Source organism: Mirounga leonina, unplaced genomic scaffold, assembly GCF_011800145.1.
Source record: "Mirounga leonina isolate KUSES-001 unplaced genomic scaffold, KU_Mleo_1.0 Mir_151, whole genome shotgun sequence".
NCBI lineage: Eukaryota > Metazoa > Chordata > Mammalia > Carnivora > Phocidae > Mirounga > Mirounga leonina.
The window spans coordinates 10,695,346-10,767,434 of NW_023270377.1; the positions used below are offsets into that span (position 1 = coordinate 10,695,346).

At 41.8% G+C, this 72,089-nt stretch overlaps 2 protein-coding genes across 2 annotated transcripts in view; both read left to right on the forward strand.

The window, feature by feature from the left end:
* Window positions 1-20,571: 20,571 nt before the first annotated feature.
* Window positions 20,572-34,330, forward strand: SLC19A3 (solute carrier family 19 member 3). Its single transcript, XM_035006579.1, has 6 exons — window positions 20,572-20,597; window positions 26,852-27,003; window positions 28,750-29,575; window positions 31,352-31,544; window positions 33,006-33,147; window positions 33,938-34,330. The coding sequence occupies exons 2-6, from the start codon at window positions 26,854-26,856 to the stop codon at window positions 34,112-34,114; spliced, it is 1,488 nt and encodes a 495-aa protein (XP_034862470.1). The 5' UTR covers window positions 20,572-20,597; window positions 26,852-26,853; the 3' UTR covers window positions 34,115-34,330.
* Window positions 34,331-55,669: 21,339 nt separating this feature from the next.
* LOC118011971 (thiamine transporter 2-like) overlaps window positions 55,670-72,089 on the forward strand; it is a 25,211-nt gene continuing 8,791 nt past the window's right edge. Inside the window, exons 1-5 of the mRNA XM_035006945.1 lie at window positions 55,670-55,752; window positions 57,723-57,885; window positions 60,539-61,364; window positions 65,316-65,508; window positions 71,461-71,602. Coding sequence (XP_034862836.1) covers window positions 57,736-57,885; window positions 60,539-61,364; window positions 65,316-65,508; window positions 71,461-71,602 — 1,311 coding nt within the window. The 5' untranslated portion in view covers window positions 55,670-55,752; window positions 57,723-57,735. The remainder of the gene's footprint in view (window positions 55,753-57,722; window positions 57,886-60,538; window positions 61,365-65,315; window positions 65,509-71,460; window positions 71,603-72,089) is intronic.

A 72,089-nucleotide genomic window follows, 5' to 3' on the forward strand; every position in this document is an offset into this window, starting at 1 on the left:
TAGTCCTTACCCTAAAGCCTGTGCTCATCATTTCTTTGCTTTTCTTTGGACATGAATTTATTACATCTATATGCATTCCTTCCTGTAACTACACTAAAATTCATTGGTTCATCTACTCTCTGGATGATGGGAATTTCCATTGCTTCCAGGGTTTTGCTGGTTTTGACAGTGCTGCTATGAACATTTTTGTGTCTATCTGCTGGAGCACGTGTGGAAGAATTCCTACACACCTGAGAATGGAATTGTTGAGTCTCGTGGAAATAAATGAAGACCAACAAGAACAGAAAAGGTTATTTATTCAGAGCTCACTACAGCAGAGGGGTTGGCCACCATCTCTTGCACTTTGGCAGAGACTCAAAGGCAGACAGAGAGGGAGAGTTTTAGGGTGGAAAAGGAGAGGCTTCAGGTGTGCCCCAATGGGAGCCTGTGGCCCGAGGAAGGTGGAGGCGGGATAACTAGATGCAGGGCATCCTATGTGACTGGTTGAAGGGGCACATATCTGGCTCTCTCTAGTTGGTCCGAAGTTGCAAGCAGGGACAGAAATCCGGGGAAAAGCCAGTTACTGATCAGGTCCTGACTATCTGGGGCCTTTATTGCAGGAGTTATTACTTGACTCCCTGGATTGTTTGCTGGAGATAATAATCAGGCTTCTGGAAGTCTGACCTGCAGGTAGTAGATTGGCTGCCTGGACAGCTTACTTAGATAAAGCCTGGTTTCCTGGCTGGTTGCTGCAGATTATGGGTGAGAGTTCTGTTTCTATACATGGTTCGGCCATTGGCCATTTGTATGTTCAGTGTTTAGTCTCTAACATACCTGTAATACACTCATTTACTAAGTGTATTATCTCACTCCCACGACAAGGATGTTGGGTCTATGAGAATGGGAATTTTTATCTGTCTTGTTCACTGATGTATTCTTGGTGCCTAGAACAGTGTCTAGCACATTGTAGTTACTCCCTATGCATTTGTAAAATCAGGAAATACAATGTATAAAAATATCATGCTGCGGGCACATGTTTTATTTCCCTGTTATCCTCAGAAGTAAACACTGTATCACTCAGACCTAATCTCCCTCTGTTAGTGCAGGAATGTTCCCAGCCCTGGATTATTTTCCTGTGTCCCACCATGCCCAGGTATGTCTGTCAGAGTTGGTGATCCCCAGGTGTACGCCGAAGCAAATGCATCTATTTCATTTTATTTCCCATTCCTTTGATGCACACATTAGTGTGATGGCTGGCAAGCAGTAATAAGTAATGCCTCTCCCAGCAGGTAGCATCAGCCACCATCTCCTGGGTGTCTTTGAAAACAGACCTGGGCCAGGCAAGTGGTGCCCATTTCTGCTGGAGACTTGCAAACCAGGACCCGGCCTCCGCAGAAGCATCCCCAACACTGTGATTTGGTGTGTGCTTTTCCCTTGCTCCCTGCGCCCCGCTCCTGCAGTTCTGTTCAGGGCAACTCGCTGAAGCACCTGTTCTCTGTGAGTACTTCCCGGATGGAAGAGAGAGAGAGGACCCGAGACCTCGTGGGCTGGGTCATGAACCAGTGGGAGGAGATCATCTCTGCAGCCCTTGAGCAGCTGCCTGAAACGTTGAGGTGTGCTCTTCTGGCCCTGTCTCCGTCCCTTGATTTCCACAAGAAACAGATTTAAGTAGAAAAGTTTAAAGCATCGTTCATACGAAAGGGTACTGCATTCCGAATGTGGGTTCATCAATAATATACACTGTGTGTGGTTTCACCTTCAAGGGACACTGAGACATGTGGTCTGAAAACAACCCATTGTGACATTTTCAATATTTATGCAGAGAAAGAGAGAGCGTGAATGGGGGGAGGGGCAGAAGGAGAGAGAGAAAGAATTCTCAAGCAGACTCCCTGCTGAGCCCAACGTGGGGCTCCATCTCATGACCCTGACTGAGATCATGACCTGAGCAGAATTCAAGAGTCAGATGCTTAACCAACTGAGCCACCCGGGCACCCCCTCCCATTGTGATATTTTAATTTTTCAGTTCTTATAATATGTTTAGGATCTAGCCCCGTGTCGGGCTCCCTGCTCAGCAGGGAGCTTGTTTCTCCCTCTCCCTCTGCTGTTCCCCCTGCTTATGCTCTCTCTCTGTCAAATAAATAAAATCTTTAAAAAAATATATGTTTAGATATGACAGAATATAGTCAAAGTGAAGAAAGTGTTTGGGTAACTGACAATGCCTACTAATAGATTTATTCACTTATGACCACACTAGTATTTTGTGACCACAACCTGACAAAGACACAGTTAACTAGTACTGGTGATGGAGTAAAAATTCTCATTAATATGCAGTCGGATTTTAGGTTGTTAATAGGACCAGACAGAAATAACTAAAACTTAAATAGGTACACGTTGCTTTAGGTGTTGAATTTCCCCTGACTGTAGTCACTGAGATCAAAATCTGTTAGAAAAGTTGAATCCAGAGGTGGACAGACAGAGTCCATTGATACAGTGTTACCAGAATCTTTTTCCTGACTTGCATAGGGGGATAGCTGAGGCCACCAAATTATGACCATCCTATGAAAACCTATTAATGACAGATTATCCACTACTTACTCCAAACCCATCTCAAACAAACATCAGGGGTCTTACTTTGATGGGTGTAATCACATCCTTGGGTGAGACACAGTTGAGTAAGGACAAGAGAGGAGATGTTCGTGAGACTTTGCCAGTTTTATGCGGTTTATTAGGAAAATCATTGCCTTAGGTTTACAGAAACAGAAACTAGCAGAGATTCGGGATATAGAAGCCACAAAAAGAGGAGGAAAGGAATAGAAACATACATTTCAGCAGGAACATTTCAAGAAAGCATAGCATTAAAAATCATCACTCTATTGTGTTGGGCTCATACTTTGGTGATGGATGGAGGACTGTGCTGGTGTTTTCCATTTAGAGGCAGGATCTCAGGGACCAGGCGATCTGTATTAAGCTCCTCAGGCTGAGAACCAGTGTCATGTCACCCCTGTGACATTCAAATCAGGGAGGACTGGCAGGAAGAAAGAAAATCTTACCAATGGGACAGTTACCTGCAGCATCTTCCCAGAGGCCGGCCGGCCGCCTAGCAGCAACATTGCTTCTTGCAACAGCTCTTCTGCTGCCAACAGCCCTTCCCACCGCAGCAGCCATGCGAGCCGCAGCCACACGAGCCACAGGGGTGACAGCAGCGGTGGCAGCAGCAGACCACGGGGGTACTGCAACAGCCCCCACAGCAGCCGCAGCAGCAGGGGCAGCAGGCCGAGCAACAGCCCACCCGGTAGCACCTGCAGGTGGTGCAGCTGCCGCAGCCGCCACCATAGCCACCGCAGCCGCCGCCGCAGCCACCACAACTTCCGCAGCCACAGCAGCCCATGGCGTCAGGAGAGAGGACTCAGGAGGGAGTAGTGAGGAGGGAGACTCGGGAGGCGAGGGAGGTCTGGTGCCGCTGTCCGCAGGGGGAGCCCCTTATGTACCAACCGTGCAGGTAGGGACAGTGAGACACATGACCACTTCCCTGTTGCTATTTAGTTCAGTCATCATGGGAAAAACCTCATAATATATTAATGACTTCCCTTTTCGTGATGTCAGCTAGATTTATTAGGTTATTTGTTTATTTTTCTAAGTCAAATAAATGCCCTAAAAATTCCAGTAAGGGCTCCTGGGAGCCATGGAAAAAAGGGATGCTGTCAACAGCCACGGACAAGCTAAGGAAGCCCACGCAACACAACTTCCTGTGGCTGACCGCCGAGCAACAACTAACATCATGACGGGGCTATTTCCGTGCTCAGCCCAGAAGTCCTCTTACCAAAGACTAGAAAAATAAAAGGAGTGTCATGCTGAAATGGTATTGCCAACTGCAGAATCAGCCTTGCTACCCTCATCAGAGATTGTTTAGCAAAGAATGAAAGCCCTACTCCCCGCCACAGACTTGTAAAGCAGGTCACCGTGTTCGCTGAGCGGTACATTTCACCTAGTGAGGCTGCTTAGAAAGCACAAGTAAATATTTGCAAGGGCTCATCTTTTTCTGGTACGATTCTGATTGCATTTAAAATACGAAGGCATTTCCTAATTAGAACAAAAAATGAATCTGAGTGCTTGGGAAGTTTTTATCAACTGATATCTAAGAGGAAACTCTACGTGAAAAATGGTATGACCCACAATGGCAGATAGATGAAGAGAAATATTTTAACTATGTACATCTATTTTAAAATTAATATTCAAGGCATATTTGAAAGCTACTGACATAATCCATATTGCCAGTTTCCACTGGTCTCATATAGGTGACCATACACCCAGCCTTAGATCCTTTTCTAAAGCACACACCAAATAATGGCACAAAATGGTCCATTACGGAACCTCCCAGCACAGAACATCGTCTATGTCAAAGGCTGAATGCTTCTTTATTATTGAGAAATATATTTTTTTAGGTGAGTCTCAGGCAATTATATTGCTTTGGAATAATAGATGAGGAATACTTCAGAAATACTTTGGAAAGGTAAAACAGTGGTAGGGGTTCCTCACCTTGGCACTACTGATATTTTGAGCCAGACATCTCCTTGCTGTGGGGGGTGTCCTATGCATTCTAGGATGTTGAGCAGCATCCCCAGCCTCTGACTAGTTATGACAACCTCTCTCCCGGTAATGACAACACAAATGTCTTCAGAAATTGCCAAATGTCCCCAGGAGGCAAAATCACTCCCCACTGAGATCAAGAGCCCTACTGAAATATAAGGGAAATAACCTACATCCTAGCACTCAGGCAAAGGATGAGAGTTTAAAACTAGCCCTTGAAGTCCACAAAAGGATATTGTAGGAAATTCTTTTTTCTTTTTAAATTTTTGGACAGAATCCCCGGGACATATGATTCAGGAGGGGTAAAGTACGTGGGGTGGCTGGTGAATGAGGCCAGGGAGGGCCTTGCCCACGCTGACTGACCCCCGCCCCCTGCCACCATACTGAGAAAAATGTGTGTTGGATGGAGTCAATTGAGTTGTGTTCTCATCAGTTTCTTTTGTGTCAAATACCACTGGGAGGCAGGCAGGGAGTAGTAAGAAAACGACAGGAAATGCTAGTGATGCCAACAGAATGAAATCCTAACCCCTTTTGAAAAATGAAGTAGAGCAAAGCACAAAAACAAAACAAAACAAAAAGCCACGTGAGTCTATGTTGTTTTGCTAGTCAGCACAACCCAACGTTCTGTGTTTCATCCCCACAGGAGGGGAAGAAAGGAAGACAGAGAAACTCAGGCGATGCTTGGTGAGGGAAAGGGGCGGGTGCCTTGGTTGGGCCAGCAGGCTTGCCTTCTGACTCCTGGCTGCACAAGCGCGGCTGTGAAGACAGGAAGGCAGGCAAAGGGGCCTGGGGACAAAAACTTTTTATACTACGTTGTACCCCAGGGAGCTCAAAATGGCTTCCAAGAGACCTAGGTTGCAGGGAATAGAAAGGCAGTAATTCAAGAAATAGGAAAGAAGCCATAAAAACAGAGCTGGGAGAATGCCGTGGACAAATCTGCCATCTTGTAACTTTGGCCCAAGGCTTATCCCATGCCTCCTTCCCCCTCTATTCCTGTTGCTTACAGGCTGGGTAGGAAGACCCCCTATTTTCCAAGATCTGCCACTTCGTCCTCCTCAGTGTCTTTTTGGAAGCCTTCAGTGGGATATATCTTTGGCCCAAGTTACTTTGCCTGATCACATCTGTCTTAGTTTGGGCTGCTCGAACACAATACCACAGACTGGGTGGCCTATAAAACACTCACAGTTCCGGAGGCTGGAAATCCAAGATCAGAATGCCACCATGGTGGGTTTCGGTGACAGCCCTCTTTGTGGTTGCAGACTTCCCAATGTATCTCCATATAGTGGAAAGAGGAGGTGAGAGCTCTCTGGGGTCCCTGAATAAGGGCACTAATCCCATTCATGAGGGCTCACCCTCATGACCTGATCCCCTCCCCAAGGCCCCACCTCCTAATACCATCACAATGGGGGTTAGGATTTCAGCCTATGCATTTGGGACTCACCTCCCACCAATCTGCCCCTTTCTCAGTTCACTTCTGTGTTCCTGATACAGGGATGAAAACATAAATAAAATATGATCCCAGACTTCAAGGAACTTAGTCTGGTCAGGGACACAAGGTGTATAATCTGGCAACATGAAGACAGAAAAAAGGAATAGAAAAAGTGGCAAGGAAGGAGTGCACAATGCTTTGTGGGCAGTGATGATATAGACACAAGATGTTTCAGTTGAGCTTTGAATAAAACCAGAAATCTCTCAAGAGGCCACAGGTGAAGAAATAAGGGTGGTGAGTTATCTTTCTTGAAATATAATTTTCTTTTAATGACCAGTCATGGTATTTTTCTGACTATAAAAAAATCCAAGAAATTAAACTTGGTCGTGAAGGCCAAGGTCATGTGCCATTCCCCCAGGCTTTGCAACCTATGGTGACATTTGCAGAGGGGACCCAAGTGATAATGAGACACTGGAGCTCCTTCAGAAGTGATGGGTGATCCATTGCAGGCATTTCTGCAGAGGGGCGTAGCCTCAAAGAACCACTGTTCTTCACAACATACGTTAAATATGACAGGAATTAATTGTAATCCCTGCGAGTGATGTTGAATCTCAGTTACAATGGAAAGGAAAAATAGAGCCTGGACGTTTCAGCAGTAGGTTCTGAGAAAACATGGCTGTCCCTTTGTTATGCTCAGCCAGGGTGAGGCAGAGCTGAGTCCGAATCCTGGCTCAGACCCCAGATGTGACACTCAGCACGTACCTTGACCCCTTTGAACCAATGTTAATGGCATTTACCTCCTAGGACTGCGCTGACATTAACCACGATAAAGTACCTGGAATGGAGTTAAATACTACACACTTGTGATTAGTTCCTTTCTTCTACAAAAGCTAGAAATAGAAGCTACAATGATAAAACCGGTTTCCTACATTTACTGTGAACCTCAGTAAGTACTAGTCAAGATCTTGCTGTGATTATTTTAGGCTTGGCCATACAATCTAGGCAGAGCGTAACTTACATACAGTTGACCCTTGAACAATGCAGGATTGGGGCACCAAACCCCCACACAGTTTGAAATATAACCTTTGACTCCTTGAAAACTTAACTACTAATAGTCTACTGTTGACCAGAAGCCTTACTGATAACACCAAACATTGATTCACACGTTTTATATGTTATATATATTATATACTATGTTCTTTAAAATAAGCTAGAGAAAAGAAAATGCTGTTAAGAAAATCACAAGGCAGGGGCACATGGGTGGCTCAGTCGTTAAGCGTCTGCCTTCAGTTCGGGTCATGATCCCAGGGTCCTGGGATCGAGCCCCGCATTGGGCTCCCTGCTCAGCGGGAAGCCTGCTTCTCCCTCTCCCACTGCCCCCGCTTGTGTTCCTCTCTCTCTGTCAAATAAATAAAATCTTAAAAAAAAAAAAAGAAAGAAAATCACAAGGCAGAGAAAACACATTTACACTGTTGTACTATATTTATCGAATAAAAATCCACTTATAAGTGAAACCATGGAGTTCCAACTGAGTTGTTCAAGAGTCAACTGCGTATTTTTCAAATTAAACATGGATTATTTCAGTGATAAGACATTCTGGAAAAGGTAAAACTGGAGACAGACATTTGGGGGGAAAGAGGGACAAATAGGCAGAACACTGCTCTGTATGATACTATAATGGTGGTTACCTGTCATTATACATTTACCAAAACTCAAGGAATTTATAACCCCAAAAGCGACCCGGAGAGTAAAGAGTGGATTTCGGGAGACAATGACACGTCGTGTTAGGTTCCTCCATTGTGACAACTGTCCCACTCAGGGGCAGGACGCTGATGGCGGGGGAGGCTGCATGTGGGGACAGGGAGTGCATGGGGAATCTCAGAACTTTCAGATCAGTTTAGCTGTGAGCCTAAAACTGGTCTAAAAAATATAGTCTACTTTACTCTGAAACCAATAATACATTATATGTTAATTAATTGAATTTAAATTAAAAAAATAAAAGATTCCAAAAATACATATATATAATCTACTTAAAAAAAAATAGACATGACTTGACCTCAACGAAGGAAACTGAGGCACAGAGGGACCATGGCTTTCTCTGGGCCTTGGAGCCAACTTGGCTCCGTCCACTACCCCATGAGTGCAGAACACAGGGAGACATGAGCTGGCGTGGGAAGCTCATTTTGAAATACATCATCACAAGCCCTCCAGCCGCAGAGCAATCCCTTTCCAAGTGACTTTCCCATATTTTGACCCATGATCCAAGGACAAAGTGAATCTGAAAATCAATGAGAAAACTGTTGGACTTTCTAGCCTCAGAGCTTTATGACATGTGAAAAGAGGCAAATGGGGATGCTTTGCTTCCCCAAGGGGGATCCCACCTTCTCTAGCATTCAGCAAAGACCATCTGAAAGAAGAGAAGGGTCCGTCTGTAACCAAGGGAAAGACACACACTTGGCAGAGGGATCCTGATGCTCACAGGATGCATGAGCTTTCATCAAGGGAGAGTCCTTGCACTTGAAGGTCATCCTTGCACTTGAAGACTGCTAGATGCAAACAAGATTAAACGTTTCAGAAGCATGTTGTCTTATTAGGTGCACAACTTGAGGAAGAAGCAAATGCTAAAACAAGCCAATTGTATGAAGTCAGGGGTGTTCAATGAGGAAATACATTTAGGGTCTTGTGGAATTCGGCCAAGGAAGCTGGTGGAAACCACAACAAGGAAGTGGCCACATGCCCTGAGTTGGGCCCCGAGGTGGATATATAAGGGTCAGTGAAGCAAAGGGCCTCAGACCTCCCTCGCCTCCCGAGTCTCCCTCCTCGCTACTCCCTCCTGAGTCCTCTCTCCTGACGCCATGGGCTGCTGTGGCTGCGGAAGTTGTGGCGGCGGCTGGGGCTGCACCACCTGCAGGTGCTACCGGGTGGGCTGTTGCTCGGCCTGCTGCCCCTGCTGCTGCGGCTGCTGTGGGGGCTGTTGCAGTACCCCCGTGGTCTGCTGCTGCCACCGCTACTGTCACCCCTGTGGCTCGTGTGGCTGCGGCTGGCATGGCTGTTGGCAGCAGAAGAGCTGTTGCAAGAAGCAATGTTGTTGCTAGGCGGCCGGCGGCTCAGCCGCTAGCGTGAGAGATGTTTTGCTAACGGCGCTTGGTAAGACTTTCCTCCATCCCTCCCGCCTGCTTGCTCCTGCTCTATGCACTTTGATGTCTTAGAGCTGCTCATTCTGTCCTGGTGCTCTGAAGTTTCAGCGCTGGTTCTTCCCCTTCAGTGTGGTGTCATGACGACACCAATTTCTTCTCCCTGTACTTTCCAGAAGGTAACGTGAAGCAGGAAACAGTTCTCTGTCATCTTTGAAATCTTGTCCCTGTTTGGAAGAAAGATAAATCATATATTGTCAGCCTTACGGAGTGGGAACACAGGCACCCAGGTCAAACACCGATTTATATTATAAGCTTGATAAAGTAAAATCGTGAATAGTTAATATTTAATTTTCTTCAAAAAATCACTTATGATGAACGTTTCTATTGTACATTCCCTTCTTTCCATTTCTATGTCTCTGAAAAAAAGGGGGGGGCAATCTTTCTGAATAAAAAAAATTATTCACAATATTCTAATGTGTCTCTCTGTTGTATGTGTCCCCTCCCATGACTGAGGCCAATGGAGCAGAAGAAAAGGGTGATATCGAAAGACTTGGGATAGTTTACAGTTCATGGGTGATTGGCCCTATACTGCCCTTTCTTTAACAAGAAAGATAGAAATTGGGGGTGGGGGAGGTAGAACCCCAACTTTTGGTCATCAGGGTCATTGAAGGAAATTCCTGGGCTCTCCTACACGTGCCTTCCTGATGTCTGTGTCTGCAGCTGAATTCTGGTTGTAAGTATTGGACAGCCCCACCCGGCAGGTCATATTTCACTCCAACGCTCTGTACATTTCACTCATTCATTCATTCAGCAGACATGTTAAGTGCCATGTTAGGTATTTAGCCAAGCACCAGGGATCTAAAGAAAAACAAGCCTTTGCCTTCAAAGAGTTGATGTCTGAGAGAGAGAGAGAGAGTCAGTTACAAAACAGCATCCTATGTCAGGTTTCTTTGGTCACCCTTTCTCCACTCCTGTGTCAACGACTCAAATAGATTTTTGTGTATATCATTGCAGCCATATTGCTGAGTACAAACATAAGAGACACTCAGTTCATTTGCTGGGTAAGATGACCAAGTGAGTGGTTGACAATTTCCATGGGACTTTTCCCTGGCTCCCATGGCATTTGACACAAATAAGCACCCGTCCTCCCTAATAAACTTTGTCTCCCAGCTTTTCATCCTCCCCCTAGTGACTCCCTCTCATCCTCTGTGTGCTTGCCCAACATGGACACCCCAGTGCTCAACCTAACCCTCTCCTCCATCATTCTACATCCTCATCTGTCTCTTCTCTGTCATCTTTTTTTTTCCTTTCCATAGTACCTAACACTTTCTAACATACCATAAAATTCAGGAATTTATCATGTTGATCCCATGGTGTCCCCTCTGTCTCACCCCACACAGAAATGTACATTCTACAAAGCAAAGATTTCTCACTCTTTTGTTCACTGACAGTATCTCAAGCACCTAGAACAGCATCTGGCACATAATATATACTCAATAAATAGCTTGGGTTTTTTTTAAAGATTTTATTTATTTATTTAAGAGAAGAGAGAGAGCATGAGCAGAGGTTGGGGGGAGGGGCAGAGGGAAAAGGACAAACAGACTCTCCACTGAGCAGGGAGCCCGACTTGGGGCTTGATCCCAGGATCCCGAGATCTTGACCTCAGCCAAAGGCAGATGCTTAACTGACTGAGCCACCCAGGCACTCCTAAATAGCTTCTTAATGAATAAATGATTTTGTAAACTTTTTTTATTATGGAACATGCCAAACATAAACAGAAGTGGAGAATATAATACAACACATTCCTAAGAACCATCACCCAAGTCAACAATTATCAACATGGCCAGTCTCTTATCATCTATGACCTCATCCATACCTTTCCCACCACTGGATAATACACAACGAAATCCAGACCTCATATCACCTAATCAGCAAATATGTTTACATTCCTTCAAGTGAATGAATTCCTCATCATCTCTCTCTGACTTAGACTATGGCCAAGGGCTATCAGAGAAACACAGAAGTAAACTCAAGGTCCAAAATCAGGTCCTCTCTTGGCAAAAAGTTATGGAGGAAATCATGACACCCTGGACCTTTAAGAAAATTCTGGTGTTTTCTGGGAGGGCTTGGCAGTCAATGTACAAGGGCACTCTGCTGCACAATGAGCAGGGTACTCCCACTCCCAATGGGTAGCTTGGTAATTTATAAATCGATTTTCTGCAAATCATAGGAAGGTGAAAATAGAAAATCTAAGCCAACAGGACAGTGACTCCAAACATGTGGGGGACTTTCAATCAATTTAACTTCCAGTCAGGGTCCTTAGAAACCAAACAGTATTTATCTTTGGAGAGAGTTTTCCATTTACCAACAGATAATGAGAAAGGTTTGGGGTTTTGTTTTGGTTTTTTCCATTTTAATCAATGAGAACTTCATAATGCTTTTTATTTTTTTAACAACTTGCGCTTAACAAAAACTATTTAATAGTTGAACTATTTGTGTTAGAAAATTCTCTGTCTTGTTTCCCAAATTCCTCATATCAGTGAGCTCATAGGGGAAGGGATGGGAAAAATGAAACAAGATGAAACCAGAGAGGGAGACAAACCCTAAGAGACTCTTAATCTCAGGAAACAAACTGATGGTTGCTGGAGGGGAGGGGGTGGGAGGGATGGGGTGGCTGGGTGATAGACATTGGGGAGGGTATGTACCATGGTGAGCGCTGTGAATTGTGTAAGACTGATGAATCACAGACCTGTACCCCTGAAACAAATAATACATTATATGTTAATTTTTTTAAAATTAAAAAAAAAAGAAAATTCTTAAAGCGCAGGAAAACCACGCCACCTCACAACCTTAAAAATAAAATAATAAAATAAAACAAAACAAAACAATAACATAAAATAACATAAAATAACACAGTGCCTATAAACATTAACTCTGGAGCCAGGATGCCCCGACAAAAATCCAGACTTCTCCGTTTACCAGACCCACTGCCTTCCGTCTCACTTTCTTCAGTGCAGAATGGGCATCCTAACTGTACCTCTCTCACAAGTTTTGGGGGAAAGTAAATGGGTTTACAGGTAAGGACATATTTATAAATAGATCCACATTGCATTCAGTTCCTCCTGCTTTATACATTGATATATCAGGATATTACCTTAAGTTGCTTCTTTCGGGTTCGTATACACTGGGTAACAGGTTAAGTGTTTGTCGGCCAACCTCCGATTTCCTCCTCTGAGTCTAAAGGTTCAGGAGGCCTGTAATTGGCATATGCAAAACGTTGGGGCGGGGCTTCAGGGCTCCGTGTGGGGCAGCCTCCCGCCCCCGCCCCTACAGTCAGTGCCAGGCTTCCCCCGATGGTCGGTCGGCCGAAGGGTCCTGTCCCGGGTGCTTGGTCTCTGGGGATGTGAGCGATCTGGCGAGCAAACACCCCCTCCTCTAGGTAAGACTAGCTCTGGGAAGCGAATTCCTGGCAGAAACACCCTCACCCCTGGGCCGCAGCACTCACCTGTTTCCCAGGTGCGGCGACGCGGGCGGGACGCGTACCTGCGCTGCCGCGGGCAGGTTGAGACCGGCCCGGATTCCTTCGCGCGCCCCCGGGGGCATCGCGCTGCGGCCCCTGCGCTCTCCCTACCCCGTGCTGAGGCTCGCCCAAGTAGGTCCGGTGAGAATCTCACTTTCAACCATCTGCCAAGCCCATTAAATGAGACCACGACTCCGGTAAAGGGCCAGCATCCCCCCATGGTTACACCCACGTGCACAGATTCTAACTGAAAGGAAACCTGAGCGCAGAATTCTAAATCCCAATTCGAAAATGGAGAAACGCCCCAGCGAGGAAAAGGGGACTTTGAAGTGAAGAGACCTGGGACTCTATTGAGACTACCTTAACTGAGATTAAAGGAAAACACAACTGTACCTTACAATAATATTTCTCGAAAGGATACCTAATTCATCAGATAACATGTATAACAATTATTTGGCAAGTCAGGGTTGCTGCTATAAATGTGCAAAAGGTGTGAGGATGTGGAGTGCTTAAAGTTTGTAAAGGGTGAAGAAAATGTTTTCTACAGATACTCATACAGAACTGTTTCGCTGCTACCACGACTGGAACACGTTTGTATCTCCTAAGGCAAAAGGTGTGTTTTCATTAAGCTACGTATTTTAAAAAGACCCAAACATAACTAACTTCCAAATATGTTTTTCTTCACACTGCCCTAGAAGTAGCTGAAATGGACAAAAATACTAGGTTTGCTCAATCGTCATTGGTCCGAGATCATCAGTGGCTTCTCAAAGTTGGGTACTTCAAGGATAAATAATATTCAAATGAATTTAGGTGAAGTTATTTACTGTGTCCTTTTCTGAAATTACTCTCTCTGAACTATGAGTGCCCAGCCGTGTTCATTCTGGTTGAATTTGCTACGTGTGTTTGCAGGAGGCAGATGGGAAGGGAGCTTTTTGAGCAACTACTATGTGAGCAGTTGCTGAGAGGAACTGTGAGGTGGGTGTGGTTATCCACATTTTTTTTAAATAATAGAGAGAGGGAGAGCACAAGCAGGCAGAGCTGCAGGCAGAGGAAGAGGGAGAAGCAGGCTCCCCGCTGAGCAGGGAGTCTGATGTGGGGCTTGATTCTAAGACCCTGGGATCATGAGCTGCCAAAGGCGGACACTTAACTGACTGAGCCACCCAGGCGCCCTGGTTATCCGCATTTTTTCAAACATTTTATTATGTTATGTTAATCACCATACATTACATCATTAGTTTTTGATGTAGTGTTCCATGATTCATTGTTTGTGTATAACACCCAGTGCCGCATTCAGTACGTGCCCTCTTTAATACCCATCACCAGGCTAACCCATCCCAACACCCCCCTCCCCTCCAGAACCCTCAGTTTCTCAGAGTCCATAGTCTCTCATGGTTCATCTCTCCCTCCGATTTCCCCCCCTTCATTTTTCCCTTCCTAATATCTTCTTCTTTTTTTTTTTAACATATGATGTATTATTTGTTTCAGAGGTACAGGTCTGTGATTCATCAGTCTTACACAATTCACAGCGCTCACCATAGCACATACCCTCCCCAGTGTCTATCACCCAGCCACCCCATCCCTCCCACCCCCCACCACTCCAGCAACCCTCAGTTTGTTTCCTGAGATTAAGAATTCCTCATATCAGTGAGATCATATGATACATATGATCTTTCAGTCTTTCTCTGATTGACTTATTTCACTTAGCATAATACCCTCTAGTTCTATCCACGTCATTGCAAATGGCAAGATTTTGGGGTTTTTTGATGGCTGCATAATATTCCATTGTGTGTGTGTGTGTGTGTGTGTGTGTATCACATCTTCTTTATCCATTCACCTGTTGATGGGCATCTTGGCTCTTTCCATAGTTTGGCTATTGTGGACATTGCTGCTATAGACATTGGGGTGCATGTACTCCTTCGGATCCCTACATTTGTATCTTTAGGGTAAATACCCAGTAGTGCAATTGCTGGGTCATAGGGTAGCTCTATTTTCAACTTTTTGAGGAACCTGCATACTGTTTTCCAGAGTGGCTGCACCAGTTTGCATTCCCACCAACAGTGTAGGAGGGTTCCCCTTTCTCCCCATCCTCGCCAACATCTGTCGTTTCCTGACTTGTTAATTTTAGCCATTTTGACTGGTGTGAGGTGGTATCTCATTGAGGTTTTGATTTCGATTTCCCTGATGCCAAGTGATGTTGAGCACTTTTTCATGTGTCTGTTGGCCATTTGGATGTCTTCTTTGGAAAAATGTTTGTTCATGTCTTCTGCCCATTTCTTGACCGGACTATTTGTTCTTTGGGTGTTGAGTTTGATCAGTTCTTTATGGATTTTGGATACTAGCCCTTTATCTGATATGTCATTTGCAAATATTGTCTCCCATTCTGTCAGTTGTCTTTTGGTTTTGTTGACTGGTTATCGACATTTTAAGAGCAGACTTGAGGAGGTTAAGTACTTGCCACAAACAGGGGTGAGGCGAGGAGGAACTGGAGCTTCAGGCTCCAAAGTCGTGTTCTTTCCACTGAACCACACTGCCCACCACAAACCCAAATATGGAGGGGGGAGCCTACAGCCGGGAAGGTCTGCAGTAAGATGTCAAAATTTTAAATAGTATATTCAGTAATTAACAACTATTAGCAAATCATTTAGATTCAGAGGAATAAATTGGAAGTTATTTGGATAGGCTAGAGACATGACGAATGGTAACAAATATTAAAAGATAATTTTTGGAAAAGGATAAAGTGATGACTGTCACACAGATATAAATATGAACATGTGTTAGAGATTTTATTAACTCATTAATGAGGAAACTGGTAAGGTCATTACAACCAGATCAAGGGAGAACCCAAAGAATGGGTATATTTATAGATCAGGAATACTGAAATCGAGGTAAAACTGGTTTTCCATGGGGGTGGGGGCACAGGGCTGTCCTTTCACCGGATAGAATTCCTTTGCTTGTCTATAGACAAGGTTTCTTTCACATTGCTATTGGTTACCTCAATTTACGTAGTTGTAAAATAGCTTAAACTCTGCATGGTTTTTTTCCTTGAAGTTCAAATTTTTCCCTCCCAGGGTCCACACCCCTTGTACTGGACTAGTCACCCACAGGGCAGTTCAGTGGCTAGACTTGGTCAGCTGACTTTCCATATAAGCTGTCCACTGGTTTTATTCCTCTTGTTGCACCTGACTCTAGATCAATCTAACCATAGACATAGAAGAAACAGCCTGGAAAGGGATGATTGCTTCATCAGCAAATGTTTCACAGGAGCCAAAAAGATGCCATATATGACAAAATGGAATCCGAAGCATGTGTTTTAAAGATCACTTGTATCTGCTCTTACAGTGGTTGGACCTAATTCACACTTTTTGAAGTTGTGTGAAGAGCTGCATGTCCGCAAACCTTCCTTAGTGTTTGTTTTTGTCATGTTTTTTTTGTGGGGGTGGAATATAAAAAGCCTTATGAGCGGATGGTAGGTGATAGGACTACTTCCCAGTTTTCTGATATTCCAAGTCACTTAATACAAAATTCGAGAAAAACTAGATTAATTTAGTTCTAACATTCAGGAAAAAAGTGTTTTTGATATGTTTACCTCCCTGTCTGTGTTTCACAAAGATCTGTTTTTTTTTCTCCTAATGAGATTCCATAAGAGGGTTGCTGCGGAAGAGGTGGGTTCCAGTGTCGCAAGCCCTCAGAAGGGGGTGGGCTCTGGTGTATAAAGCCATTGCTCTTGACAGCTCAGTTCTGAAGGACTCCAGATTCCCAGGAGAGGGAGGGGCATTGTGACAGGGACTCCCAGCAGGGAACATCAGGAAGGAGCAGGAGTTGGATCTGAAGGCAGGAAACTGGACTCAGTTTTAGAAAAAAAGAAACTCAGGACACAAAAGGAACAGGTAACTCTGATTCTCTCTGTATTATTTTGAAGAATGTTCTATGTAGCCAGACTTCCAAAGCTTGTTGGTCTGTCCTAGCTTTGATTTGTGGGCAGTTTCTGTTCTAAATTTTGTAGGGAAGACCCAGTTAGAAAGACGCTATTCTGTTTTCAGATTGTCTCATGTAGATTTTGGAAAAACCTTAGTGCTTGCAATAAGAAAAATCCAAGGCTGCAGAGAGTCCCACACAGTGAACTGCTTTTAAGGCGTAGGGGATGGGGAGGGGAAATAGAATGTATTTTTTTTACTTGAGGTATAATTTACATATAATATAAAGTATGGATTTTAAATTTGAACGTTTATAATTGTATACACACTTTTATCTATATCTCATCAAGATATAGGATATTCCATCACTCCGGAAAGTTCCGGAGTGGTCTACTGCAGTCAGTCCCTCCCCTGTCTCCCACCCTGGGCAACCACTGATCCAGTTTCTACACTGTAGATTAGTTTTGCTGGTTTTAGGATAATGGAATCACAATTTTGTGTCTGGATTCTTTGGCAGAGCATAACTTTTTAAATATGCACCCAAGTTGTGCCATAGTTCATTCCTTTTTATTGCTGATTAAATCAGTATTAGTTGCTTATATATATATATATATATAATATTTTTTATTCATTCACCTTTTAATGGACATTTCAGTTGCTTCCTGTTTTTTCACTATTGTGAGTATGTGAATTTTCTTTATTTTTTTAAAGATTTTACTTATTTATTTGACAGAGAGAGATACAGCAAGAGAGAGAACACAAGCAGGGGGAGTGGGAGAGGGAGAAGCAGGCTTCCCGCTGAGCAGGGAGCCTGATGAGGGTCTCGATCCCAGGATCCTGGGATCATGACCTGAGCCAAAGGCAGATGCTTAGCCAACTGAGCCACCCAGGCGCCCCGTGTGTGTGGTTTTTTTTAAGACTTATTTATTTTAGGGGGGGCAGAGGGAGAGAGAATCCTCAAGCAGACTCCCCGTTGAGCATGGAGTCCAATGTGAGGCTTGATCCCAGGTCCCTGAGATCATGACCTGAGCCGAGTCGAAGGCAGATGCTTAACGACTGAGCCACCCAGGTGCCCCTATGAATTTTCTTATATAGAGTGCCAAATGATTTTCCAAAGAGTTGTTGGTATCATTTTACTTTCCCACAAGCAATGTGTATGAATTCTAAATCTTTGCCAACATTTGGTTTGCTAGTCTTTTTGTGCTTAGGTGTTTTAGTGGTTATAAAGTGTTCCCTGTGGTTTTCCTTTCCATTTTCCCAATGGTATCTCTTGATTAGCAGATATGTTTTTCCAATGAAATGCAATTTATCATTTTATTTTCTTTTAAGTTGAGTCCTTCTTATCATTTCAGTGACACATTTTGCTATCCCTGTGTCATAATGATCTGTTTTCTTCTAGACGATACTCCATGGTTCCTAGAATAGATTACATCAAATTAGTTTTGGTGTGTGGAGTGAAGTAGAGATCAGTGAAATGCATTTTAAATAAGATGAGGGCTAAAATACAACAGCTCACTGGAAATTGGTGAAACCACCCTGAGATCCCTGATTTTGCAACAGAGGAATGATAATTAAGCAACTCCCTGGGATCACTTCACCTTGCCTGCCTCCAGCATCAGCTGGCCTTGACTTAAGCAGACTGCAGTTCCTCCCATTATGTGGATGTTTCACTCAAAGTCCTATTCTCTTCTCCATTAGTAGCAAGTAGACGGAAAGGCATAATTAGTTGTTATACTCTGCTGTCAGTGACAAGCATGTATTTCAGTTTTCAGTAGTTAAATTTCGAGTTTGCTTCTGTCTGGTGAGGGGCTTGGCTCCAGCAGTGCTGAAAAACCCGAAAAGTGAGTTTTTGGAAAATGGGACAAATACTGGCCCGAACTGTTTTTAAAAGGGCTTTGGAGCTTGGGGAGTGAAACCGTTTGCAAATGTCATCTCTCATGACCTACGTCCAAGTCCTTTGGCATTTAGAGATGGTGAGATTTGTGGTTATTTTAAATTACCAACCTGAGGCTCTGTTATTGGAAATTGATGTTTTGACTGCAGTAAAGGTTCTGGAGAATAATGCGAAAATTAGGCCAGCTCATTCTCAGATGCAGGTAGCCTTGTCAGGCACCCTCTCTGAGATGACTGGAATCTTTAGTAGGGAGGATCGGACAGGAACTGGGTGGAGAATGAAGATTCTGGATAGTTTTCTCCAAATGTATTAGCACCTCAGTTAATTCCAGCAGCATCTTCTAAACAGACATGAAAGAGGATTTGATAAAATGATTCCTTTCCACTGACCAAGTCCTGATACTCCAGGCTCTCTGTTGTGGGAAAGCTTTGGAAAACCAGATTTGGGAAAAATCTTTGCTTTGACTGGGTCACCTTGTCCCCTGTATCAGGGAGCCCACAGCTCAGAAGGCTTTGGCGGTGGGAGGCAAATTCCATCTTGTCAGAGTGGGCGAAAGGAATCTGATCCCCTAAGGTCCCCCTAGCTTGGGAAGTACACCCAGGCCTCAAGGAGCCAGGAGGCCCACCAGTGTGTGCCAGTTTCTATAGTTCTTGCTTTTTAATAGTTGCCTATTCTGTGCAAGTGGAAATATACACTTAAGAAATATTTGTGGCCACAGAGTTTTATGTATATATATACATACTAGTACACACACATAGCCTCTTGCTTAGGAAATAGGACACTGTCCGTGCTTGAGGTTTAGATAAGGTCCACATTGGCACGGGCCCAATATGGTTCTCCAGGGCATAGATGAACAATACATTAAAATTTTTACATGCACAAATATGGAAAAGGTTTAGTTCACACAATGAGTCTATAAGTTAATTAAGGAAATACAGCCAAGTGGATGGCTGTAGACTGCAGCAACCAGGAAATGTGAGTTCTAGGTTTACTTTGCAACTCAGTCCAAATGGGAATCCTGGCAACAATAAACAAAAAGTTTCCTTTTCCCCATACCATAGAATTATAGTGACAAATGAACTTCTTTTGTGGTCAATATAAGAAAACTGGAAGTTTCGAGGACACTATTGTAAGTCAAACAACACTTATGATTATTATTATTAAAGCTATGCACATTCATATGGAAAAGACATTGGCCTGAAGCCAGTTGGAAAGATCTAAAGACGTGGTTAAAGAACAATAAAAATGGGAAAAAGTCGGTAATACGGTAATAATTGGAATGAAAAAGGAGATGAAAACTTGAACTCTGATAGCAAGAGACTGGAAACACACATAAGAGGATGAATAAAAAGAAATTGTTCCAAGGAAGATGAAAAGAAAAATAATGAGAAGCCACCCCAGCCCAACCTGATCATGGTTGAATACTTGTGTTTCTGCATCTAGAAATCTAAAAACCATGTTTTCTAGGAGATGCAGAAAAGTCTATGAGCACCTTAAAACAAAGTTGGTTTCGCTACGCTAACCAGGGAATTGTGATTCTAAAGAAGGCTACAGCACCCCACAGACCCTGAAGAAAAGGAAGTGGCAGTAAAAATAGGTGGTCTTCCAGAAATAGACCCCACATAGAGATTGAGAGAAGAGACCAGAGTCTTGCTGAAGGGTCCCTGGCGAATTTTAATGAAAAATCATCATTATTTTCTTACCAGCAAAAAGAGAAAGGAACACATCATTTCCAAAGTAATTTAGATGGGTCACTTCCCAGTGCAAAGGTGTTCGTGGTTTCCCAAGCTCATAGAAGGTCACATGTGCTGGCTGGTAACCCCAATAGTGCACGTGGCCATTTACCACCGGGGCCCACGTGATGAGCTGCACGTGTGCAGATGGCGCAACTGGGTCAGAAGTAGGTGCTCTCTAGTACACTGGGCAGGGAGAGCAAGGAGACTGCACCCCGCCCAGGACTACTGGGGCGCAAGAGTAAAGCAGAGGCTAATGCCCAAAGTTCACCTCCTCCATCTGCTGTTGCTAGACCTCTGAAGAGCTCTCCTACACGGCCCAGCCAACGGAGGTAAGCTCTGTTAGCGATGTAGTTGCTGCTCCACGTCTCCAGAAGGAGCAGCTGATTCACTCAGCCTTTCAGGTATTTCTGGCATTTTCACTATAGATTTCAAGTCAGGATAGTCCAATAAGCTGACTGAAAGGGGAAAGATCAATATCTTGCTTTCAGAAGCGTCAAGTCAGAAAATCAATCCTATTCATGTCCTTGAGTTAGAGTCAATGAAGTGAGGAAAGGTTTAGAGTACTCTCTAGGAGGAGGATAATATTACAAGTCAAAAATAATGATAAATGGAAAAGTAGCAAAAGGACAGTCTTTTCCAGGATGGTGCTTTGCCGTGAAGGCTGAGGCCCTCCCAAACGGAACAGGTGTTCTATGATGACCTTAACAGGTGTGCTTATGAGAGACATGAGTAAATATTTAGTCCTATATTTTCCTCTGCAACTTCTTTTTTTTTCTTTTCTTTTTTTCTGAGAGAGATAAAAAGCGTGGGTGAGTGAGGGGGAGGGGCAGAGGGAGAAGGAGAGAAAGAATCTTAAGCAGGCTCCACACCCAGTGCAGAGCTGGACATGGGGCTCAATCTCACAACCCTGAGATCATAACCTGAGCCGAAATCAGGAGTTGGACACTTAACTGACTGAACCACCCAGGCACCCCTTTCCTCTGTAACTTCTAACCCCATGACTGTGTCCCACAGAAAGATGTAATATATAGTATGATCATTCTTGTGTATTTCTATATTGATAACCCAAACAAAGCTCAAAAAAATAGCCTCACTCTGCAGCGCACTTTGATACTTAATATATTTTATCTGCAAAGAGGACATTAAAAAAAAAATCCTGTTTGCAACCCACTAAATTTTTTTGACATCCACAATCTGAAAAACATTATTCTAGAATAAACGGGAATTGGAAGCTCGAGGGTATGACCAGGCATCTCAACACGGAGGAAAGATTACTGAACTTGGAATTAGAAAAACCAAGCACAAGTCCAGGCTCTAATGTTGGTTAAAGGTGAAAACCTGCACACATGTTACTGCCTCTGGCCCTCAATTTCCTTATCGACAAAATGAGGACAGTACCATCTTCTCTATCTACCTCACAAAATTGTCAAGGAAAAAAAGTGAAATAATCTTCCAAATGTAGAAATTATAGATTGTGTAATTTGATTATCATCGTCATGGTCATGGTGACAGCAAAGAGCGGCATCTCCTCAATAAGATAAAAATAAGAGGCTGTGATCAATACTTCCAAGCTTTTTGAGACCATTAGCCAGAGGTTTCTCCAGTAAAGAGGGAATGATCTGGGCAGAGATTGTTCGGTTGGAAACCTAGAGGCCATGTTGACAGTGCCTGTGGGAATGGCCAGTGAGGAAACGAGAGGAAAATATCCGGGAGTCGGAATCCGTGCCACAGAAGTAGGAAGCATCTACCCACCCGAGTAGAGGGAAGATGTAAACTTGGCGCCAACAGATCCGACCCCGAACTCAATCTTAACCTTTCTTAGCGGAGTGGCCATGAGCTTTGAGGAGGCTCCGTTCCCACGTCTGAGAAATTGGGGACACTTCCAGATACATCTAAAAAATATGTAATTATAGGTGATCCTTGAACAACATAGGGATTAAGGATGCCACCCCCCTACATGGTTGAAAATCCACTTATAACTTTTGACTCCCCCAGAACTTAACTACTAATAGCCTACTGTTGACCAGAAACCTTACTAATAACAAAAGTTGATTGACACATATTTTGGATGTTATATGTATTATATACTGTATTTTTTTAAAAGATTTTATTTATTTATTTGAGAGAGAGAGTGAGCCAGAGAGAGCACAAACCGGGGGAGGGGCAGAGGGAGAAGCAGGCTCCCCACTGAGCAAGGACCCCCCATGCGGGACTCGATCCCAGGACCACAGGATCGTGACCTGAGCCAAAGGCAGATGCTTAACCGACTGAGCCACCCAGGCGCCCCTATATACTGTATTCTTACAATAAAGTAAGCTAGAGAAGAAAATCATAAGGAAGAGAAAATAGATTTATAGTACTATACTGTATTTATCAAAAAAAATCTGCCTGGGGCACCTGGGTGGCTCAGTCAGTTAAGCGGCTGCCTTCGGCTCAGGTCATGATCCCAGGGTCCTGAGATCGAGCCCCGCATCGGGCTCCCTGCTCAGCGGGAAGCCTGCTTCTCCCTCTCCCTCTGCTGCCTCTCTGCCTACTTGTACTCTCTATCTCTCTGTCAAATAAATAAAATCTTTAAAAAAAAAAAAAATCTGCCTATAAGTAGACCCATGCAGTTCAAACTTGTTGTTTAAGGATCAACTACATGTAATAATAAATATAATAAATATGTATTATATATCCTGTAATTATACTTATATTTATTTAATATAACCATATTTAATAATTATAATTATTTATATAATAAACATCTGTATATAATTATTATATAAAATATATAATTATAGATATATATGTAATGTATATAATTAGGACTGTTCTAAGGATTAGAGACAATAATTATATACAGCAACTAATACGATACTTGGTGTAAAGCAGGAGCCACGCAGACAATGGCTGATAGACTGTTACCATTTTATCTGTGTGAGATGCAGCCTCTTACCTAAGTAAGAACAAAATCACTGCCTTCAGACGGTGGGTGAGAGGTCATGCTGGGCTGGAGAATTTCAGAACCTGTGTGCTGTGCAAGTGAAGAAGCCAGAGCCATGGTATTTATTCAGAGCTAGACACAGACACTCCAGGGCCCCTACCGGAAAAGGCTTTCAGCCGACTGGGACAGAATGGGCCACAAACAGGGAGTGATGTGCACATGAGAGAAGAGGTTAGTGGGTTGGGGCAGACAGAGTGTTGAGAGGCATATCCAAAACGTCAGAGTCACCTGAGGATGTTTCCACCTGTCCTGGACTCTTCAGGGCCTGGAGAGCCAGAAAAGAATTTCAGGGTCGCGTGTCTACGTGCAGTTTTGCAAAAGCTCCCTGGACGATTTCCATCCACTTCCCCCTCTGCCCTGTTAAGCTCCAAGGCTGTGGCATGGAGCCAGTTTGCCCCCGGCGGATGGGAAAGGGACAAATTGTCCTTGGGCCTCCTGTGTCAGAATCGCTCTATATAAATGCAGATTCCGTGGCCCCCATACCTCCTGAACCACACCTAAGGGATGGAGCCCGGGAGCCCCTATTTTTCCAAGTGCCCAGGCCATCTGATAGGCGAGTCAAGTTCACATGGTCTTTGTTAAGTGGCCAGAGTAGGAAAGGATTCTGGAATGGGACCAGTGCTAGACAAGGGGACCCTGGGCTGGGGGAAGGAGAAAGAACAGCCAGACATTCGCCACTGAGAAGTCTCCCAGCAGGCAAGAACAAGGGCTGGAGCCCTGCAGGCTGAGGAACAGACACCAGGCAAGACTTGGCCTTGGAAAGGGTCTGGTCACTCATGCTATTCTGCCCAGTCCTCCGGGGCTAAAGGATTCCTGCTAATGTTTGGTTAGATGCCTTCTCCTATTTCCTCTGGCAGAAAACCTAGCTTTGGAGCCTGTGTTTGTTTCTGTGGGGAGGAGGCTAGGAAAGGAGTGAGGAAAGGAAGTCCAGCATCCTAGGATGCAGGTGTGAGCCCCCCAGATCTTTCTCAGTTGTTTACAACTATGGTCAGAAACCTAGCCTCATTTTCTGCTCATTAAGCCAGAATCACTATGGATCCTCCAACGTGAAGAGAGGAAAGGGAAGAGAAATGCCATGTGCTTGAGCAGTAACTCTATGCCCAACATGGCGCCTCCAGATACCAGTCAAGGCACTTGGTGCTCACAGAAAGCCCACATATGTAGTTAGCATCACTACCCCATTTTACAGATGCACAGCTGAACTGCGAGGCACATGTAGAATTAAGGACCTCCCTGGCCTTCCCCTGATGCAGCTAGCAGAACACTCTGGAAATGCAGACAAAACTTTACTAGTTCTCAGTAGTGAGGTTTGCCCTTTATCCTCTTCCTTCTGCAAGACATACTATGTGTTGGACACTTCTAGGTATGAGGCATAGAGCCGTGAACCAACCAAACAAAAAGCCGTGCCCTCCTGCTTACACTCTCATGGGAGATAGACCGTCTTTTTCTGTGTGACCTTTCCAGCCAAATGCAGTTGGGTAGAAGTATTAGGACAGTTAAGAGATAAAGGGATAGGGGCGCTTGGGTGGCTCAGTTGGTTAAGCAACTGCCTTTGGCTCAGGTCATGGTCCCAGGGTCCTGGGATCGAGCCCTGCATCAGGCTCCTTGCTTGGCGGGAAGCCTGCTTCTCCCTCTCCCACTCCCCCTGCTTGTGTTCCCTCTCTCGCTGTCTCTGTCAATTAAATAAATAAAATCTTTAAAAAAAGAGATGAAGGGATAGATACCCCAAGGGACTCTTAACAGCCCAAGGAACCATGGGAGTAGACTTAGTTCTCTGAGATGCATGGGGAAGATAATGACTTGAAGGTAGCAGACAATCCACGGTCAGCTAGATGGAGAGAATGTTCTAGATGTAGAGTCAGGAGATGTTACCCCATTAAGACCATCCTTTGAAAGATAGCCAAGCCTCAGTAGTTGTCTTCCCAGGATAGACTTCTCTACAAGCACATGACTCACAAAGAAAGAAGGCCCTAGCAGTTTGCTGGTGTTTCTAGCAACAACTCAGGAGATAAATCCCAGGCATTGAAGGCTGAGGGCAGTCAAACCCAGTACGCTATTAGCAAAATTTTCACATTGTCAGCATTGCTCGAAATTATAATCCCGTCCAAATTCTGATTTCCATTGTCTCTGCACTGTTTCCATCAAGGGTCTTGTTGACAAAAACAGACAGTGTTCCCCTCATTTAACTTGAAAGAACTATGCCACTGTCCAGGGTCACCTTGTGAAAAGATAGGGTGGCCCAGTAGGCCCTCCCCACCTCATTAGCCCCTAACAAGTTTCCTTTTCCTAGACACCTGGAATTGCACCCAGTGACATGCTCTTCTGGAGTAAGCATCGCTTTCCCTCTCTTGGGTCCACTTTCAAACTACAATTGACTCTGGAAGTTCTATGTAGTTAGTCATATTCTTTAGGATGAGTGTGTTCATGAAAACACTTTCTTCCCTTACTGCGAGGAAAGGTTGTCATTAGGTTGCTACCAGCAGCCCAGGAAGACGGGCCACCAGAATGAGGCAGAGTGGAGCAGGGGAAAGGACCCAGATAGAAATCCAGGAGATGTGGATTCAAATCTTGATCATGTGGTTTGAAGGCAGTTATAGGACACCTTAGATCTCCCATATGCTCAGCTGGGAATTTGGGGAAATGGTATCTATTTTACCGTTATTATTAGGACTTAATTAGATAATATGCAGAAAAGCATCATACAGCAATTTAGTTTCCCCATTCCCCATGCTGCATAAGTAAAGCTGGATCCCAAATATGAAGGAATGAGAGGGAATTTTCCTGTTTCAGATTCTCCATTGGACTTTCTGTCTGAAGTTTGCATTTCAAGCAATTTTATTTGTGACTTGGAAAAAAAAGCATGAACTATTAATTAGCTCCCTGCCCCACTGGGTGGTGTGAAACTGCAGACAAAGAGAAGAAATGGGCCCAGTGGTAATGAAAAGGAGATGAGCTGTCTACAGAGTGATGCCTTGCATTCCCAACGTAGACTTAGCATCAGTCTGGAATGGGGGGAAATAGGGGGAAATGGCCAGTCAGATCTTTATCTGGCTTCATTTTTTTTAACTGAAGAATTATAAATTCTCAGATTGGAGACACCTGACAAAAGTATCTTGGATGTGTATCATGTGTCAAGCACCATACAAAGCAAGGGATAGTCTGATGGGGAGATAAATGTGTAAATAAACACATGCCATTCAGTGTGTGAAAGATCTCAGAGTCACAATACAAATTAGAGTGGGCAGATTAGTAGTAACTTGATCTATTAAATCTGTGTTAAGTTGGATTTGACCTCCTAGAGGTACATGACCTACCACATGTACACCAGTAACTCACCAGTCAATGTTTTACTTACTTTCAAGCATTAATTAACCCCTGTTTACCATTTATTAGTAACTACTCCTTACCATGTTCGTGATGGAGAACACTAAGGAGGTGTAACCGGTCCCAGCAATAATGAGTAAGAAGCCCATTGACAAAGGAGGGTTTGACTGGTGCACCTAAGGAGTATTTGAGAACACTTACTCATCACTCACCTTTCCATTTCAACTGCAGACAGATGAAACTTTACCCTTTCACAAGACATTTAGAAATCGGTTTCTCATTATATCCAGGATGCCAAAAGTAAGTAAACACCAGCTAATTTTGACTTTGTTTCCATTTGATCAGCCATGGATTGTTTCAAAACTTCACCAAGTCATTCCTGGATTTATCCCACGGTGATCCTGTGCTTATTTGGATTTTTCTCCATGATGAGACCCTCAGAACCCTTCCTTATCCCATATTTATCTGGACCAGATAAAAACCTGACCAGCTCAGAGGTAAACTGACATACATACAGACATATCTTAACATAGTTTAACTTTACAGGATTTGAACAGGACGTGGCATTAAGGCTTCATTCAACTTGAGACATTAACCCATTGACCTCTCCGATCCCATTTTCATTGTATTTGTCATTTAATACAATGATTCAAACTACTCTTCCCTCCTCACACATACAGAAATGGGACACCATAGCACATTATATGTCTAATAAATATTTTAACTTTTATGGAGTTCTACCATTAGTCTTAATGCCTGGTAACTTTCAGGCTCAATTGATTCTGTTATACTAACCCTAAAGTAAAATCTCTGCCAGGCACAGGATCTAGTCCTCACAAACTTTTGGGCTGCTGAGGCATAAGCAGGATCTGATAAAGAATCGTATCATTTTTTGAGGACACTTACTCAATTGTGAAAAACTATCGACCAGCCGGTGAGACATTAACAGCTTTATTTCTCAGTTTTATCTTCCCCTGAAGGCCAAATTCTCTTACTGAAAAGATTCACCTCCTTTTTTATAATAAGGGCAACAGGAAAACACACTCACCCAACTGGAGAATTACCCTGTGATGCGTTTATCATCTCCAGCCATAGCCACGAAAGCACTGCAGAGTGTGTGGCTTCACCTGGAAGGTTCCTCAATACTAGCTAATTTGGCAATGAGGTGCTATGGACAGAAAAGCAAGCTGGCTGTGAGGTGATGTAAAATCACTTCGTGACAACCCTGTTTCCAATATTTTCCAGGTGGAAGCCTATCACGATTAAGACAAAACAAAGGACAAACAAATACAGGTCCCAAATCAACCAGTGAACCCAGTGGGGTCTGCTTCTGCAACCACTATGGACCAGTTAACGTACCCATGCTCAGAGGTGCCACTTGGTCCCACTAGCCTTTTCCAGTCACTGAGCTTTCCCTCATCATTGACCTTGGGGCCCACGGAGGTTGCTGTAAACAGCTGAGGCACAGAACAAAGGCTGGTCTGACAGAGCTGCCCCCACGCCCACATCCTGCCCCAAAGATCAGCGCCTTCGGTCCCTCCCTTCTAGGACTGATCACTGAGGTCCCCGGCATTTCTGACGACAGCCATGAGATACCCACAACAAACTGAGGCCAGAATTGAGTAAGCAGAGATTAACCAGTAGAGTTGGGAGGGAAAAGGCTTTGGGAGCCCAGCAAATTTGGCCAGGAAGAAAATCCAGTGCATTACTTGCTCCCACTTTGTAATTCTGCAAGGTTAGTATTTATTCTTTGCTGTCTTCACGTATGTTCATTAGACTATGGACATTTATGACACGGTGATGGATGAAATAAACAAAAAGGTGGTCGCTTCTTCTAACATTGTCTAATGTTAAAAATCTTTGAACAAGAAAGGAATGGTATTTTTTAAGAGCCTGAAAAACTCCGAAGTGTCTGTTGAACAATTTGTAACTAATTTAACTCAAATGTACATACTATTTAACTTTAAGAGAGTTCAGATTACACATTAAGCAAATATATTATGTTGGGAGGCACATACATTTATAGATTGGTTTTGTTTTGTAGAAGGGGAAGGAGCTCTCTTTTCCTTGAAAATCAGTTTTCTCTTGTGCTTTTCCATAATAATAAAGAACATCCTATCCCACTGGATGCAGAATTTGCTATTGGGCAAGCCACCCGTACTTTAGTAATGTACTACCTAAAAAGGTATCCTTTTTACCTCCCGGTGCTGCATGGTTATGTGATCCACTTTTCAACCTCACAGATCACCAATGAAATCCTTCCAATTTGGACATACTCTTACCTGGTGCTGCTTCTCCCCGTGTTCATCCTCACCGATTTCATCCGCTACAAGCCAGTCATCATCCTGCAAGGGATCAGCCTCATCATCACCTGGCTGCTGCTTGTATTTAGCCAGGGAGTGAAGGCCATGCAGGTGCTGGAGTTCTTCTATGGCATGGTCACCGCCACCGAGGTGGCCTACTATGCCTACATTTACAGCGTGGTCAGCCCCGAACACTACCAGAAAGTGAGCGGCTACTGCAGGAGCATCACGCTGGTGGCCTACACGGCGGCCTCGGTGCTGGCCCAGCTCCTGGTGTCCCTGGCCAGCCTATCGTACTTTTACCTCAACGTCATATCCTTGGTCTCCGTCTCTGTGGCCTTTCTCTTGTCACTTTTCCTACCAATGCCTAAGAAGAGCATGTTTTTTCATGCAAAATCCAGCAAAGAAGTACGGAAGCCACCGAACAAAAACGTGGCGTTAGAGGCAACTTACAAAGTTAACACAACAGGCAGTGGAGAGAAACCCACTTCAGAAATACCCACCATTTCAGGGAACCTGGATGGTGGTCCGTCGAGCGGCCCAATGCCACGAAATGTAGCATTGAGTGTTTTTGTTCAGTGGTTCCAAGATCTGAAGGAGTGCTACTCCTCAAAGCGACTTTTCTACTGGTCCCTGTGGTGGGCCTTCTCCACAGCAGGTTTTAACCAGGTTTTGAACTATGTTCAAATCCTGTGGGATTACAAGGCACCGTCCCAGAGTTCTACAATCTATAATGGGGCAGTAGAAGCTATTGCAACCTTTGGAGGTAAGCAAACATTGATTTATCTTCCTTTGATGGGTTACCCCCTTTAAGTTTATGTCTTCAGTTGCTAAACTCCATGGTGGTAAACTAGTTCTGTTCAGAGGGCATATCAATATTTTTTTAAATGGGATTCACTGGAAAAAAGAAAAAGAGGACCGTGACACTTCTATTCAGTGTGGTAGAGTTACAGCAGGTAACTCAAGAGCTCAGGAGTAAGCACCAAATGATTAAATTCTGGCCAAATTCCTAAGATTCCAATTCATCATCAGGAAAGGGGTTAATAATGCCACTTACTCTTCCAAGTTGTTTTTATATCCAAAGGAAAATACTCACCTGGTACATAAGTAAGAAGTTTTTATTATTTTAGTAATAGATTGAACTATCAAGGCTTCCAGATTACCACTGGAAGAGTTTTGTTACTAAAGGATTTGATTTAGCTAGTACCCACCTTTAGCAATTCTAGATTCCATGCCAAAAATTTCCAAAAGTAGCTTTAAGAGATTTAAGTGAGAAGTAGAATAAATGTGAGAGTCAGGATTCTAATATCAGAAGGAAATCTGCCTTTGAAGTTTACTCTACAATAAATATTTATATCCTGGTTAAGTGGAAACTTAAACTCAACTGAGACTTTAAAGATATTTTCTAGGAAGTAGGAGATTTCCACACCCTCATTTACCAAAAATTTCAGAAAACTCACGTGGTGTCTGTTCTCCTATTGTCTCTCTTTTGGGAGCCTTCACCTTAACTCCTGCACACCAGGACTGCACTAGAATTGGTTCACTGAACTTCTTTCTCTTACGTTCCAAATTCTGGGGAGGAAAGACTTTTATTTCTTTTGTAACACTGGTTCTTTCCTGGATCACACTGGAAGAGGTAATTAACCAAACATCAGTAATTTGAAACATAAATACCTTTCATTTTGTTAAAAAGAACTATAAATAGTAACCCTAATGACTGCTAATTATTCAATCTCTTAAACTCCGTAAGTCAGTATAGAGTTCGCTGAAAACCTCAAGTAAATGAGGCCAGATCTCAAAGATACTGAGATGGAGACCAGAAGATTAAGATTACTAATAAAGACTAAAATTTTCTACCCAGTGCAAAACATCCATTACCCATTGAAAAAATTTACGAGAAACCATGAACAAGAAAGGCAAGTATGGACAGGCTAGATATACACCAGAGCGGCCCTTTCACTCTTCTTCTATGTTGTAGCAAGTGACTGTGTTTATGTATTGTTTCTCCCCAATCTGCTGTGATAAAGAACCTTTCTGGCCCCTCCGCAGGGTGCACTGCACAGCATGTGGTAGATGCTAATTAAAAGTGTGGCAACTACCTGATTGAAAGAAGAGGAGGTAGAGAAGTCAAAAGAAAACCTGGTTGAGAAAAAGATAAATCCACATTTAGGTGGATCATACTATTTTTGTGAAAGCCACATATTCATCTTGTAGATTTGCCTAAGACGTGGCTTTTTAAAGAGAGCATGTTGGGCACCTGGGTGGCTCAGTTGGTTAAGCGACTGCCTTCGGCTCAGGTCATGATCCTGGAGTCCCTGGATCGAGTCCCGCGTCAGGCTCCCTGCTCGGCAGGGAGTCTGCTTTTCCCTCTGACCCTACCCCCCCTCATGTGTTCTCTCTCATTCTCTCTCTCTCAAATAAATAAATAAAATCTTTTTAAAAAAATAAAATAAAATAAAAAATAAATAAGTAAAGAGAGCATGTTGACCTATCCCACATGCAAAGTCAGTGTGTTGGATCTCCCTTAATGTTTCTTTTTCAGGGGCAGCGGCTGCCTTTGCAGTGGGCTATGTGAAAGTCAACTGGGATCTTCTGGGAGAGTTGGCTCTAGCCATTTTCTCCATCATTAGTGCAGGCTCTCTATTTCTCATGCACTACACGACGGACATCTGGGCATGCTATGCTGGTTATCTGATATTCAAGTCCAGCTATATGCTTCTTATAACCATAGCAGTGTAAGTATTACCAACCATTTCTCTCCACTCCTAAACCCACACCATATTCTCTCTTCTGTAGCATTTCAATAGTTCCTTGCAGAACTTCAGAAGGATTTTAGTCAGGTGCAATATTAAATGTTGATTACATATTAAATTGGACACAATTAAGCCATGTTTTCATTTAACTATTTGCCCTGTGAATGTTGCTAAGATTAGTCATCAAAGAAAAAAACAAGTTCTGTGGGTTCAAAAAACAAAAGCGATGATACACTGTCGGGTTGTGATTTTTATTTCAAGCTTTTTGCCATAACAAGGTGTGGAGCAATCTGATTTTGAATGATTAAGTTTACTGTTAATTTCATTTAGTTGTTTGTGTAATTCCAGGCATATACTTTTGTGTAAAGCAAAATATGCTCAGCAAATTATAAAAAGTTGGATATTGAAAAAAGTAGATGCAATGATTATAAGAAACTATATATCCCAGAAATCATTTTTTTAAATGAAAACGTTTTGTTCCATATAGAAGTTCAGAGAAAGCTGACTATTGGAAATGTGCTTTGATATTAACCAAAAGAGATAAGAAATATTTGAATTTCAAATCGTATGAAAGAAGTAGAGCCAGAAACTTTATTAAGTTTTGGGATTTAATGTGTGAAAAATGTTTGATAAGGAATTGACAAAACACAGAAAAGATCATGGAACAAAAGAAAGAGAATAAGCTTGTTGGCAAGTTTACTTTTTTTTTTTACTTTTTTTATGGAAATATGTCAGTTTAATGAATCAAACTCATATCTCTTAAGTCTCTCTTTTTAATGCAAAAGGACATTGTTAAGGTAGGATTACATTACTTCTTTTCATTTTAAGAATCTTCAGAACCAAAATTCTTTTACCTTTGCCACGGAAGAGCTCTAAATAACATACACTTGCCAGTCATTCATGAGTTGTAACATGTCAAAATCTATTTAATTATTAAAAACAAATTAATTACAGATTCATTCAGTTGCACAGCCAGTCATGATCTGGATCTTCCAAAGAATAAGTAACTCACCTACCAAAATTTAAAAGCTGTTGATACAATTGACAATAGAAAGAATAATTCTCCAAGTGATTCCACGGATTGGATATTGCTTGCATTTTCATAAAAATTCACTGTGAAACAGTATCTAAAATCAGATAGCATCAAATATTCTCAGGTTATGAGAACTTAGAATATTTAGGTTTCATTTCTGGGAAGCATTAAATTGGATAGGAGGAATTGTGTCCTATTTCCTCAACTGGGATTTTAATTCAGCCTTCAACTGTATTTTTAAAATTAATTCCCTTTCTTTGCTCTACCTGTTTGTCTGAACTGGAGGAGATTTAGCCAAAGAGTACTGGTAACAAGACATCACTTTTATCTTCAGTTTCTGTCTTTTAAAGGTAAGAGTCCCATGTGTATTTTGTTAAAAGAAAAAAACATAATTCAACGTTTAATGATAGATTTCAGATCGCAGTTAATCTGAGTGTGGAACGCTACGCCCTGGTGTTTGGAATGAACACCTTCATGGCCCTGGTGATTCAGACCATTATGACAGTGATCGTAGTAGATCAGAAAGGACTCAATCTGCCAATCAGCATCCAGGTAAGCTGCAATATTGCCGTTTTCCTAGTCAGGTAGTTGCGGGAATGTAGAATACCTAGGTAATCTGAAAGGTTTTTTCAGCCTCACCACAGCCAATATTTAATTTCTTGAATTGCTTAGTTGGGCAAATTTTTAAATAAGCAATTCCTTAATTGTCATATTGTAACACACCAAGTAGGTTTTCAGCAATAAACACAGTCAGTTAGTCTTTGCCTGTGGCTCCTAACACCTCATCAGGTGCTACTCCGGTAACTGTGTCCCCTGTATGTCTGCTCTTCTTCCTGTCATCCCCTTCCAAGGGTTAAGAGATTCAACTAGAAACGGTACATGGCTGCAGAGCTCAGTTCCTTTTCCCTACTCCACTGAGGGACTTGAAATTAGCCCAACTTCACATTTTACATTTGGATCTGGGAAAGGGGGGGATAAGGCATGTAGGAAGTAACCTCATTATCTAAAATTCACTCATAGCATTGCACTGTCCTGCAGACATAAACACATAGATCAGTGGGATTTAGTGTTTTTTCACGAGTGGTGGTGTTAGCTGGGGTTTTAACCCAAGTAACCTTGGCTCCAGAGCCCATATTCTTAGTTACTGCATTTCTTACACTTTTATAGCTGATTCTTCTAAGATAGAAGAAGAAAGTATTGTGTAAATCTAAATGACCCTTCTTACGGTCCTGGGTCTTAGTTATCCCACAATCCAAGCAAATCAGCACCATCACTGTGTTTATCAATGACATAGACAGTCATACTTTTGTGTGTCTAGTTAATTGTATTTGTTTTTCTCTAGTTTTTAGTTTATGGGAGTTATTTTGCAGTTATTGCCGCCATTTTTCTAACGAGAAGCATGTACATCATCTACTCAACCAAATGCCAAAAGCAAGCACAGAGCTCTGCTCTAAGTCAGAATCCAGATGAGCCCCACCCAGAGGGAATAAGGAATGTCATCATGGGAACAAAACTCTAACCTTATGGCAGCCACTGCATCCACTGAGCAAGGACCCTCTTGGTCACAAAGTCACTGAGTGCCATAAATTGACACACTTCTTAAGTCTGGATTTCAATGAACCTTTTCAAGACCACAATAAAATCTCAGTTTTAGACCAGATACTATGTGTCCAACTGGATGCAGTTGACAAGGCCCATCATCTCAGTCAAATAGCCCATGTTGGGGACTCCAACGAGTAGCAAGGATTGGGAAATTCTGGTTTTGATTACTCCCTAGGACATATAAATGGCATGGACACAAGCCACGAGAAAACTCCAGTCATCCTGCAGTTGCTGTTCCCCATTCATAAGCAGAAATACTAATTGGACTGACCCCTTTGCTTGGTTTAGATATTTGTTTTATCTTACCAAAACAGGCAAGAGATGGGACATTTTTTGTCACATAGCCATTTTCCTCCTTCTTCCATTAAGTGTATTTCTATATAACTTGCAGTCCTCTGTGAGAATTTCAAGGTCTGGTCCCATTTCTAAGGACCTCTCTTCAATCCTGACAACATGGATTCACAACATGGATCCACAGCATGGATTCACATGCTATATTCATAACAATAATTCACAAGCTATTTTTTGATTATATCACCATTTAATTTTGTGATGATTACTTTTTACTTTGTGTTCTGCTGAGCTTTGTTGTTGAAACTCTACCTCAGGAATAGCCCCAGACATTCCTGTGTGTCCATAGAATGACATTCAAGTCCATCCCTGGTGGCCCCAGGGGAGGCAATGAGCTTTCTCCCTACCATGACCCCAGAGAGGTGTTTTAATGCTATGTCAGTGTGATCTCTGTCTAAGAAATTTCCAGGAGTTCTAAAAGTATTTGTAAGTAAGAAAACACTGATGGGGTGGGGGGGACACCTAATTTTTAAATGGCAAAGATTGTGCTACATAAAATAATGTGTGCAAAAATAGTAAAGAGCCTTTCTAAATTTTTGATGAATTGTGCTGAGAATCGTCTGTGCTTGTGTCCTTTGAAACTGCAACAGAGGAAACATGGAGCAGTCTGCCATGGAAATAAAGAATGCTGATTCAAAATTTGTGTTTCAAATATCCTTTTCTCCAGATTCTAAAATTTGATTACTGGACTGAAAATAAGATTCAGCCCCAAAGCCAACACTTACTTAGTAGGGAAAACTAATGACATTCCTACTTATATCAAAACCAAGGAAAGGATGATCACTATTATTCTCCTTATTTAATTTATTGTACTAGAGGTATAAGCCAACACAACTACACAAGCAAAAGAAAGAAAATGAGATGAACTGTAAAAGAGAAAGCAAAACTATCACTATTCCAGACACAAGTATACACCCAGGAGACTCAACTAAAAACTAAGATCGCAGTGCAGAAAGTAAGTATATAGAAACCACTGCCTTCATGATACAACAACCATTTAGAAGATGCATGGGAGTAAAAGACCCAATTTATGGTAGGACAAAAATAATACAAAACAATTACATGTAACCTATTTAATAAATGTGTAAGGCATATATGAATATGCCTGCAAAAACTTCTATAGATTACAGAATAACACCTAAACACATGGAAAAGCCGATCTTGTTGTTGGTTAGGAAGAAAAAATATATAAAGGTATCATGCTTTCTTTTTTTTATTATTAATATATAATGTATTATTTGTTTCAGAGGTACGGGTCTGTGATTCATCAGTCTTATATAATACCCAGTGCTCATTACATGTGTCCATCACCCAGTTACCCCACCCACCCCCCCCAGCAACCCTCAGGTCGTTTCCCATGAGTAAGAGTCTCTTATGGTTTGTCTCCCTCTCTGGTTTCGTCTTGTTTCATTTTTTCCTCTCTTCCCCTATGATCCTGCTTTCTAGATGAATTTATAAGTTAAATACTGTCTCAGAGGAAAAAATACAGCATTTTTTTTTAAGACTTGTAAGGGTGATTCTAAATTTTATTTGGAAAGTTAACAAAGAAGAACCAAGAAAATGCTTTAAGTGGGAAAATGAAATTAAATTATTTGCAGAGAATAAAATGCTATTTAAACTCTCAACTGCAGTAACAGCAACATGAAGAGACAGTCCACTGGAAAAGAGTAAAAAGTTCTGAATCAACCCCTAGTTCTGAATGGGTTAGACTATGATTAAGATAGCATCTCATACAAAAGGAAGAAAAAGATGGAATATTTAATAAATTGGAATTTTTTTCAAAGGAAAACAAAGTTGGACCCAAGAGTGATAGAATAACTCCATCCATATGTAATATCTAGTATTAATGTACAGTTATAAAACAAAACTGAAACCACAAAAATACTAGAAAAAAAACATGTAACATTATTGTATAACCTCAAATCTTTCTAAAGTAGTATAAAACCTCGAAGTCATTTAATAAAATGAACTGACAGCATAAAACTAAACTTAACGTGTAGAAGAAAAATCACTGCAAACAAACCCAAAAGACAAACGATAATCTGGAGTAAATATTGCAACACTTCAAAGCTGCTTTCCCTCATTTATAAAGAACCAACACCAACTGGTAAGAGAAAGATCAGTCACCTGATAGGAAAATGGGCAAATCATGTGAACAAGGAATTCAGAGAAAGCGAAATACAAATGGCTCAGACATGTAGAAGATGTTTAAATTAACTCATGAGGGAAATGTTTGTTAAAGTACAATGAGATACCATTTTTCACCTGGCAGACTAGAAAATAATCCAAAAGTGAAACAATACACTTGGTTCTCTGGGAAAGGGGCAGTGGGCAGTCTCAAAGATGGGGGATGGGAATATAAATTAGCTTCATTGCTGTGAAGGAAAACTCTGCACTCACACAATTACAAATCCCACCTATAGATTTCTCTCATAGAAATACACCCTACCGGGCACCTGGGTGGCTCAGTTGGTTAAGCGACTGCCTTCGGCTCAGGTCATGATCCCAGCGTCCTGGGATCGAGCCCCGCATCAGACTTCCTGCTCAGCGGGAAGCCTGCTTCTCCCTCTCCCACTCCCCCTGCTTGAGTTCCCTCTCTCGCTGTGTCTCTCTCTGTCAAATAAATAAATCTTTAAAAAAAAAAAAAAAAGACAGGAATCTGCAAATCAGGGCACCTGGGTGGCTCAGTTGGTTAAGCGACTGCCTTCGGCTCGGGTCACGATCCTGGAGTCCTGGGATTGAGTCCCACATCGGGCTCCCTGCTCAGCAGGGAGTCTGCTTCTCCCTCTGACCCTCCCCACTCTCATGCTCTCTCTATCTCATTCTCTCTCTCAAATAAATAAATAAAATCTTAAAAAAAAAAAAAAAAAAGAAAGAAAGAAATACACCCTACCGATGTACTACCTGCCTGGAAAATGACTCACACAGATGTTTTTCATTACAGTAGTGTTTCTGAGAACAAAGGATTGGAAACTGTTTAAATGTCGCTACATGGGAACAGGGAGGATGTATTATGGCACACCAATATATTCACTTGTAATAATATTAACTGGATAAAAAAAGTGAGGAAGATTCTTACATAGTGATAAAAGGCTCTAAAATTAAGTGGAGAGAAGTCAAATGCCAAAATAATGAATGTGGGAGCTCATCACTTGTGCAAAAGTAAGGTGAAAAGTACCTGTATCAGCTTATGGACACATACAACTTTTCTGGGAGGACAAACAAAACTAATTACAATTACCTGCTAAGGAGTAGTGAGGAATGGGGGGGTGGGAGGGAGTGGCATCTCTCCATGGCTTTTGATGCTTGCACCACATAAATGACCCATAACAAAGTTGAAATGCTAACTTTTAAAACGTGTTTCGCCTCTTGGGATATAAGTTAGCATCGCAGAATAAGGAGCTGAAGATTTTTATTTTTCACATGTAACCATTCTGAATTTTTTTTCATTTTTTGTAATATACATGAATAACCTAAATGTACATCTATAATTAAAAGGGAAAAACGCAGAAGACAACAGTATTTTGGTTTGTTTGTTTGTTTAAAGATTTTATCTATTTATTTGACAGAGAGAGACACAGCGAGAGAGGGCACACAGGCAGGGAGAGTGGGAGAGGGAGAAGCAGGCTTCCCGCCGAGCAGGGAGCCTGACGCGGGGCTCGATCCCAGGACCCCTGGATCATGACCTGAGCCGAAGGCAGATGCTTAACGACTGAGCCACCCAGGCGCCCTGACAAAAGAGTATTTTGAAAAGAAATTTTTTTCATTTGGTATCATTAAAGAGAAAGGTTTTTTAATATTAAAACATAGATTTGCTGTAAGGTGTGGGGTTTCTTGACTGGTTAGAACACCTTATGGAGAAATACGTTAAATGTTTTGTTTTGTACGTAGAATGACTCGTGGAAACAACAGAAACAGAATTCATAAATAACAGGAATAAGGGGACAGAAACGGCAAGAGAGTAACCATTTCTGAGTAGAAAAAGGTTATGATTCTTGCTTGTTTGCACTTGCCCTTTGTCTATACTTAGCCCTTGATGTAAGTGAAATATTTAGATCTGGTTTAAGGAAATGGTCACATGAAGAGGCACGTGGTGCGCATTTGACAAATAAGCGGGGTTACCGGGTCTTTAGGGAAGAGGCACACACGGTAGTGGGTGTTGAAAGGTCCAAGGGAAGTGCCTGCCAATCTCGTGGAAAAATGACAGGTGTCTGGGAGTGGGAGGGGTGGCCCAAGGCCTGGCCATGGCCTGCCCAGCAGCTCTGAGCTTGCAGGGCTGCTTCCCACACTTACCATTCAGCTTGGCCAGGGTGACAGATGCACCCTGTTGCCATAGCAGAATACAGGCAGAATCACTTTGGGTGGTTTTCCTCATTTTTCCACATTTTTTACTTATTTAATTTCTTTTAACCTTTTGACCCCCTTTACCTGTTTCTCTCATCCCCACCCCTGACAAATGGCCTCTTCCTTATTATTGATTCCAACATCCAGAAAAGAATCTAGAGTTCTTTCTCATTTATATCCTTACTGGAAACAGAGTTTTTACTACGTGGAAGGAAGACGGTCCCTCTACTAGACAGAATCCACTTGCATGTTTGCCCATAAGAATTATTTCATGTTGCTTTTAGATATCTGCAATGTCCAGATCTGGAAAATAGCTTACCTGGTAATGAAAAGCTAGAATCAGGTAACTGGGGAAAATGTGCTTTAGAGTCTCGACAGCATCTGGTCCTTTCCTGATGCATAGATTATTTCCTACAGCTCATATTCAGTTGAAAAGTAAAAAAGCAAGACGAAAGCAACAACATTCTGACCTGACCATTGGGTGTCCCTTTACTCTTGCAGAGGCAGAAAAATATCACCTGTGGGGAGTTGGAGACGGGGAGGGGGGGTTCAGGTGGTGTCTAGGTGTCAGGTGGGAGGCTGCCCTGGGAGTCTTCTCTAAATCTGTGGTTCTAGAGCTTTGAGCCACTGAGCACAAAAATCTAAAGAAATTCTGAATTAAGTTCCTTCGATCATGGCACTCTAAGGAAGATGTTGCCTTGCATTTTTCCCACCTGCCACCCATATTCTCAAAAAGATCTAGATCCAAACATCAAGTCTCTGTTTGACTTTACAGGGGAAGTTGGCTTCAGCAGGGTGTAGCCTTCGGAGTCCGGACTATGCCTTGACAGTTTGGCGGGGAGGGAGATGGCTCTGAGGACTCGGAGCTGGGCAATCTCTGATGCAGGAACTGGAGAGGCAGAGAGCGGAACTTGTCCAGAAAGGAATAAAAACAAGCAGAACTGAGAAAAGGGAGCTTGTTGAATTTGCCAACCTCCTGTCTCCCTGACAATACAAGAAGGAATGGGATGGGGCGCCTGGGTGGCTCAGTTGGTTAAGCGACTGCCTTCAGCTCAGGTCATGATCCCAGAGTCCTGGGATCGAGTTCCGCATCAGGCTCCCTGCTCTGCGGGGAGCCTGCTTCTCCCTCTCCCACTCCCCCTGCTTGTGTTCCCTCTCTCGCTGTGTCTCTCTCTGTCAAATAAATAAATAAAATCTTTAAAAAAAAAAAAAAAAAGAAGGAATGGGATGGTCTGATGTGGTATTTGATGGAGCTTCCGGGGATTTGGGCTCGTGCCATCAACCTGCCCCGCTGAAAATATTCCTGTGCACTGCATGATTCGGGGAAAGTTACTTCACGTTTTTGCACCCCAGTGTTCTCATCTATAAAATGGGGACAAGAGCAGTCTTACTTCATAGGATTTTTGTGAGGATTAAATGAGCTAAGACGTGTATATCAAGTACCCAAGAGTGCCCAGCACACAGTAAAGGCTCGGTAAGTCTTGGCTGATATTAATAGTAATAATTATTTTTCTAAATGTGAGATGTCCAGGCATACACATTTTCTTGGGCTGCCTGAGTTTTGACTGAGAAACCACATTAGTAGCATTTTTCTAGGACAGTTGCAATTCAAATATCTCTTGATAGTGCCTAATTACACTGCAGAGCATACGTTTTGAATTTTGGAAACTATAGCCGTTTCACTAATGGAAAAGGAGGAGAGACTGTCTGTATTAGGCTGAAAACCTTGAACTGCCCTAGTGGAGATTCCATCTAAAGTAGTAACACCTCTTATTAATAATTAATTCTGTGCTTGGTATGAACCAGACATTGTTCTAGCTCCTACAATTAGCTTATTTTTAATCAGAAGCCTTCAAAAAACCATGCTTTTTCCTTTTCTATTTGCAGCAGAGAAACAGAAATTAACTCTCCTTACTTCCTCTAGAGTCAGCTTCTGCTCCAGCCGATCCTGGCCTGGATTAGAACAACATATGCTGGCTTTATTTAAATTTACTGTGGTTTTCCTGCTTGAATACGAAAGAGCAAATTAAAATGTTATTTTATGTGAAGATATGTGAAATTTAACTAAATGCTTACATTTCCATTGTCAGATGTCCCATTTTGGTAGACCGTATCCCCAGGGTCAGTCTGTAACTTTCTAGTCAGAGTTTATTCTAGGGACACTGTAGGAATTGGTGGGTTATAAAGAAGGTTGTAAAACATAGTTGCCAAAATAATGTCGACCTTTTGGGCAACAGGAAGCAAGTCATTTACAAATTTATCTTCACCAGTTTAGCTCCTCCAAAGCTTCAGAATTAAAAAAAAAAAAAAGGCTAGTATGGGGCGCAAAACAATATTAGGGAACTTAGCTGTGTCCACTTGACAGACAGTGTTACTAGAAGTATCACGTTGGAGTTTCTCCTCCACAGGCAGGGTGACTCAGAAAGCTAAGGGATTTTTTTTAAAGATTTTATTCATTCATTTGAGAGACAGAGCATGAGCAGGAAGAGGGGCAGAGGGAGAGGGAGAAGCAGGCTCCCTACTCAGCAGGGAGCCCGACGCAGGACTCGATCCCAGGACCCCAGGATCATGACCTGAGTCAAAGGCAGACTCTTAACAAACTGAGTCATCCAGGCGCCCCTATAGGAAATAAATTGAGGGTTGCTGGAGCAAAGGTGGGTGGGGGAATGGGGTAACTGTGGGATGGGCATTAAGGAGGGCACGTGATGGGAGGAGCACTGGGTGTTATACGCAACTGATGAATTATTGAACACTACACCTGAAACTAATGATGTACTATATGTTGGCTAATTGAATTTAAATTTGAAAAAAAAGAAAGCTAAGGGATGAAGCTTGGGGGGTCGGGGGAGGCTACAGTACCCACAGCAAATTCATAGAGTATCTGGGGGCAGGCACATCCCACATTCTGTTCCCTTCTACTAAACACAAAATGAGAACCTTGTCATTTCTTTGTGTTTCCTTTCCTATCTTTCAAAACGATAATAAGGACAACTGACCTAAACTGGGCATGCATGTGAGCTTCGAGGTTATTATATAAATTCCACAGTGCTGGCTGGCGGATGAATGCCAGCCTGTGAGCTACACCCACATAGGAAGAAGAGAGGAAGAAAAATGCTGGCCGTGAGCCAGCGGAAAATGTCTGGAAGGAAGTGGCTCAAAAACAGGTTGCAGGTGATACGGCAGAACAAATGGGGGCAGCACATTAACAGTATCCATACGGGGAGGCAGATGCCTGAATCTTCCTCCTGAGAGACCAAGTTGCTTTGGAGATCCTAGAAAGGGAGACTTTCTCAAAGGAAATGGAAGGGGGAAAATGCATCACGCTTTGGAGATAGGAATTAAAGTCAAATATCATGGAAGAGAAAGGCAAGTGTGTGCAGTCAAAAATTCAACCCGTTGAGATGTTTCCAGGAAGAAAATTGGACTTTGGATGAGACCCGGGGAGTGAGATTAAAATAGGAAGCTAGCCAAGTAACAGCAGGAATGTGTCTGACTGGTCTTCTGGCCACTCACAAAATTAGGTGCTGAGAAAATCCAAAAACTTAGTTTCTCCAAGCAGTTGTTAATATGATAGCAGTGATTTGTGTTTAATACAAGGAGAAATCAATTCTCTGCCGATGCAAAGGCGGAGGCCTCCTTACTCTGTGATAATGAACTCTGGTCCTTCCTTCCTGTCTGCCGAGGATTGCAGCGTGCCACGGCGTGCCACGGCGTGCCACGGCGTGCTCCATTGCTCAATCAAGATGTGCGGCAGGTGTTACAGGTCTGCCCTACAGACCGGAACTTTGAGATCATGGCTGATGGCAGCTGGCTTTGTGTCCCAGGGAAACAGAGGACAGAAAGCCGCATTCACCTTGTGAATTTTGGGGTTTTTGCTGACTAATGCTCTCCTTTTGCGTAAAGCCTCCTCTCCACAAAGGTAAGCCCACACACGTTTTACTTACCTGCTGGAGGAAGCAGCTGATGAAAAGACACCTTGCTAGTTTTTGCTTCAGACCCTGGTTTCACCAAATACAGGACCGCTCTTGCTTCACCTTCACAGAGTAAAATAAAGTATGGAAAATTATTCATCCCAGAGGGGGAAAAATTGTGTCAGAATAGAGAGGGCAATAGCAAAATAATAATTTGTATAGAATTCTGATTTCTACTCCTTGTTATGGAGAAGGTACGTGAGTCAAATAATAATTTAAATGTCATCGCTTTTAGAATTTGCCCAGGGTTGGACAGGGCTGCAACATTTACTCAAAATTGTGTGCTATTAGGTGTAACAATAAAGGCAAAGCATCCTTGAAACAACCTTCAAAACTCTGCTAAGCAGCACCAGCAGCAGCTGGATCAGGAGGTTCTGGAAGCAGGGACGAGAAGGGGGTCTAAGCCTCATTGCATTCACGGGATAGAGCCAGCTCTCAATGTGAATGCTCTTCCCCTCCCATCGGAACTTTCAATTTAGGAAGCTTTACAGACGGGCAGGAAGCGCCGCATCACTGAAAGCCTGACACTGGTAGATGTCACTAGCAGGAAATAGTACAGGATCTCTTTGGCCCAAGGAACAGCTTGTGGGGGCTTAAACGATCCAAAGAAAACTTCTGTAAATGTCCACTGAACTGATTTCAAAGATGCATGCTGCCTTACTCAGCCATAAAAAGAATGAAATCTTGCCTTTTGCGACAACACGGATGGATCTGGAGGGTACTATGCTGAGGGAAAGAAGTCAAACATAGAAAACCAAATGCTGTATGATTTCATTTATATGTGGAATCTAAAAAACAAAATAAATAAAACAAAACAGACTCACAGATACATAAAATAAATAGAGAAGGAGGGGCTGGAGATGGGCAAAACAGGTGGAAGGATGAAGAGGTACAAACTTCCAGTTTTAAAATAAATGAGCCATGGAGGGCGCCTGGGTGGCTCAGTTGGTTGGGCGACTGCCTTCGGCTCAGGTCATGATCCTGGAGTCCCGGGATCGAGTCCCGCATCGGGCTCCCTGCTCGGCGGGGAGTCTGCTTCTCCCTCTGACCCTCCCCCCCTCATGCTCTCTCTCTCTCTCATTCTCTCTCTCAAATAAATAAATAAAATCTTTAAAAAAATAAAAAATAAAATAAAATAAAATAAATGAGCCATGGAAATGTATTATACAGCATAGGGAATATAATTAATAAGATTGTAATAAATTTGTATGGTGACAGATGGTAACTACACTTACTGTGAGGATCATTTCATAATGTCTAAAAATATTAAATCATTATGATGTACATCTGAAACTAATAGGATATCAGATCTCAATTATACTTCAATAAGAAAAAGAGAATGCATGCTACATTTATTATCAGTTGGGGTAATACGTGACATTTAATGATGCTCATCCTTTTATTTTTTTTTAAGATTTATCTATTTATTAGAGAGAGAGAGAGAGAGAGAGAGTATGCTCATGTGCATAGAGGGAGAGGCAGAGGGAGAGAGAGAGAATCTCAAGCAGACTCCCCGCCAAGCAGGGAGTTGGACACGGGGTGGGCAGGAGGGGCTCAATCTCACGTCCCTGAGACCACGACCTGAGCCGAAATCAAGAGTCGGATGCTTAACCAACTGTGCCACCCATGCACCTCAATGTCCATCATTTTACATGGCAACCTTAAGCTGTACGCCACACAGTTCTAATTTGGGGAGTAGCCAGCAAAGGACAGAGGAGAAAGTAAGCAAGACCATGGACCAACTTGAAAGGGATGAGAGAAGGAAACAAAACTAGCATGCCCCACCCAGCAGGTAGAAGAAGAAGAGTTCAAACCTTGCATCCTTACAGAACTGGATTCTAAACTGCATGACCCTCGGCCAGCCACATTCTCTCTCCTGGAATGTCTGCTTTCTCAACTGCCAAGTGGAGACAATATCTACTTTGTGAACTTTTCAGAGGATTAAAAACAAAGCATAGAAAGCATGTCATATAAATGCCTGCCTAAGCAGGTATTAGGGTCAACGGCACCTACCAGCGGTATTTTTTTACATGCTTGTTGATAGTATGGGTTAGGAAGAATTGATTTGGTTTTGATAGAGAATTGCATACTTGGAATACACGCTGAGCACTTGGAATCTCAGGAAATGTGGACAGACAGGCACAGCCGGATTCAAGTAGGTCACTAGAAGTAATATTTACAGGTGGTTATTCAAACTAAAGAGGTATCAGAAGAAGACAGGTTGTATTTGACTATCCAGGGGCTTCCAGGGGGTATGGAGGGGATGAGACTTCCGTGGGCTGAAGAATTTCAGATATTTGTGTGCATACGTCTTTTAAACCATGTAGCCCTGCCACACCCCCCTTGTGCAGCACTAACCCAGGTAGTGTGCTGACCTGGCACTCAGGTGGTCTCTTTTTGGGAAAGCAGTCTGTGCGGAGGTATCAGAGTGGTCCTCAGCTTCGGAGTGGGGTGCATCAGAATCCAGAGGATCTCTGAGTAGCAGCTGAAAATTGCATACAGGAGATTACAATACCCCTTCTTGGAAGGGCACTCTAGGAACTCCATGGAATAAGGGGAAAGCCCTAGTGGAGAACTCAGTTTTGAGTCCAATAGACAAGATCAGGAATGCAAAATCACCAGCTAAAAAATGTACTCTGAAAAAACTTTAAGATGAGGTTTTTTCCCACACAGATGTGATCAAAACATGAACAGGCAATGGAGTTTAGGGCATTCGTATGATTACTGTAGAAATTATAAGGGAAAGAAGGAAAGGAGAAGGCTGGGATATTGGAAGCAAAACAGAGACATCCCAATGGAGCTAAGGAATGGTACGATCAAGGTAGCTGATGACATAAGCAAGAAGAGGTAGTTGTAGATAGAGCCAGTTGACGAGATCCCTTATTAGAGAGAGAATAGGGTGTGGCCATGAGAATGGGGAGCTGAGACAGAATGGAAAAAGGAGTCCCTGGAAATGAGAAGACTGAGGAACTGGGAAGATGAGATGCATTTCAGATGGATATTGAAGAACTGTAAGATAATAGCAGGACTTGGGATGAAGAATTGATGCCAAGGATTTGGAAGACGGAGGAAGAGAGATGAGCAAGTCAGTGAATATCAGCAACTAGACCATGAGAAAGTGGTCAAGTTAAGAGAGTTCCAAAGAAATGAACATTTTTATTTTCTGCCAAAGGATTAAGAATAATTGTCTGGAGGCAGCGTGGAGGATCAAGGACAGTATCAACTACCACATGTAAACACCCAAAATCACAGCTAGAAAATGATGGAGCTGGTATTTGAACTCAAGAACCTGGAAAATACTAGCAGCATTATCGCTCTCCTTAGCTGTGAGGAGTAACTTCCATCCCCCTTCTCTCTCAATATCACCATCTCCATTTCTATATTCTTGCCCAATCCCAGCACTTTTGCCTATTCTTCTCCTCCTCTCTCGAAGAAGGCTGGGGTCTTCTCCCATCCCCACCAAGTGGGCAATTGTGTTTCTTCTATTAGGTTGACTCTGGTCTTCTCAAACCAAAATTCAGAGGGCAGAGGAATTTCAACATCTCCAGGATAGTAGAAATAGCTGTAGGTCCATGAAAGTCATGGAGAAGAAAAGACCTGAAGTTCAGCTCCAAGTTCAATTATGGAGTTGTGCAAACAACCCAGGGTCAGGCTAGACAGAAATATAATGAATGAAAGAAGAGCGTGGGCTTCTAGGAGCACAGAAAACAGATGACTCTAGGTAAGGCTCATCTATGGCTCCTCAGTCATTTCATCGGTTACACAAGAAAGACCTAGAAAACCCCAAAAGCATTCCTTATGGAAGAGCAAATCCCTACTTTCTGTGAAGTAGAAGTAAATGGAAAGCAGTTATCTCAATTTAACCACTAGCAAATATTTTTCATTGTCATCATTCTTGTTCATTGATGTAATTGTTTCTGATTTTTATTGCCACCTACTCTGCTTAAGTAAGAGCTTTATTGATATAAATTGGATCAGTATTTACTTTAGCTCGAGGAAAAGGACAATCAATCTAATAGGTCTCCAAATAAATCAATCTTCATGTTGGCGCACCTTGTGAAGGGGCAGAGAGCGTGGTGGATAACATGACCACATCTGGAAGGTCATCCCTCCCAAAGTTCTTCTCCCACAGAAAGCCGAGATTCCACCCAAGGTTACTCACTCTTTTCCAGGGAACATCATCTTCCATGCTGAACAGTATATCTAACCTCCTTTCAAAGTGAAATTACCAGAGGATTCATTGATTGTTACTAGCAAGTGAGTGTGAACCCACTTATGGAAACATGTATCTCTCACTGTAGACAGCACTGCTCCAGCTAAGAATACCAGAAGCTGGGTACCTAACATACGAGTTCTTTAACACATCACATCTATTTTCGGGGTTTCTTTTATATCTAAGACGGCATGCACGCATGTACTCACGTACTCTCACACGCACACGCATGCACGCATGCACACACGTACACACACGCATGCACGCACGCACGTACTCACACACGCACGCACGCACACACACGTACTCACCCACGCACGCACGCATGCACACACGTACTCACACATACATGCACGCACTCATGTACTCACACGCACGCATGCACTCACGTACTCACACACGCACACACGCATGCACACACGTACTCACACACGCACGCATGCACTCAGGTACACACACACACGCATGCATGCACTCACGTACTCACGCACACATGCATGCACACACGTACTCACACACGCACGCATGCACTCACGTACTCACACACGCACGCATGCACTCACGAACTCACACACACACGCATGCACGCATGCACACACGTATGCACTCCTCACTCCCTGCTCGATTACCTCAATGGTCCGTGGAGCAGGAGGGAACCTTGTGATTCAAGGAGAGAAGATAAGCTCTGTGAGGCTGCACAGGGGAGGTCTACTCAGAGGGTGGATTTTTTTTTTAATTTATTCATTTTATTTTTTTATTTTTAATTTTTTTTCTTTTTTACTAACGTACAATGTATTATTTGTTTCAGGGGTACAGGTCTGTGGTTCATCAGTCTTACACAATTCACAGCGCTCACCATAGCACATACCCTCCCCAGTGTCCATCACCCAGCCACCCATCCCTCCCACCCCCCACCACTCCAGCAACCCTCAGTTTGTTTCTTTAGATTAAGAGTCTCTTACGGTTTGTCTCCCTCTCTGGTTTCATCTCTTTCATTTTTCCCTCCCTTCCCCTATGATCCTCTGCCTTTTTTCTCAAATTCCGGAGGGTGGATTTTATCTTAAGTTAGTTAACCTCGCCAATATCTGTGCTTCTCTGTCTGTTGGCAACTCGATGTCATCCCCACCACCATCGCCACCTTTCAGGGCCTCCTCCTTCCTGCATGGGACGACATCTGCTTGACTTTGCTTCCCTGTATGGTTTCGGGTCAGTCTGCTCATGAGAAGCACTCCTGTGAGATTCGGAAGATAGGAAATAAAGAAGTGGCCAGTATTTTCCAAGGCAGTTACCTTAATTGCAGTAATACCCAGGGTAGAATTCCTCCTCAGAGAGGCCTTTGGATAAATGTAAATACCCATCACCTTAATAACATTTAAACCCAAACTTCCTGAAGCCTGTAAGAATACTCTCTAACATACCAGGATATATACAAATAAAATGCCATTAAATTTAAACAATTACCAGAAAGTGTCAAATATTGTACTTTTAAGCCCAGAAATGCAAGTGGAAATTTGTCTGTAAATTCTTATAGCACTTCGATTATCTGGGTCCTATTAGAACTATTTTATAAAACACACTGGTTTTTGCCATTTTAACCCATAACATATATAATTCCTATTGATTCTATTTCTCTGGAGAACCCTGACTGATACAATAATCAATCTTAGGTTATATACTTTGCTAGCACTAGGTAATTTATCCAAAAAATGTTAATTGAGCACCGAGTGAATATGAATATAGTAGACACCAGGACGTCTCTGGCTCTTCTGTTTTAAAAGGAAGAGATGAACAAAAACCATTAAGCATATTAATATATAGCAAGTGGTGACAAAGCAATAGTGACAGAAAAAAACAAAACAAAACATTTTGGACGGGGTGTCCTGAGAAGTCCTGTCTGGAAAGGGGCCTTCGAGTACCATCTGTATGAAGGTATGGGCGCAGCCTGCAGGCACCTGGAGGAAGAGTATTCCAGCAGGTGGGCTAGGAAGACTTACGGCCCCAAACAGGAAGCACATTTGACCCACGTGGGCACGATCATTGCACGCAGGCCTGTAGGTATTTCTTGTGGCAAGTACATTGAGCCGCACTCAAGAGACAGGCCCTGTCGCTACCCAGCAGCCATGTTATCTTCCGGTCTCTACTTCTAGAAAAATGAAGAATTAGGACCAGATTGGTGTTTCTTTCCCAAATACTCGTAGTGGCCCTGCATTCTACATCCTCCTCACAAGGATTTCCAACGTACAAATAAAGACTCTGAGGAACATTCCAGCGAAGGAACTCATATAACTTTATTTAACCCAATGCTTCTGAACTTATTTGGTCTCAAAACTCTCTTTCTGTTATGAATAGAATTTGAGCTCATTGCAAACACTTTTAGAGATACCGGACGCTAAGGAGCCAATTTATCTTTCAGTACTAAAGCTGTCTGAATAATGGGACATAAAATCACACACCCCCATTGCCCCTGCTGTCCAGCTAGCAGGCCCCAGGACTTCAAAAAGAAGGGACTGGAGAGAGAACAACTTTTAAATTTACTTTTGGCAGTAGAACCTTTCTACATATAAATTCCTATGTGAAAAAAAATAATAAATTCCTACGTGAACCGTCAATAAACAAAGCAGATAAAAACCAAAGATGCTGGGCTGAAGCAAAGGTCTAGATTTTTTTATTTTAATTTAATTTAATTTAATTTAATTTAATTTAATTTTATTTTATTTTATTATTTTATTTTATTATCTTGTGTTAGTCACCATACAGTACATCATTAGTTTTTGATGTAGTGGTTTGGATTTGATGTGACATCATCGGCTGTCTCCATGTACCGGGATCACACTGCCCTCTAGTGTCTAATCTTCAAAGAGAGTAAAGCTAAAACTACTACAGAAATCTCTTTTCAAACTTCCAGCCTCAGAGTTGCACCTAACTGCTGTTTGCTAAGCTGACTCTCAAAGTGAGGTCCCCAACCATCAGTCAGCATCGCCTGGGAACTTGTTAGAAATGAAAATTCTCAGTCTCAACCCCTCCCCGCCTAGACCTGCTGAGTCCGTAAGTGGGGAAGAGACCCAACGGTCGGTGTTTAAACACCTTCTCCAGATGAGGAGAAAATCACAACTCAGCCCATCACCCACAGGTGGGAGTACCATGTTGCTTTCAATTAAGAAAAAAAAAAAAAAAGAACTTGGAACAGCCTGTTGACAACCAAAAACACACAGAGGAGTTTCTCTACCTAGGATTCGTTCAGCAATTTTCACTTTCTGCCATCCTTTCAGACTCAATGTGAGCTATACCCATTCCAACAATACCACTGGACCCCATTTATCTGTAGCATTGCCATGAATGACAAAAGCAGGTTCTAGAATGAACCTGGTCATCTTTTCTTTAAAAGAAAATTTCTGTAATGGTAATGCCCATCGTAAAACATAGGGTTTGCTTGTGAAGTAGTGGTGAAGACCCTGTAACTCCAGCCTGTGTTTAATATATACACAAGATGGTATTTCCATCATAAGTCTTTTTCCTGCCCGCCATGCTGAGTTTATGCTCTGTTCAGACCAGGCAGACCAAATACGGGGGCGTGAATGGGTTAGAGCAATTTTACTACAACTACAACAAAACTGGCTTTCTTCTTTCCTTTCTTTCTTCTTCCTTCCCCAAAGGCTTCCTGACTACTTGGGGTGAATGAGGGCTCTGTTGGCCCCAACCAAAGGGGCCCTGGGAACATCAGCTTCCTGTACAAAAGACACCTTCTTTGCCTTTAAGACACCTTCAAGTTCAGAAACACTTGTTTCTAAAATTTGATAACTTGGTAAAGAAGACAGACCCAGTAAAAAGGAGTGCCGTCATTATAAACATTATAAACATCAGTATCTCAGCGGGAAAGTCAATATAAAATAAACTTATGAGTAATGACTAAGTGCTAGGGAAATTTATAAATTTTTATTTAAAATTACAGTCTGCTTAGGGGCGCCTGGGTGGCTCAGTCGTTGGGCGTCTGCCTTCGGCTCAGGTCATGATCCCAGGGTCCTGGGATCGAGCCCCGCATTGGGCTCCCTGCTCCACAGGAAGCCTGCTTCTCCCTCTCCCACTCCCCCTGCTTGTGTTCCCTCTCTTGCTGTGTCTCTCTCTGTCAAATAAATAAATAAAATCTTTTAAAAAAATAAAATAAAATAAAATAAAATAAAATAAAATAAAAATAAATAAATAAATAAAATTACAGTCTGCTTAGACGGGTGACCCTAAAAGAGTGAGGCACTCCTTTATCATTTCTGCAATTCATATATGATGAGAACACTTCAGTTTTTTGAACCACCACCATATGGAGTATAACCAATGTTTATTACCTAGCTGAAGATATTTATAGGTAGCTACAAAATGAACTGGGAAATTTCACTACGTAAATAAAGACTCACTTATTCTATTTATGGTTAACAATAATGAAAGTATGAATACAAGGAAATCCAGGATAGAATATATTTAATGAAAAATTTTAAATGTGTAATATATCATACATTTTGTCCAAATTATCAAAAATTTAAATTACAAGGGGAAGGGAGGGAAAAATAAAATAAGACGAAAACAGAAAGGGAAACTAACCCCAAGAGACTCTTAACTCTAGGGAACAAACTGAGTGTTGCTGGAGGGGTGGTGGGTGGGGGGATGGGGTAACTGGGTGATGGACATTAAGGAGGGCACGTGATGTGATGAGCACTGGGTGTTATATGCAACTGATGAATCACTGAACTCTACCTCTGAAATTAATAATACACTATATGTTAATTAATTGAATTTAAATGTGAAAAATTCAAATTAGGTGTATTAGAATCAATATCAGCTTCCTAGGGTGGTTGTGACAAAGCACCACAAAACTGGGTGGTTTAAAACATCAGGAATTTATTGCCTCTCTCATAGTTCTGGAGATTAGAAGTCTAGAACTAAGGTGTCAATAGGACCCTTCTCCCTCTGAAAGCTGTAGGGAAGAGCCTTCCTTGCCTCTGCCAACCTGGTGGTGTTTGCTGGCAATCCTTACCTTGGTTTGTAGATGCATCATTCCAATCTTTTCCTTTGTTGGCACATGGTCACCTTCTCCCTGTGGGTCTCTGTATCTGTGTCTCTCCTTATAAGCATCTCAGTCATATCGGAATAAAGGCCCACCCTACTCTAGGATGACCTCATCTTAACTAATTATATCTACAACAACCCTGTTTCCAAGTAAGTTCCATTTTGAGGTACTGGGAATTAGGGTTTCAACATATTTTTTTTGGGAGGGGACACAATTCAACCCATAACAGTCCACCTTCTGGCCTCCCAAAATTCACATCCTCCCCACATGCAAAATTATATTCACCCCATTCCAAACATTCCCAAACATCTGAACCATCCCAGTATCCACTCTAAATCCAGGCTCTCATCTAAATATCATCACTTCAGAGTCCCGAATTTCATTGTCTAAATCATATAAATCACTATGGGTGAGACTTAGGGTATGATTCATCCTTTGGTAAAATTCCCCTCCATCTGTGAACCAGAAAACAAGGTATCTGCTTACAAAATACAATTATCATGGCATAGGGTAGACATTCTCATTCCAAATAGGAGAAATTGGAAGGAAAAAAAAGGGGTAAAGGGCCCGTCTTAAAAACTAGCAAGGCAAGTTTCATTAGATTTCAAAGCCTGAGAATAATTCCATGTGACTCGATGCTCTGTCCTCTGGGCCTGACAGGACAGCAGCCTCACCCTGTTGGCCTGAGGGGGTCTCATCAGCCCAAACTTCTGCATCTGTGCCTCTGCCCTCAGACTCATTCTTTTTTCGTTTCATGCTGCCTCTGCCCCTGTTAAGCCAGGCTGGCAGTGATTCTGCCGATATAAAATTCTCAAAGACCCGTCAGACTCCCATGCAATTCACAGAGGTCCAAACCATCAGACTAGAGGATCCTCCATGGAGCTTTCCAGGATAACCCCATCTCCATCTCTGGCTTCTGCTAAGATGGTTGATTGGATCCATCAGCCACACACCTGAGCTCTTTAGCAAATGATGGTCCAGCCACACTGTTGGCGCTGTTTATAAAATATCCTATCTAGATGTGCTCAGAATCTTCCAAGTCCTTGAGTGCTGGTTCCTTTTTGCTTTGGAGTTCTTTCCTTGATTTCTTTTCTTTCTCTCACATTTTATTTTAAGTAGCAAGGAGAAGCCAGGCTACACCTTCAACACTGCTTGGAATTCTCCAAGCAAAATATCTCCAAGCAAGATTCATTGCTTACAAGTTCTACTCTCTTTCCAACAACAGAATGTAATTCAGCCACATTCTTTGCCATTTTAGAACAAAATCACCTTTCCTCCAGTGTCCAATAACATGTTTCTCCTTCCCATGTAGGACATCACCAGAAGCACCTTTATCGTTCATATTTCTAGCAACATTATGTTCCTGATGAAATATGTCTTCTCTAAGACAATAGACACTTTCTCTGTAGCGCTCCTTTCTTCTTTCTGAGCCCTCAACAGAATTGTACTTAACGGCAATATTTCTACCAACAAACTCTTCAAGGCATTCTAAATTTTTTCTATCAAGTACCTCAAAATTCTTCCAGCCTCTACCCATTTTCCAGTTCCAAAGCCACTTCCATGTTTTTACGTGTTTGTTACAGCACCACATACTTCCCAGTACCAAAATTGGTATCAACAATCCATTAATCCTTGTGATTTCCTGGGTGTAAGGGAACCATGCCATTGAAATGAGTCCCTATTTCCCTATTTGATAGCATCCAAATGACCGCTGAAGGTCAACTAGAAAGAAATCTGTCTAATCACCATTAAAAATGAGGAGTCTACATGGTCAGTGTGTATTAACCAACACAGCTAGTTAGAAAGGGCAAAGCAAGGTTCAGATGGAAAATGTTGATGTGGAAAGCTGATTTAAGTCATCTAGGTTAAAAAACACACACACACACTTTTAATACTGAGTCATGGTGAGCTGGAACATAGAGATCATTTTCTCTTAATTCTTTAAAAAGTATGTACAGTAAATGTTCACTAATTTAGAGAAGAATCTAAATGAATTTAGTAAAACATCTAAATAGAGAAGTATAGGTGTGGACAGCATGTATTTCGTACAGAACCTAACTAAACTGATCAAATGTTCCCTTTATGGCAGACCATAAAGGTCTGATTAAAAGGCAAGTAAGTATGATTTATGATCTCTCATATGTAATTAGTATTTATAAAGGGCTTTTAGACAATTTAAGTCCTTAAAGAAATAGTTTCCCATGTGATCTTAAACTGTAAACTTACTCTTTCAGTGTCTTCTTATTCTCTCAAATTAATTTTGAAATTATTCCCACATTGTGTACTGATGATCAACAATTCAACTTAGCTGGGTCTAACATTATGAGCTGTTACTTTATCAGTGATTCATTGGTGGTGTGATTTCCTGGGTCACTGGGACTAGACCAGATTCTCAAAGAGAGGCCAGGGAAAGACACTGGTATTTATTGTGTTAGGCAGTGCCCCGAGTCCTCTCCTGTTGACCTCATCTACTCCTCACAAATAATAAAGTAGATCACTGTTGCCTTCTTTTAATCAGTGGGACTCAGAGAGGCAAAGGAATTTGAGTAAGTTCAGCCAGCTCTGTTAAGTACAACAGAAAAAAACATCTATCAGAAGGTCCACATCATGGTAATAGCTGGGATACTTATTAAATGCCCACCCAGTCATGGCAGTGCACCTGCTCCTCAAACAGCAAGGGCCCCAAAGCTGCAGAACTGCCCACCTGAAGCACCTGGGGTAGATCTGTGTCCTGCACCAGAAGCCCACTGTGTTCAATGCACCCAATGTCCTCCTCCGGAAGACTAGAAATTTGCATTTTGACATAACTAAAAGCAAATCAGAGCGTTTGTTTGGTAACGTTTTAACTGATTTCCAGTGACCTTCGGAGCAACAGGTTAAAAATCAACTAAGAATTTTCACCTGCTTGAACTATTAACAATCACACCCCTAGGGTAACCTGAGATTGTAAATTCAGTATTTGTCTCTTTTTAAAACTATAAGCTCGCCATTAGTTTTAAAAAGGGGGAAATGCCTTAGAATTAGAAAAAGAGGTCTAAGGAAAGAATGTTTGCATCTATCATGTTGGGTTCTTCGCTCCCTTCAATCTCAGTGGAGACCACATATCAGGGAATAGTGTATGCCTTGTGTTTTCAAAGTTCTTCCCAGGGAGCCATTAGTTTTCCACAGGCCATAAAGAAAGTCCTTCAATTCAGAGGGGCAATGCAGGCAGAGAAAATAAACACACACTGTCCCGTTGCAATAAGGGAGGATACCAGCAGGGGGCCAGCTTGGAGCCTGTCCTCACAGCCGCAGTCCGGATTTCACATTCAAGAGGATTTGTTGTAGCTCTTTCTCCGCATGATCACTTGTCACGTGAATCTTCCCGTTGTGGTGGTAACGGAGCCCATATTCTAGTCAGACCCACCAATCCACTCGTTTTGAGTTCAACAGCCTTTGACGAACTGGCTGCCAACATCTGGGGTGGGTGGAATGGAAGTTCCCCACCTGCCCAGGTGAGGACAGCTGAGGCCTCAGCACATTAAGAAACTTGTCCAGGAACTATACAACTCAAAAGGTGGATTCGAGATTTGAATTTGCTCAACTGCCAACGCCCTGTTCTTCTCACCAGGAAATCCTCGGTTCGTTATTCCAAAACTATTCTGGGGGTAACCTCCTGGGGTACCTGGGTGGCTCAGTCGGTTAAGTGGCCGACACTGGGCTTTGGCTCCAGGTCATGGTCTCAGGGCTCTGGAATTGAGCCCCACGTCAGGCTCTGCGCTCAGCAGGGGTGGAGGAGGTGGGGGTTCTGCCTGGGATTCTCTCCCTGCCCCTCCCCCCCTAAAGAAATAAATAAATCTTTAGGGGAAAAAAGAGTAATCTCCATATTCTTGAGAAGCAAACAGTGGCTTGTGGTTCCCACTCCTGAGAACAACTTTAAGTAACTAGAACACTTGGGAAATACCTCATTATTATTTGAACTGTTCTGGTCAGTTAGAAAACCATGTTTGGCCCAATGGCTGTACTTTGAACAAACATTTCCAGGAGCCCTTTGAGATTTTATTTATTTATTTGTCAGAGAGAGAGGGGGAGAGAGAGAGCACAAGCAGGGGGAGCAGGAGAGGGAGAAGCAGGCTTCCCGCGTAGCAAGGAGCCCCATGCGGGACTTGATCCCAGGACCCTGGGATCATGACCTGAGCTGAAGGCAGCCGCTTAACCGACTGAGCCACTCAGGCGTCCCTCCAGGGGACCTTTGATATGTAAGACTGTTTGCTAGACTCGGTGACAAAAATGAATCCCCGCCCCCATGGAGCTGCCAGGCTAACGGGCAGATGTGCCTGTCGATACCTCAGTGCCCTCCAAAGCCATGCCTTCTACAGAATGCATAGTGTGGCTTACTGACTGGCATCGTTCTAACATGTACTAGTGCGTGTCATCTTTCCAACACGAGGTGGGTCTTACCATCCCCATTTTACAGATGAGAAATCTGAGGTACCAAAGAGGTCCAGTAACTTGCCCAAGTTTACATGCTTGTGAGTAGCAGCAAGAATTTGGACCTTCTTGACTCCAGAGCCCTGCCCTTTACTGTCCTGCCACACTGCTTTGCCAGGGCTGTAACTGAGAGGAAGCATAGAAGAAGGCAGGAGAGAAGCTGGAAAGGGTAGGGAAGCTTCAGGCAGGAAATGGTCAATGACTGAGTGAGTGACATTCTCTCTGAGCAGTCCATTGCTTTCCTAAGGGCGGCCCGTGTCTTCCCTCAGTCAGCCGACTTAAGGCTTATCCTCCTGAACTTAAGTTCTCACGTTTCAGTATTAGCAACATAAGTGGGGAAAAATAGGAACAGAGCAAGAGCTAAGTATCAACTCAGAAAAATACTTTTAAGTCCTGTTGAATTTCATCCATGACACCATATTGTCTAGATGTCATGTAATTTTTCTGAAGGTTGGTATCAGAAACAAGTCAAATCACCTGGGTGGGTGACAATTCAAATTACTGGAGCCTTCTTATGCTAACCCAAGTTTCACCTTGAATTTGATTCTTAGATAAAGGAAGGGGTCTATCTGCTTTATAAATCTTCACTCCCCAAAGGCTATTTTATTCACCATTTTAAAGCCCTCATTAAAATGAATTTCCAGTCCATCAACTACCACAGGGTAATAGGCTCACGATGGGGGGCATGAAGCAGATGTTTGCTTAGCAACTATGTTTATCAAAATTCTACCAGTCTTATATGCCCAGATTTCTGCCTGAGGAGAAATTCCCTGACTTCTTTCTACTGGAAAAGATTAGAGGAGAGCATGACCCACTGGCTTGCCATACTGGGGAGTACTTTTTTCTTCAGTGACCCCACCATTCCAGCTGATATGAAATTTAACCCCCTTACTGCAGTGTTTTCAAGTAACCATTAGTTTTCTCTTTAAACCAAAAAACCCAAAGACAAGACTTGAGTCCCTGTGTTTTGACGTGTGATATATATTTACTGTCACAACGATTTTCTTTTTGTCATTTTTTAAGACCAAAGGACAAATGGAGCATGGGGAAGAGAACACAAGTTTTATGAAAAGAAACCATCAGTCTTCTGACTTGCTTTTTTTTTTCTTTTTCCTCCAAGAGTTTAACCATCCATGAATTGTTGCCGGACATCACCAAACCCTTCCTGGGTTTTTCCCACAGTAAACCTCTGCTGCTTTGGATTTTTCTCAATGATGAAACCATCAGAGCCATTTGTCATACCTTATTTAGCAGGACCAGATAAAAATATAAGCCTCAGCATGGTAAGTTTACTAACATGCTTATCTTAGATTTGTCTTGTTAGAACCAATGTCTAAAGCCTTGGGTAGGAGCTAAGTATCCACACTTCTTACCATCTCAAATGTGAACAAATTGTCCCTAATGATTTCTGTGCATTTGTCATGTGAAAATATAAAACTCTTTCCTACCACACAAATGGGGTGATTTCAAAACAACCTTTCAGCTGTACAAAAACAATACTCCCGGATGTCATTGCTTATTATCATGAACCTAAAATAAAGCCATACCTAGATATAAGCATAAACCTTAGAGGAGAGTATAATATTTGGAGGGGAAATGTTAGGAAAAAGCATATGAAAAAATCCTCTGAAGGTTTTTTTCCTCTTTATGTATAAACATTAAGGCCATTGGCAGCTTTTAGTCAGGTCATAGGATATAATCCTAAGGAGCCGATGAGTCAGTGGTTCTCAAAGCATGGTCCGTGGACCAGTGCAAGGGCATCACCTGGGAACTTGTTAGAAATGTTCATTTTCAGGCCCTGCCCCAGATCTACTGAGTCTCAATGTCTGGTTTTTAACAAACCCTCCAGGTGAATTGGCTACATGTTAAAATTTGAGACCTGCCACTTTAGTCACTGAACAATAACAAGATCAGACAAAGCACTGTATCAATTCAATTTCCTTAAGAAAAGAATGTCACACCCATTTTATGGGCACACCCATTTTATAGACACTGGGGAGGGTATGTGCAAATGGGGCATAACAATTGTATCTCCCTTGGTCTCCCTCTCCTGGAAAACATCCTCATGTCCCTACCGGCCTCCAAGGAAACTCTTCCCTCTAAACCAATCGACCATTTTCCCTCCCAATAAAAAAGGCACATGCCAATCTTGAATGCCAGTAGGTGCAAACAGGTTTGGCTGGGAGATAGCCCTGGACTGGATTTAGAGTCCAGAGATAGTCACAAGAAACAGATCTGGAACATAGCTTTTCCCAGATTAGTGACTACACCTAATGTCAGGAAGAGCCAGAATGAAGTTCTACCAAACTGTAAGAACACTTAGGTAAAAGGTGACCTGAGAACTCAAGGAGTCAGGCACAGATTAAGTCAAAACATACTCTTGGGCTCGGTAAGTTGGCAGGTTTATGTCAGTGATCTGAGACTCTGGGATTTGAGAGGGATTTAAGAGGTTCTACCCCAACCTTCTTTACATCATCTTCTACCCACTATAGATTCCGCTTATAGAAGCTAAAATAATTATGTACTGTTGATGGGCTCAGATGATTTGCTGATACCACCAGTGTTTTCTGGAAAACCGTGGCCAAAGCTGACTTAAACAAGAAAGATACTAAGTGGTTTCTCATGGCTTTTGCAAAGCAGCCCAAGAAAGTAAGGCCAAGAATGCAGAAGAACAGAAGACAGACTAGCATTCCTTCTTCTGATATTTGGTCTTGAACTGGTCATTTGTCCTATGTGTTCCTGATCACCCAGATGATCTCTTGATGGTCTGTACATTTTACATACTGATGTGGATCAAAGGTAAATATGGTCAGGTTCTGCCAGTACTGAAACATTCTTTTCAACCTTATTGAAGAAGAGTCAACTATTTTGAAAGGACAGGCAACAGCATGTGAGCAGCCCTACGCTGCCCTGGGAAAGCTGAGAAGCCTAACATATGCATTATGGCCTCTTTTCCCAGCCTCAGTGGCTTATGCAGATGATATTCCATTTTAAAAATGTAAGAACCAGATAACCAAGAACAATAACTGCTCTTTCTTTATACTTGGAGGAGGGAGTCAACATGTTATGAATATCCATGATTTTGGCACTTTGTTTCCTTGAATTTCAGTTTCCCATGGCTTTCCATTGTATTGTCAGAAACTCGTGTAAAGTATCAAATTGATGTGGGCCAAGCAAGGTCCTAGGAGGGATACATATCATCTGAATAATATATATGTCAGAGATCCAGATGAATGGATAAAGAAGATGTGGTGTATATATACAATGGAATATTATGCAGCCATCAAAAGGAATGAGATCTTGCCATTTGCAACGACGTGGATGGAACTGGAGGGTATTATGTTGAGTGAAATAAGTCAGAGAAAGACATGTATCATATGATCTCACTGATATGAGGAATTCTTAATTGTAGGAAACAAACTGAGGGTTGCTGGAGTGGGGGTGGGGTGGGAGGGATGGGGTGACTGGGTGATAGACACTGGGGAGAGTATGTGCTCTGGTAAGCGCTGTGAATTGTGCAAGACTGTTGAATCTCAGATCTGTACCTCTGAAACAAATAATGCAATATATGTTAAGAAAAAAAAAAAGAAGAAGAAGAAGGTAGCGGGAGGGGAAGAATGAAGCGGGGGAAATCGGAGGGGTAGACGAACCATGAGAGACGATGGACTCTGAAAAACAAACTGAGGGTTCTAGAGGGGAGGGGGGTGGGATGATGGGTTGGCCTGGTGGTGGGTATTGAGGAGGGCACGTTCTGCATGGAGCACTGGGTGTTATGCACAAACAATGAATCATGGAACACTTCATCTAAAACTAATGATGTAATGTATGGGGATTAACATAAGAATAAAAATATATATATATATATATGTCAGAGATCTATGGTGTGTTGCACTTCTGGTGCTTTTGTCCTCACACCCTCCCCATTTAACCTCACAGATCACCAATGAGATCTTTCCAATTTGGACATACTCTTACCTGGTGCTGCTTCTCCCCGTGTTCATCCTCACCGATTACGTCCGCTACAAGCCAGTCATCATCCTGCAAGGGATCAGCCTCATCATCACCTGGCTGCTGCTTGTATTTGGCCAGGGAGTGAAGGCCATGCAGGTGCTGGAGTTCTTCTATGGTATGGTCTCCGCCACCGAGGTGGCCTACTATGCCTACATTTACAGCGTGGTCAGCCCCAAACACTACCAGAAAGTGAGCAGCTACTGCAGGAGCATCACGTTGGTGGCCTACACGGCGGCCTCGGTGCTGGCCCAGCTCCTGGTGTCCCTGGCCAGCCTATCGTACTTTTACCTCAACGTCATATCCTTGGTCTCCGTCTCTGTGGCCTTTCTCTTGTCACTTTTCCTACCAATGCCTAAGAAGAGCATGTTTTTTCATGCAAAATCCAGCAAAGAAGTACGGAAGCCACCGAACAAAAATGTGGCGTTAGAGGCAACTTACAAAGTTAACGCAGCAGGCGGCAGAGAGAAGCCCACTTCAGAAATACCCACCATTTCAGGGAACCTGGATGGTGGTCCGTCGAGCGGCCCGATGCCACGAAATGTAGCGTTGAGTGTTTTTGTGCAGTGGTTCCAAGATCTGAAGGAGTGCTACTCCTCAAAGCGACTTTTCTACTGGTCCCTGTGGTGGGCCTTCTCCACAGCAGGTTTTAACCAGGTTTTGAACTATGTTCAAATCCTGTGGGATTACAAGGCACCGTCCCAGAGTTCTACAATCTATAATGGGGCAGTAGAAGCTATTGCAACATTTGGAGGTCAGTATACCAGACTTTATCTTTTCAATGTGCAAGAAATATATTCTTCCAAATCATAGTCTTAGATAGATTGGTTGAAAGATTTCAATACTGAATACCAAAGACTCTGAAAAAAGAAAAGAGTTTTTACACAAAATTTAAAAGAGACAATGAATATAAGGGACGATTGACAAAGCTATCCATGGAAAATAAATTTTTGTCCACCCCTAAAAACAGGGACTGCAAATTTGTGTCCCACTGGCTGAACCTGGTTTGGCCATAAAGAATTGAATGGTTTAAGGTTAACCTACCAAATCAACTTTCCTCTCTAACTGCTCTGTAACTCTAGTTGTTAAACTGTGGTTTGCAAACCATTAATAGAGGTGGGCAAATGATGGCCCATGGCCCACCAGAGCTAATAGTTTTTACATTTTTAAGGGGTTGTAAGGGGAAAAAATAATATATGACAAGGGTTGTAAAAATAATAAATCCAGGCAAGCAACCAAATAAAAACAAAGAAGGTTATGTGTTCTGCAAGCCTAAAATATTTACTCTCTGGCCCTTTATAGACTACAGATCTTGAAATCAATGTAGTGGATTTCTGACCAGCATTTTTATTTTTTTATTTTTTATTTTTTTAAGATTTTATTTATTTATTTGACAGAGAGAGAGAGACAGTGAGAGAGGGAACACAAGCAGGAGGAGTGGGAGAGGGAGAAGCAGGCTTCCTGCCAGGCAGGAAGCCTGATGTGGGGCTCGATCCCAGGACCCTGGGATCATGGCCTGAGCTGAAGGCAGACGCTTAACTGACTGAGCCACCCAGGCGCCCCTGACCAGCATTTTTAAATCAAAGAACAGAATAGAAAATTTAGAATAGAATAGAATAGAATAGAATAGAATAGGGAGCATAGCAGCTTATAGGGATAAGTTCTGTTTTGTGAAAATTCTGTTTGCATACACATATGTATGTACTGGTGGACATATAAAATATATTTCTTTTTTCAGGCTATGGTGAAAGAAGTTTGAAAGCTACTGTTCTAGGAGCTACTTTATCATTTCAAAGGTTCCCCTTGAGACAACTTAAATAATTTATTTATATCTTTCCTTAACTGTACATGCAGGAATTTGCCAAAGCTTGTGGTCTTCTGATTAAGATTATTCTCCCTACTCAGCTTCCCCATTCCCTACCATATCCAGATATTTGCTAGAATAATAGTGAATCAAGACAGGATTCTTACAGTCTTCCAACCTATCTCTTCTCCACCACCAGCTTATTGTATTATCTTGTATAATTTTCTCCCTGGCCTTTCCTATATAATATACTTTCATTCATCTGTCATTAGTAAGAACCAGTAAGAACTGTGTCCCCCTGCTGTAGCTCTTAACAAATAGCAATCCTTGATTGTGCAGAAAATGGCAGCACGAGACAAAGAGCGCCAGGAAAGGAGAAAGGCAGGGTGTGACATGGTGGGAGAGGCAGGACCTCCAAGAGGATATGTGTGTTCCTGAGTATTTATTGCTTCTCCTTGAGCTGACTGGTAAGTGCCTACTTCAACCTTATTTACCTGTAGATGGATTTCTGATACTGCATTCTGTGCAACAGGAAAGAGGCAGTGAGACTGGGTGACCTTGAGAAGGTCTCTGGGGGAATGAGGGTTTCCAGCTTCTGCTACGGGATTCCCCCTCAACCCTGTCCTGGGCTTTCTACTTTCGAAAAACTTCCCTCCTGGCTGAGAATGTTCTTAGATTCTTGTCCATGGACTCTTCCTTTTTCCCAGAACATATTTTGTGAAGTTTGAAATCCTTTTCCAAAGAGAGTGAGGTGAAGAGAAGGAGGGAAGGTGGGCTGACACAGAGTTAATGCTCTTAAAGTCAGAAGGGTAGAGCCCAGAACTGTCTTTGAAGTGAGCCCAACAATGTACATGGTTTTTCCTGACATAACAAAGCTTTCACATCAAATAGGACTTTGAAGATATTATTTTTGAAGTTAGGGTGTTCCACACCCACATATTTATTGAACATTTCAGGGTCCATTGTTGAGGTAATATTCTTTTCACTTCCCTTTCTAAAAATTCCATTTTGACTCCTAGAAACCTGTTCTAGGATTTGTTTACCTTACACCCATTTCCTTTCTAAGGACTTGCTCCTCGGGAAAAGGGAGAAAACAATCCTCTTCTCTTCAGATAATGTATCCTTACTGAGGGCATGTGTAGAAAAGGTAAAACATTTATAAAATTCATTCTTTAAAAGCCCCCGAAACACAATTTTTCTTTAGTCTCTTTGTGATTGCAAGGACCCTAATTATTGTCAAATTTTTAGGCAGAACCAGGTGAAGTAGGACTGGTTTGCTGACCTAAGACCTTGTGCAAATTAAGCCATGTCTTTAAGAAAGAAAGCTAAGGGTAGCAAGAAACCTGACAGTTGATTATTTCATTCACAGCACAATGTAGGAACACATTATAAGTACGTCCATATAATGCATATTATAACATGAATGTGTCCTGGGGATATGTCTTGTGACTACATGCAGGGCTTGGGTCAAAGTTTCTCATCCTCAGCAATATTGACATTTGGGGCAGGGAAATTCTTTGTCATGGGGGGCTGTCCTGTGCATTGTAAGACGTTCCACAGCATCATCGGTCTTAACCCACTAGATCCCCTTAGCATACCACCACCAGCACCACCATTTCCTTGCCAAGTCATGACAACCAAAATTGTCTTCAAATATTGCCATCTGTCCCCTGAAGGGCAAAAACACCTTTGTGAGAACCACTAGGTTATGGTTAGTTTAAATTTGAGTTAGGGTCAGCATTCCTACAGTCCTATCACACACTATTAAAACTAAAAATTGATATATCTGATTTCTCCAGTAGGCTATATTATTTTCAAGAGCAAGGATCCAAAGTTTACCACCATATTTTCCCATAGAGAAGCTCAAAAACATTTGATGGGGTGAGTAGGTGAATGAATGAGTCAACAAATAAAGAGGGGGGATGATTAAACCAACAAATGGGGGGCAAGTGAATAGAGAGAATTCTTGAAGGTTGGTATCCTTAAGGGATTTAAGGAAATTTTTAAATCAATGTTATAGAAAAGATAGAGAAAACAGAGATGAGGACAGAGACAGAGAATCCCTCCTAGAACATTCATTCGTTACATGGCACAGCAACAGACGTAGTAGCAAGGGCTCGCATTCAGTTTGAAGAACTTGGTGCCCCACTTGGTCACCAAGTATTCACAACTGACCATTCCTCACGCTTTGCTTTGTCTTGACTGAACTTGAGTCAGGCTCCTCTCCTTAGTACAGACCCCTTACATTCTGCTTGCCCCAACTCTGAGTAAACACAACACAATGTGGAATGTGCCCCAGCCCTCATCAACTTCTCCTGAAAACTGACCACAGCGGGACACTTTCCTGTCAGTCTCCACTGATCATTTCCCCTTCCTTGTCCAGCTTCCTCTCCAAAGATCCCGCTTATGTCCACTTGCCCTACAGTGAAGGATTACCCTATAAAAGAAAACCCTTTTTCTGTTTGATTTCAAGATGCTTGCAGATTTCGGCGACCAGAGTGTTCTCCGTATTGCCATTCTTTCTTCTAAATAAAGCCTCCCCCTATCAAAGTCTGGATTTGTTTTTGTTTGACACCAGGTTTCTGAACCTGAATTTTATCTTCTGCCATGGGAAGAAGAAAGAAAAAAAAAATGGCCTCTCTGGGGCCGTTCCAGTCTGTGATTTATGGAAACCCAAATTCAGTTTGTCTATTTCAAACTTTCAGAGAAAAAGATATGTACACTTCACAGAGCTGGATCAAGTGGTTTTCATTCGATCAAAGTTCACAATCAGTCGACATTTTTTACCATAGCCTGGAAATGCTTCAGGGCCTATCCAGTGTGAATTTTAACAAAACAGCACCCTACTTTGTTATGCGTGGAATGACAAGACGTCATATATATTGATTCCTTCCTTTCCAGGGGCTCTGGCAGCTTGCACAGCGGGTTGTGTGAAAGTCAACTGGGATCTCCTGGGAGAGCTGGCCCTGGCGCTGTTCTCAGCAGCAGATGCAGGTTCTCTACTTCTCATGCATTACACGACTAATATCTGGGTGTGCTATGCTGGTTTCGTGATATTCAAGTCAAGTTACATGCTTCTCATAACGATAGCAGCGTAAGTATTTTTCATTTCTTTATCTAAATCTCAAGCAACAGAATAGATTTCTTTATTTATTCTTCCAGTTCTTCTGAATAGCATTTGCAATGTTATATTTAATGCTTAATATAAGAGACAACAACTATATTCCTATTTTAACGGACTTTCTCCTGGGACTTGATTAGGGTTGTTCATCAGGAAAAAAAAATTCGAAGTTCTCATAATTAATAAATGGTGATATACTTTGAGGTTTTGATTTTTTATGGTTTTTTTATATTGTATTTGTTTAACAGAATAATTTTATTGATTTTTTTCTTTTATAGTCCTCTTTTCCTTATTTGGTAAAAACATTTAACATGAGATCTACTCCTCTTAGCAGACTTTAAAGTGCGCACTACAGGATTGTTATCTATAGGCACAATGTTGTACATCAGACTGCTAGAACTTATTTATGTTGCGTAACTGAAAGATACATATTTATACACAGTAAGTAGGCAACTTAATTTTCCCCTCCACACAGCCCCTGGAAACTACCATTCTATTCTTTGCTTCTATGAATTTGATTATTTTAGACAATTCATATAAATGGAATCATGCAACATTTGTCCTTCTATGACTGACACGTTTCATGTAGCATAGTGTTCCCAAGATTCATCCATGTTGTCCCATATTGCAGGATTCCTTCTTTTTAAAGGCTAAATAATAGTCAATTGTGTGTATATGCCACATTTTCTTTATTCATTAATCCATCTACAGACATTTAGGTTGTTTTCACATCTTGGCTATTGTGAATAGCAATATACTGAACATGGGCGTGCTCATATTTCTTCTAGGAACTCATTTCAATTATTTTGGATAAATACTCAGAAGTGGGAATTTCTGGATTGTATGGTAGCTCTATTTTTAATTTGTTGAGGAACCTCCATACTGTTTTCCATAGTGGCTGTACCATTTTGTATTCCTACCAACAGTATACTGTTGTTCCAATTTCTCCACTTTGATTTTGTTTTATTTAGCAACAAAATAAGATGTGATTGTATCTGATTTTGACTCCGTTTAGTTTTCACTCCCTACCTACACGAATAATCATAGAACACCTGTTTCTTTTTGAAACAGCTTACCAAATAGTCTCAGAGCAGTTGTAGAACTGAAGCTGTTTTATAAAACTACATATAAAAATAAGAAATGTTAAATCATACAGTAGTTTAAACATGGGGAATATATGATCTCTTTTAATTAGAATGGAAAGAAAATGACCTAAGGAAGTGATGAATGTTGCCTAGAGAATACCTAAAAAAGGATTAGGTTGCTCATCATATCCTGTGTGGCAATATGTTTAATTTTAATTAGGTAGCTGATCAGAGATAAAGCAAACATCTGAAAATATATTCCTTGACCTAACATTATTGGCTGCATAATCTTGGATATGCTCTTTGGCCTTAAACTTTTCTTAGAGATCTATGGAACACCATAAAGTGTATCAATATATGCATCATGGAGTCCCAGAAGAAGAGAACTTAAAGAAAAAGAAAAAACATGTAAAAAGATAATGGCCAAAAAGTTCCCAAATTTTATCAAAAGCATTAATTTATATATCCAAAAAATGCCTAAACATTCACTTAAGACATTAAATTACACATTCAAGAGGCTCACCCATGAACTCCATGTAACTTACAATTGGGTTTAAGTCTACCAGTTTATTTGTTTACTATTTGTCCCACCTGTTCATTTGTCTTTATTCCTCTTTTGAAGTTAATTGAGCTTTCTTTTTAATTCCATTTTTATTTCCTCTATTTGTTTTTCTTTGCTAAGTCTTTATGTTTTTAGTGGGATTAGATTTTTAACTCATCAGTTTTCCTTAAATTAATATTATACCACTTTGTGTATAAATACTTTACAGCAGCATAATTCCATTTACTCCCTGTCCCTTGTACTGTTTTATAGATTTTACTTCAGTAGCTGTTATAAACCCTACAATATATTATTATTCTATTTGCTTTAAATAGAAAATTATCTTTTTTTAAATTAAGACCAAAAAAATAATCTTTTATGTTTACTCATAGATTTACTATTCCCAATCCTTTTCATTTCTTTCTGTAGATCCAAGTTTCCATCTGCTGTTGATTCCCCTCAGCCTGAAAACTTCTTTTAAAATTACTTGTAGTACAAACCAGCTGGTGACAATTTCTCTCAAATTTTATTTATTTGAAAATACATTTTATTTTCAGTATATTTTTGCTGATTAGAATTCTAAGTTGACTTTTTTTTTCCCATTCATCACTTTAAGGATTTATTATTCCATTGTCTTCCAGCTTGCATTAAGGAGTTTGTTGTCATTCTCATTGTTGTTCCCCTAAATGTGATGATAATTTTGCTTTCGGCTGCTTCTAAGATTTTCTGTTTTTATTTGATTTTCAGCAGTTTTACTATACTTATGTTTTCTTTATGGAATAGTATGATTTTTTGCTTACCCTGTTATTTTCTTATTGTTATTTTGGTCTTTTCTGACCTTCAGCATCCTAACAAGGAGATCTCTATCTTCCCCCACTTTTATTTTAGAAATTATTCGAAATGTTTTGTTTTCTCACAGTAATCTAACTCTTGATTAGTAAAAGGAACTTAAGTCAAATCTAAATTAGTTTGGTTTAATGCTCAATGGCTAGATTTAGAAAGATGGAGAACCTGAAAATTAGTAAAAATAATTTTTCAGAGTTATTTGTACTGTTCCTGACCACAGCTTCCACATAGTGAAAAAGTAAAAGTAGATTATTCTTGAATATTTCAGAACAGATTGGTTCACAGCCATCTGCATATCTATTGCATACTGTGAAGCGAGTCAATATTGCTCTACTAAAGAAACAAATAGGAAAATTTGAAAAAAATAGTAAGATTAACTGTCAGGATATGAGATGGTTTAGGAAAAAACAAACAACCAAAATGTTTTGGTGTATTGAGAAATTCTCAGAATGATTTATTATAGACATGAGGAAGTAGAGCGTTAATCCACAAGAATAATAAGAATGCTGAGATTCTGAGAGGCTATGAAGATGGAATTCATCTAATGACTGTCAGGGTTTTCCCAGACAGTATGTTCAGAGCATTCTACATAAAGCTCAACAATCGTCTTTCATCTAACTTGTCAATTCAGTCAGGTGATTGATAAGCTTAGTGAAAAAAAGTATTATTTTAGGCATAATTAACTTTGGTTACATTATTTAAAATATCTAATTACTGGGCAGGACTCAACAAATAGTATCTTAGTGTCAGGATACAGACTCACAGTGCAGGATAAAAGAGAACTTGACCTCATAGATCTGTCAAATTTGGTGCTAAATGAAATTATCACTCACATGTCCAACTTCAGAATACTGATAGAATATCATTTTCTCTGTAGGTGAATCCTGTCTCTGTAACTTAATTCACATCTTTTTACTACTCTAACTTCTAAGAAAATTTTAAAATTAATTTAGCACATGTAGGATAAATGTATTTCTCATGCAAAGGGTTAAGGTTCGGATTTGGAAGAAATTCTAAGATGATTGACCATCCATGGTTTCAACCATCATGTGATACAAGAAGTTCATGTTAAAAAATCTGAGTATTCTACAAAAGGAGATATTTACTTCATATTTCTTTTTCATGATAAAACTGATAAATTTAATTAATGTTAGTCAAAGCAGTTATCTGGGTCCAGTTAAGTATTCCCTGTTGGAGTGTAAGCTCTGTGAGGGTAAAATCATGCTTGTTCATTGGTATGCCCATGAAGTCCTTGTTTCATGATAAACACTTGGTTAGCATTTCTAGAAAACAACAACAAGAAGCAAGGGGTACCTGGGTGGCTCAGTCTGTTAAGCATCTGCTTTCAGCTCAGGTCATGATCTTGGGGTCCTGGGATCGAGTCCCATGTCAGGCTCCCTGCTCATTGGAGTGTCTGCTTCTCCCTCTCCCTCTCCTTCGGCCCCTTCCTCTGCTTGTGCTCGCTCTCTCTCAAATAAATAAATACAATCTTTAAAAAAAAAAAGCAATGAACAAATACAATAATATAACATTAAAAAAAAACTTTGGGCTACTGAATTTTTTTTTTTAATTTAACCATTCTATTTTTATATGGGCACAAAGTAATGTGTTTTTTTAATGCCTTTATAAATTGTTCTTATGACTTTCCTTTAAGTTATAGGGTAAATTAGTAAATGTCAATCCCGTAATGCCATAATATATGGAACATAAACAATCAAATAAAATTTCAAAGTGGTTTTATCTTCAAATTACAGACCATCTCAGAAGCTCATCTGTACTTAGTGCTAAATGCCTAACAGAAAATGAATATAATTCTCTTTCTAAGAACTTAGTAGCCCTGTGCAGTGTGCTCTGCATGGTAGTTTTATGCCTATGTAGAAATGACCCAGTAGGAGCTTTGAAATAAGATTTTAGACAGTATGATTCCTTGTCATTTCAGCTGCCTGGGACAATAATTTTTGGGTTTAGACTGAAAAATCTTAGGATTCAAAACCACACTGACCTTGATGTCAGCAATATGCCTCTGTCTGAATCCACCACATATAAAGGTCTGTCCAAAACCAAGTAATCATTGATACTCTGTTTAAGCATCTGTACAGATTAAATCAAGATTCCAACCTGGAATAATTGGCATACTAAAAGGGAATCTGCCATTTAATTTATTTAATCTATATTTCAAGAGCATCTATCCAGTATAGCATTTTTTTTTCAAAGGAAAAATTGTTAGCTGAGCAAGAAACTCCTGAAATTATAAGGCCCATTTGGACCATGTGTTAATATTCACTTTGTGGGATCTAGAGTAATATATGGGTTTTGTTATGTTTAGCTGGTAATTGTTTCACTGAAATAATACATTTTCATTGAATCACATAATTTTAAAATGCTTGTATTTATTTTTTAATGTGAGGATTTGGGGAGGGGATGTAAAAATAGTTAAAACTTTCCATTTGTTTTCATATTTTTTTAAATATTTTATTTATTTATTTGAGAGAGAGAGCACAAGAGGGGGTAGGGTCAGAGGGAAAAGCAGACTGTCCGCTGAGCAGGGAGCCCAATGCGGGACTCGATCCCGGGACTCTGGGGTCATGACCTGAGCCGAAGGCAGACACTTAACGGACTGAGCCACCCAGGCGCCCTGTTTTCATATTTTTAAATAAAATCAGGTTATAAATGTCTTAGCTAAATTACATGGAAGAATTTGAATGCATATATGTCAGTCTTGCCTGACTAAATTAAATGAACTAATGGCCATATTGAACCAACTGTGAAAGCAAATAATTTGTGAGTTTTCCAGAGAAAAAATTCACCTATTAGACTCTGAAACTGCTAATGTTGTGAAGTGAGGAGCCTCCAAATAAGTAAAAACTCATCAAATCGACTCTTGATTTATTCATTGATCTGTCTAGGTTAAAAAGTGACTGCTAAACCATATCCCCATCTAATAATGTTCAGTGTTACCTGGTTGCAGAACATTTGGAATATTTGGCTTAATTTTAGAGAAGGTTAATTATTTTTAAATTCTTATAATACATCACGTCGCATGGAATGTTAAAATATAACACTTCACTATTCCATCTACCCTTCATTCCTTTTTCCCTGCTAAAAGAGCTTTTTAGCAAGAAACTGTCAACAGAAGCTTGAGCTGCCTGAGGGGAGCCAAATCTTGGGAACAACACAATTCCCTGCTCTACATATAGGGGCGCCTGGGTGGCTCAGTCATTGTCTGTCTTCCGCTCAGGTCATGATCCCAGGGTCCTGGGCCCCTGGGTCGAGCCCCGCACCGGGCTCCCTGCTCCGCGGGGAGTCGGCTTCTCCCTCCAGCTCTGCCTCTCCCCACCCCCTCTCGTATGCTCTCTCTCTCCCAAATGAATAAATAAAAAATCTTAAAAAAATGATAAAATAAAAGCCCACATATGTGTGCTTTCAAAACTCTTTCCACTTGTACACTGTTAGATTTCAGATTGCTGCTAATCTCAGCGTGGAACGCTATGCCCTGGTGTTCGGAATCAACACCTTCCTTGCCCTGGCGATCCAGACTGGCATGACTGTAGCTGTAGTTGACAAACAGGGACTGGGGCTTCCGGTCAGCATCCAGGTAAGTGCATGCCTCTGTGCCCTCAATGACACCGGGGGACACTCTGAAAACCACACGCACACACACACTCACCCACGCACACGCACATTATTATACATAGCAAGTGGACTTCCTGAGGTATAATTATCATACAATAAATTGACATATAAATAAATTTATATACAGTTCTATTAATTTGGGCAAACACACAGCTGTGTGGCCACCACCACATGAAAATAAAGAACCGCACCTTCACCCAGACAATGCCCATGCCCCTTTGCCGTCAGCTTCCTCTCTCCATACGACCCGCAGCAACCCCCGATGGGTTTTCTATCCCTATTGCTGTAGGAAGTCATATGAATGGAATCACAGAGCGATAGCCTTTTGCTTCTGGCTTGTTTTCATTTAGCACGGTGTCTTCAATGGAATAATTTTGTATTGAGAGATATAAATATGATGAAGTTAAGGTACATTCTATTTCTTAGGAAACTTTTTCGTTAAACAGGTG

Coding starts and splice junctions, on each gene's coding strand:
- SLC19A3 (XM_035006579.1), top strand. CDS start 26,854: ATGGATTGTTTCAAAACTTCACCAAGTCATTCCTGGATTTATCCCACG. Junction 27,004..28,749: donor AAAACCTGACCAGCTCAGAG/GTAAACTGACAT, acceptor TCAACCTCACAG/ATCACCAATGAAATCCTTCC. Junction 29,576..31,351: donor AGCTATTGCAACCTTTGGAG/GTAAGCAAACAT, acceptor TTTCTTTTTCAG/GGGCAGCGGCTGCCTTTGCA.